Below are 72,089 nucleotides of genomic sequence, written 5' to 3'. Positions count from 1 at the left end.
AGCGCCTTGGGGTGCTCCTGGCGATCCGGTGTTGCCCGAGCCGGCCTCCCTCCGGATCTCCACTCCACCGGGCGACCTGCCGCGAAGACCTCCTCGGAGGAGGGGATGGTCGGCGTCCCAGCGCACATCGCAGCTGCGCCCTTGGGGATGATAGGTGGTCGGCGCTGTGCTATCAGGTGCGTGTGGATGTGCCTTGCCGCCCACAAGGAGCACATGTCCGCGTCGTCCGCTGCGACGATGACGATCTGTAGCTCCTGGGCCAACGCCAGGAGCTTCTCCGTCACCATCGCGTCCACTCCTTCACTGTCCATACGCGGGAAAGCCGCTTTTGCAAGGGCCAGGAGAGCCGTGCGATATGCCAGCGGTGACTCCTTCTGGCCCCTGCACCGCTCGTGGAAGAGTTGGCGGCAGTCCGACGGTGGCCCGTAGACTGTGGCGAGGACACGGAGTGCCGACTGCAGCGTAGCGCGTGCCGACCTGGGAGCTGTGATGAGTGTAGCGAGGGCGTCATCGTCCAGCATGGCCGGTAGCGCACTCAACGCCTCATTGTCCGTCCAGCCGGACATCTCTTGATGAGCGAGGAAGCGGCGCTCAAAGGCCCCCCAGTCGCCGCCGTCGGAAACGAACTCCTTTAACACCGGCAGGCGTTGTTGAAACGACGGCTCTGTCTTTGAAAGGTGCCGCACGCCATTTCCGGCATCTCCGCTGGCGTTGGAGGGGCTGGGGATTCCGATCGGCGGTCACGCAGGTGATGACGATGCGCCCGCCGATTGGTCCTGGCAGTGGGCGTCCGTTGGTGATGACTTCACCACCGCTGATTGGCCCCCAGCGTCCACGTGGTGCTGCGACCCTCCAATCACCGTGGCGGACACTGTCATGGCGGCAAGTCCAAAATCCTGCGGCTGTGTTTCAGCGGGAATGGCCGTTGATCGGCGTTCTTCTCCCTGCCGCCTTTGCGCCTGCAGCCCTCCGCGGTTGATCTCCTGCAGCGTGGAAGCCGCGGCATACAGCAGCTCAGCCAGTCGAGAGTGAGCCGCCTGCAACCCGTCCTCCATCGGCGACCACTCCTCCAGCTGCGGCAGCTGTTGAAGCATCTGTGGCATCCCAGGATCGTCGGCTGTGGCCTCTGGCGCTATCCCAGGCAAGTCGTCCTCCTCCTGAGGTTCCTGTGATCAGTTTGTACGCCTTGTGTCCATTTTAAGAGCACTTCTGACACCAGTTGTAGTGGGTTCCAGGACACGGAGACGGCAGAGTAGAGGCAGCACTATTTATTCAAACTTTAAGAAGGGTTACACTGGAAGGGATAGCGACCCCTTCACCCGTATACCTCAGGAACAACCCCAGGCTATCTAGCCTAAGCGCTAGGCTGCCAATTCCTCTGGCTATGAGCTCTAAAGGAGGCTATCAGATCTGGCCCTGGTTAGGCACAAATCTCGGCACACCACCAACCAGACCGGCACTTAGAAGGACTCTGGCTCTGGGGCTCTGGGGCCGCACCACTGGCTTACTGTGCCGGCCCTGAAAAGGGCTGCGGTCACAGGAGTTCCAGGGTCTCACCTAGCCGCTCTTTCTTCTTCACTGGTTACTTCAGCCTCGGGCCCAACACTCTGCCCAGAGCTCTCTGGCTCCCCGCCCTTTGTACCCACTGGGGGTGGAGCCGTAGCGAACGTGGTTGTAGCCACCAAGGTGTGGGTGTGCCACACCTGCCCGCACCATGTGTTTGTTCCCCATAACACCCCTACACGTGTATATCCAACAAAAACATTCAAAAGACAAATACAAAACAAGCAATTGTTATTGATATAAATAGCTTAGCATTACTGTATGGTAATAGAATACGGCACAGGTAAAAAGATTCAACCCCTGAATTAAATTGCTTGCTCACACCACTGCTGGGTGAGTGGCCTCCACTCGAGGGAGCGAGTCCTTTTTGAGGGTGTTTGGCCTACTCTTCCACATACTTTGCCCCACAGGGTGTTACAACTGACACGCCAGGGCATCGTACTGTCAACGTCCGTCTTCTAACTACAGTGATGTATATCTCATCTCGGGAGCATCTTAGACAGTGTAATAGAACGCATTTTAAATCATTATTCCATGCAGAACATAGTACACTGCAGTGATGAACAAGCTCACGAGCAATTGACTTTCCTGTTTCTGACTTGTTTAACGGATTTGACCACTTCCATAGAATAAAAAAATAAGCTCGACAAAGCTTCAGTAACAAATGTCATTTTCCTGGTGACAACTGTGTCCAAACTCAACTTTAAATAGTTAAAAACGAAATCCCCTTAATTATAGATTCGCAGCGTCTTTTCACAGTTGACGTTACATATACCCCTGACGTCATTCGAAATGGGTAAGCCAAATATTTTGCCAGCGTCGTGGTGAAAATTTGCTAAATTGGAAGAGTTACAATTTACTCAATTAGGATCACACACAGCTACATCATCCCCTACTGTGCAACTACTGCAGAGTATGTCCGTGAAACATATGCGTCGTGATTGGCTCGCACTAAGTGCAATTTATTATCTTCTCTATATATAAAAAAGGGAAATTTGTGAATGTGTCTGTTCAAAATGTTTTGCGTACTTCCCGACATGCAACAAACTTTACATTTGCCATGTGGGTACTTTCCAGACTTGTATATATTTTTTTCGGGGGGGGCTCAATGCATATCTTTTTTGCACGGCAAGTGAGCTGTGACGTCACATCCGTCATGTGACCCGCACATGTGGAAGCGTAACGCAGTGTGCCTGATGAGGTTACGTAGGTCTAAAGGCGTTCTTCGCACATGCATTGCTTTATTATTTCAGTCGTTTACTGCCGTACGCACTCTAAAAGTTGTGTGTGTGTCTGCAGCAAGCGTGTATGTGTACCTATGGACGCGCGTGCGTTTGTGTGTGGAGGGAGCGGTAGTGTAGTGGTTAGCGTGCTGTGTCACTGTGTGTGTCACTGTGTGTGTGGGGAGCGGTAGTGTAGTGGTTAGCGCGCTGCGCTACGAACCTGGCGACCCGAGTTCGATTCCCGCTTACGGCCAACACCACCAGTGACGATTATTTGAACCGGTCCCGGGCCTCCCCTAGGTCGACTCAGCCTCAAATGAGTACCTGGTGCGGTGTGTAAACATTGCCACTTGGGAGACAAAGGCGGTCGGGTGTGGTGCTGGCCACCCACCCCCTCGTGTATCGTTCCGGCCTTCATAGGTGCTCGCTAACAGCACTTGCCCCTACAGTCTGTTAAGGCTATATGGGGGATCTTTGTTTTGGGGGGAGCGGTAGTGTAGTGGTTAGCGTGCTTCGCTACGAACCCGGCGACCCGAGTTCGATTCCCGCTCACGGCCACCACCGGTGACGATTATTTGAACCGGTCCTGGGCCTCCCCTAGGTCGACTCAGCCTCAAACGAGTAACTACTGTGGTGTGTGAACATCGCCACTGGGGAGACAAAGGCGGCCGGGCGTGGTGAATCCAAGTCCCGGGCGAAGCCGGGTAGTGAAGTTAGTTAAATATATGAGACAGCTGTCATTTCATACTCTTCTCACAATTCTGTACTCGGAGCAATAAAAACTATAACTTCTAGATTTAAAGCTTTCGTGACTGCTAGGATCCATACTCTTTGGTTCTATAGAACCAAAGAGTATAAAAAACTATAACTATTTATTATTTTACCAGGTAAGGACCACTGAGCATATTTTGCTCTTTTTCAGAAGCGACCTAGCCACAAAATATAGGTCAACGAAGTGGCGTATTATGTTGACATTTATAGCAGCCAAATACTCTCAACGCACGTTTCTACACATGAAAGGAATAACCGGAGAACCTGGAGAAAAATCCACGCGACCACAGGGAGAACATGAAAACTCCAAATATATCGGCGTCAGGGTCGGGATCGAACCCACGACCTCCTGTATACCAGACGAGGGAGATAACATCTCGCCACCATGGCACTGTAATATGATTTCATTGTACCACAGCGCCCTGAATATAAGTAATATGCTTCTTCTTCCACGCGTTTGCTCCACTCATGTGGGGTCCGCTGTCCTTGCCAACTTTCTCCACGCTGCCCTGTCCTGTGCCATCTCTCTTTCCGCTCATCGGGCCACCCATGTCTGATCGCACCACATCGTTGTCCCCGCTTCTGCCTTCCTATTGACCTCTTTCCTTTAACTTGCATCACTTGCACCTTCTGACCCACATCATTTTCCTGTTGTCTCTCAACATGACCGAACCACACCAGCCTTTTCTCTCATCTTCGCTGTGATTTCTACCACCTTGGGTCTTTCTTCACATCTTCATTTCTGACCCCGTCCTTCCTTGTCAAACCCAATATCCTCTGAAGATCGTGCTTATATGACCTGAGAGACACCTGTCACATTTTAGGCTGCCCTTTCAAAAGCCTCAAACTGGTCTCACTGTCCCATCCCAAAATCTGTCAACGAAGACAAAAGCTGTGCTTGTTCTGCCTCACGGCAGGTGTGGGGTGTGTGTACATAGGAATTCCCTGTTTGGATGTTGAGTTTGGTCACGTTGCCAGGAAATTACGATTTAAGATTCACTCTCAGCCACGCGACAGGTATCAGCCATTACACAGAGTACAAAATTGTGGCACAAATCACGTCCCAGTGAAGACAGTTGTGTTCATTGTGGGACTTTTAGAAGCATTGTCTGTAAGTTAGTTTATGTTCTTATAATACTGGGAATGCTGTTATAATGTTAGAATGGCCGTTATAATGCTGTAAACGCCTTTATAATGCTGTTAAATTGTTATGATAAATATGAGGCCTAGTTAACAACGAAGCCTGCAACTTGCCTTATTGTGAATGTTATTTGTAATTGGATAAGTCGAGTTAGACTCATACCCATGTAACCTTATTGCGATCTTCAGAGCAAGGATGACGAACTATCTCATCCACAGTTAAGTGTTATGTGTGGTGCTGTACATTTAGGGCTGCAGTATGGTGATTACACGATGTGCCCTTAACACAGTAGCTTACTCTCTTGTATAGCTGTTCAGTACTAATGTGGGTGCCTGGTCCATCCAGGATCTATTGTTGAGTTTCATGTTATCTAAGACAATGTTATGATGCTGTAGTGTTCATTCATTGTATTGATATTTCCAAGTATTAACAGATGCTGTATTTGTGCTCTGTTTTTCCATCAGTTTTACCTCGTTCAATTAATTAAATACGTTTGGAGTCGGATGTTTACCCTGGCTCTAAAGGTTTATTGAATGCGAGGTTATCTACTCAGATAGTGGTGCAACGCACAGCGAGGCCGAGACAGTGCTGCTACAGAGATATCAATGTAGGTGCATACTTGTAGCGTGGAACCGGTCAAGTATGACGTCCCAGAAATGTGACATGAACACCATCTCTAAGGTGTCCAATTTAGCACATAGTCCAGTGGCCTCAATTCGAGTATCTCTTTTCTCATCATAATTGCACATACCACCGAAGGCCTCTCTAATGTGGGTGTAATTTCTCCACAGTGCCTTTGTTGACTCGGCTCGAGCACTCCGAGTACTGGACAGAGATTTTAATGTCAGTCTGACATCCGTCTTCCGATAGACTTTCCCCCATCTGTGTGTGGATGAAGAGCAAAATGTGTACAGTGACTGCAACATGTTAAAAACTCGTCAGCCACTGGGCTACTGCCGTCTAAGGTGTTAACACTAAGTTAAGTAAATGAGTTGCGCAAGGCACATACTCTATCAGAGGGGTTTTTGTTTCAGGTGGGCCTGTAGCCCATTGTATTTTCCTGACATGTTGCTTGCATTGTCATATGACTGAGCTCTGCAGTTTGAGAGGTCCAACCCAAGGCCCTCCACCTTTAAAGTTACAGTCTGCTAAACTTTTACAAGTGTGGCTCTCAATTGGCTCCGCTAAGAATGGGTCAAATTGTGATAGCAATTCTAGGATGCCAAGCAAATTACCGTGATGGGTTGACCCAAACCGTTCATCATCTCCCCTAAACGCAAGTCCTCTATCACCCAAGAACTTGATCACTGCTATAACTCTTTTCAATATGTTCCTCCAGTATTTACGTTCCCCATAAAGTTGCTGCATGAGAGCTGCATCTGTAGCACTGCCCTTTGTCCGCTGGTGCAAGGCAAGCACGCATGATTTGTGTTCTGCACTCTTTTCGTGATCCCCTATTCTTTCAGAGTGCTTCCAGTCACTAAACCCCTGACTAAAGCCATGAGCTTGCTGGAGAACAGTTTTCATGCAAAACAGTAAGGAGGAATGATGGTTCTTGTATACCATTAGCTGTTGAGGGTTCACCTTCAAAGGACGGCTCTGGGGGAGTGGCAACATTACTGGAAACTGAACTAGTGCTAGTTCCTTCCTCACAGCTGACAATAGTCGCAGACCTCTTGGGAGCAACACTTTTATTAACAGCAACACAGCATAATATAACCTACACTCGGGTGTTGAACGCCCATCTAACCACGCTACAGCAGAACTAGACACGGTCCCGCTATACCGGTCCGGACCACAAGCTGGGTCCCGGACCGCGTGGCTAGAGGCTTTTTCAACCCGACGTGGATCTTCTCTCACCAACAGACAAGAACCCCGAGCTCCACATGGTGCCCCCGTTATATCGGCATGGGCTGGCTCCGCCTCTCGCCCCGCCCACCTCGATCTCTCTGGCTCTTTCCCGAAGGCTTCCGAGAGCCCTTCCATACCACGTGACCACCCAGCGACCACCGTCTACCGGTGGCCCCCCTCCAATATCCATCCGGTCACGTGTCGGCAGGTCAACCAGCGTGTCATGCCCCAGCATAACCCTGGCTGGCTGACACTCTCGCTCCCTCACCGGGAGCCCGCACCGCACACCGTACGTGGTGCCTCTGCGCTAACCAGCGCTCACCCAAGCCCCGCTAGGGCTGGTACTACGCCCAGTAACCGGGCTGCACATAATGACAACACATTGTCCGCCGTGGCCTAGCAGACCCGGCACCACACAGTGACATTCGCAGTCACTACATCTGTATCATCATTACAATATGATACGGATTGTGAGGTGTTTTTATTCTCTGGAGGGATTTAAATAATTTTCTTGCATGAAATTACGACAGGAGCGCAAATTGAAATGTGAGAACACTTTTAAAATGTACCTTTGTGAGTCTTGTGTATTTCTTACTCCCAACCCTTCAGTGTGGCCATTATCCTAAGTCGGACCATCGTAACTCGGGGACTATCTGTACTGTGTAGACTGTATGTGATATTTTGCTGGCAACTGCCCACAGCCAGTAGCAACAGAGTTATAGTTGGTGTAGAGCGGTACCCAGTCAGCAGCCAGCCAGGAAACTCGAGGCATACATTTTTTTATAATAATAGTAGTATGATGTCACATACCAAATGTACTCGACAATGTTGCGTTATTATTTTAAGTTATGTTCGTTGCTTAAGCCCAGTATATCAACCAAGCTGTGTTTCACCTTCAGATTGCGTTAATCCGCTGAGCAGCAAAGCTGCAGATTAACGAGCGCTTTTCACCTTCTCATTCACGTGCATTCCTCCTGCCCCTCTGTAGCGTGACCTCTGCTCATACACAAGGGTAACTGGATATGCAAAGGGCAATGAAAACTCAAGAGGGAGTGGTGCTCTGGTCAATTTCCACAGGCACTCGAAGGAGAGCATGTTTAAACGCCGCTGCACAGAATGAGACACCAATGCGATCTGCTTTAGCGCTCAGCCTCCGTGTATATTACATTAGAGATATATTACCCATTAAGCCCATCGCTTAATTTAACGATTGTTTTCCCCCAACTATTAAATATGCACGGGCGGGCTGGTGCTGAGCCTTATGTAGTTGGGCATTGCACTTCCCTTAATGCGCCCAAACACGTCCGTACATGTCGGGCATGGTTAATGTGTGTTGAACTTATTCTTAGTTTTTTCGGTAAAGTCACGTTGAAGAGAAACAACAAAATAATAAAATATATATAAAACAATAAAAAATTCTCACGACGTTTCGACCATAACTCAAACGGTCATCTTCAGGTGTGTTGGTTTGCATAAATTTATTTTTAAACGGCGCATTTATTTATTTATATATAAAAAATAAAGACGTTAGCGTCACGCGCAGCGATTTGGCAGTTTACCCAGGACTAGTCCATCTATATTTTGAAAAGAGGAGGGGGGAGACGAAATTTTATAATGTATGCTGTCTGAAAGCCAATGTAAGCGTGAACAATCAATTAAGAACTGAAATGGTTTATCAAATCTTTCCAATGATTGCTAAGATAGAATCCATCTTCTCGGTTGAAATTGTCTCTGTGCTTGTATATGTGGATAGCCTCATGAACGAATCTCTCATGGAAGCCAGATGGCTTACAAAGAACCTCTGTCTTGGAAAAGTCAATGGCATGTGAGCCTACTGAATTAGAACAATGATCTGCTACGGCCGAGGTGTTGGTCCTACCGTGTTTAAGGTCTGCTTTGTGTTCACGAATGCGGTCCGAGACATGGCGTTTGGTTTCTCCAATGTAACTACTACCACAGAGGCAACTTAGTTTGTAGACACCAGGGTATTGTATGTCCGGAATCACATCTTTTACAGACGGAACCAGATCACGGATTTTATGTAATGTGTTGAAACGGACCTGGATCTTGTGTTTATTCAAGATTTTGGAGATCTTTTTTGTGATCCCAGCAATGTAGGGTAAAGTGATGGTTTTGAAAGGCTCCTCAAGAGGGTTCTTCTTCATGGTTTGAGTGATAGCTTTGCGGATTGTAGTCGGAGTAACCATTAGCCCTAAGAGCTTGGTGTACGTGCTTGAGTTCACTGCTTATGTGTTCCTGGTCGGATATGCATTGGGCTCTATGATACAGAGTCTTGATGAGAGAATTCTTCTGTAATGGATGGTGGTGGGAATCCGGTTTCAGATAAGCATCCGTATGGGTAGCTTTCCTGTAGACAGAGTGGCTCATTGAACCATCAGGTCTCTTTTTAATTAGGACATCCAAAAAAGGTATCTTGCCATCTATTTCGACTTCCATGGTAAATCTGATGGCTGGGTGTATGGAATTGATGTGGTCGAAGAATTGGTCTAGAGCAGGCCGGCCATGTGGCCAGATGACAAAAGTGTCATCCACGTACCTCTTCCATAAGGTTGGGCGCAGAGTGGCAGTCTGGATGGCGTCAGTCTCAAATTTCTCCATGAAAATGTTAGCTATAACTGGAGAAAGGGGGGAGCCCATTGGGGTGCCCTCAGTTTGTTTGTAGAAAGTTCCATTCCAAGTTAAGTATGTATTGGTTACACAGTGTCTCACCAGGGGGGGTACCTCAGTGTTTAGTCCTTGATGAACCAAGTCTTCAATGATTGCAATGGTGTCAGGTACAGGAACCTTGGTGAATAAGGAAACTACATCAAAACTGACAAGCAGGTCGTCTGGGGACAGGGAAATACCCTTGATTGTCGATACCAGGTGAGTAGAATTTTGTACCGCAGAGGTGGTCTTTCCAGTGAAAGGACGCAGGATTTCAGACAAAAAACGAGCTAGTTTGTAGGTGGGGGAGCTGATAGTAGAGACTATGGGACAAAGAGGTGTATCTACTTTATGTATTTTGGTAAGCCGTATAATCTTGGTGGCCTGGCAGCAGAAGGTTTCAACGAAAACTGTTTAGATTGATCAATTAATGCGGTTGAATCAGAAATCATTTTGTTGGTTTGTGTGACGAGGCTGTTGGTGGGATCTCTTTTTATTTTTGTATAACTACCATCGTCGAGTAATTCTTTAATTTTGTTGTTGTATTCTATTTTATCCATGATGACAGTAGCATTGCCTTTGTCAGCTGAGAGGACTACAATATCATTCCTCTTTTTTAATTTATATAATTCAAAACGCTCATCTTTGCTGAGGTTGCTAGCTGGCATCTTAGCGTTTTTGAGGGTTGCAGCGATTTCAGATCTTGCTACGTCTGCAGCGATGTGACCCAGGCCCCTGAGAGCAACGTCTACTTGGGCAATTATATCATTAACTGGTATGTGTTTAGGTGTGACTGCAAAGTTTAGACCTTTAGCTAAAACGGATTTCAGACCATCGGAAATAGAACTGTTACTGCGATTAATTACGACTTTATTAACGTCTAACTTTTTTGTGTGTGGGTCCGGTCTTTTGTTGAAGAGGAGGTTAAATTTGGAAATCAGGTTTTCCTTACATTTGGTCGACATAGTAGTAGCTGAAGAGGCAGTCATATTGTCTACATGTTCCCAATCCGATGTGGACATTATTGCCGTCAATGATAAGTGTGATTTGTAGAGTGTCTTGTCTAACTGATCTAGTTCTGTGCGTATAAGTCTGATTTTTTCTGAGATAAGAGCTAAGCTAGTTTTGAAAAGAATTCGTTTCGCATTAGAAGAAGTTACAGCAGCAGAGGTCAGTGTAAATGCGATTGGTATTACCCCAGAGTCGCGGCATCTCTTCAGGAAGGTGAGAGACTCGATCAGCTGAGCTTTCTTATCCCGGAGTTTGTTGAAGGATCTTAAAGTTATGTGAAAACCCTCCCCGTAGAGGTGATTAAATTTTGATTTAAAGCTTTCGTGACTGCAGTAATTCATGTTCTTAGTTTTTTCGGTAAAGTCACGTTGAAGAGAAACAACAAAATAATAAAATATATATAAAACAATAAAAAAAATTGACGGAAATATTGTCCACATCGGATTGGGAACATGTAGACAATATGACTGCCTCTTCAGCTGCTACTATGTCGACCAAATGTAAGGAAAACCTGATTTCCAAATTTAACCTCCTCTTCAACAAAAGACCGGACCCACACACCAAAAAGTTAGACGTTAATAAAGTCGTAATTAATCGCAGTAACAGTTCTATTTCCGATGGTCTGAAATCCGTTTTAGCTAAAGGTCTAAACTTTGCAGTCACACCTAAACACATACCAGTTAATGATATAATTGCCCAAGTAGACGTTGCTCTCAGGGGCCTGGGTCACATCGCTGCAGACGTAGCAAGATCTGAAATCGCTGCAGCCCTCAAAAACGCTAGCAACCTCAGCAAAGATGAGCGTTTTGAATTATATAAATTAAAAAAGAGGAATGATATTGTAGTCCTCTCAGCTGACAAAGGCAATGCTACTGTCATCATGGATAAAATAGAATACAACAACAAAATTAAAGAATTACTCGACGATGGTAGTTATACAAAAATAAAAAGAGATCCCACCAACAGCCTCGTCACACAAACCAACAAAATAATTTCTGATTCAACCGCATTAATTGATCAATCTAAACAGTTTTCGTTGAAACCTTCTGCTGCCAGGCCACCAAGATTATACGGCTTACCAAAAATACATAAAGTAGATACACCTCTTCGTCCCATAGTCTCTACTATCAGCTCCCCCACCTACAAACTAGCTCGTTTTTTGTCTGAAATCCTGCGTCCTTTCACTGGAAAGACCACCTCTGCGGTACAAAATTCTACTCACCTGGTATCGACAATCAAGGGTATTTCCCTGTCCCCAGACGACCTGCTTGTCAGTTTTGATGTGGTTTCCTTATTCACCAAGGTTCCTGTACCTGACACCATTGCAATCATTGAAGACTTGGTTCATCAAGGACTAAACACTGAGGTACCCCCCCTGGTGAGACACTGTTTAACCAATACATACTTCACTTGGAATGGAACTTTCTACAAACAAACTGAGGGCACCCCAATGGGCTCCCCCCTTTCTCCAGTTATAGCTAACATTTTCATGGAGAAATTTGAGACTGACGCCATCCAGACTGCCACTCTGCGCCCAACCTTATGGAAGAGGTACGTGGATGACACTTTTGTCATCTGGCCACATGGCCGGCCTGCTCTAGACCAATTCTTCGACCACATCAATTCCATACACCCAGCCATCAGATTTACCATGGAAGTCGAAATAGATGGCAAGATACCTTTTTTGGATGTCCTAATTAAAAAGAGACCTGATGGTTCAATGAGCCACTCTGTCTACAGAAAAGCTACCCATACGGATGCTTATCTGAAACCGGATTCCCACCACCATCCATCACAGAAGAATTCTCTCATCAAGACTCTGTATCATAGAGCCCAATGCATATCCGACCAGGAACACATAAGCAGTGAACTCAAGCACGTACACCAAGCTCTTAGGGCTAATGGTTACTCCGACTATACAATCCGCAAAGCTATCACTCAAACCATGAAGAAGAACCCTCTTGAGGAGCCTTTCAAAACCATCACTTTACCCTACATTGCTGGGATCACAAAAAAGATCTCCAAAATCTTGAATAAACACAAGATCCAAGTCCGTTTCAACACATTACATAAAATCCGTGATCTGGTTCCATCTGTAAAAGATGTGATTCCGGACATACAATACCCTGGTGTCTACAAACTAAGTTGCCTCTGTGGTAGTAGTTACATTGGAGAAACCAAACGCCATGTCTCGGACCGCATTCGTGAACACAAAGCAGACCTTAAACACGGTAGGACCAACACCTCGGCCGTAGCAGATCATTGTTCTAATTCAGTAGGCTCACATGCCATTGACTTTTTCAAGACAGAGGTTCTTTGTAAGCCATCTGGCTTCCATGAGAGATTCGTTCATGAGGCTATCCACATATACAAGCACAGAGACAATTTCAACCGAGAAGATGGATTCTATCTTAGCAATCATTGGAAAGATTTGATAAACCATTTCAGTTAATTGATTGTTCACGCTTACAGTGGCTTTCAGACAGCATACATTATAAAAAATTTCGTCTCCCCCCTCCTCTTTTCAGAATAAAGATGGACTAGTCCTGGGTAAACTGCCAAATCGCTGCGCGTGGCGCTAACGTTTTTTATAAATAAATAAATGCGCCGGTTAAAAATAAATTTATGCGAACCAACACACCTGAAGACGGCCGTTTGAGTTATGGTCGAAACGTCGTGAGAATTTTTTATTGTTTTATATATATTTTATTATTTTGTTGTTTCTCTTCAACGTGACTTTACCGAAAAAACTAAGAATATGAATTACTGCAGTCACGAAAGCTTTAAATCAAAATTTATCCAAAGTTGTCTGTTTCTCCAGGCAGGTCTTCGGGATTCTCTTGATAACTTTCCACGTTGTTGCAAGGCATTCTTTAGTGAGGCTGGGAGCAATATATCTGAAGATAGCGGACACCTCATGGCCTCTCGAACAAGATGTCTTCTGCCACCGGAAGACTCAACCAAAGGAACATACTTCTGGAGGCTATGGCTTGTCACCACTCTATATTTATTCATTAAATATCTGCCGACTCTTCCAGGAGAGCCCCCCCCCACCTTCTCGTTATGGACATTGGGGCCATATGATGACAGTCCATCATTCTAAACAGTGGGATGTTTATTTGTGTGCTACGTGTTCTTATCCTGGAACAGATTGCTGAACAAAGTGACGTCATTCCAGCAGTCGCTCTCCTTCCTGCGGAATCTGAAGACTCCATCGACTGCTCCGGCCCCATCTGCTTGCACAGTGGAGAACCGCTCTGCTGTCCTGCCCCAGCAGTACGTGGCTCATGCAGTGATGCCGTACAGCATTAAGCATCGATTTGAAAGACTCATAAACTGTTCAACATACAACTGAGCCATGCCAGGGCCGTGCTGAGTATCCCTCGTGCGGCTCAGAAGGCACCAAGTTGTTTTTCCACTGCAAAAGTTGGGCCGTGCCACTAACGTCAATTGCAACAAATGAGTCGAATCACGTGTAGAAGACATGGTGATGCTGTCTCCTCTGTGTACTGACATCACATGCAATGAACATGTCATTTCTGGCCTTGCTTGACTCTGAGAAAGGCCAGGTGTGTTCTGGAGGCTAGTTTTATCACAGTCTAGTTCCAGCTTGCCAAAGCGAATAATTTTATAAACAATAAATTTTCAGTTTATTTAAACACTTTTTAACTTCTAGATCAACATCTTCAGCCTGTGATGTGTACAATACCAGACAAAGCAAAGATAATTGTATGAGGTTTATATGTATAAGGTTTACTCCCAGCCATAATTAGAGGTAATTTAACTGCAACCAAATAGGTAAATATCGCTGCAGAAGTGACATGTGATTCAACAATGTGTTTGCTTTTGGATTTAGGAGCTCACATGCACACATACTTGTGCTGATGAAAGGTGGAGCACTTTAAACATTTTTGGAGCCTGTTCTAGTAACATTTATCCTGACGTGTCATCAGCAGTGTGGTGTGTCAACAGCATTCAGAGCTGTAACATGCCACACAACTCACTTATTATTTTGCCACAGCAAATGCTAAATTAACAGGATTCTCGAATGGATGGCGCAGCGGGGAGAGTGCACACCTTCCAATCGGAAGGTTACAAGTTCAAATCCCAGTCGGCTGTTAACCGAACTCTTCATCGACAGTGGTTGTCCTTTTTGTGTAGATTCTCTCCTGCCATTGGATTGTGGAAGTTCCAGCACTGGTTCAGAACTGCAAACAGAACTGAGCGTGGTTTTGCACTCAGCTGAGCAGGAAACAACTCTTGAGTTAAACATCATATAACCCTGACAAGTGAAATGGGATTACTGCCTTTGTGTTACAGTGTTAAAATACTGATTTAAAGCTTTCGTGACTGCAGTAATTCATATTCTTAGCTCTTTCGGTAAAATCACGTTGAAGGGAAACAATAAAATAATACAATATATATGAAACAATAAAAATTCTCACGACGTTTCGACCATAACACAAACGGTCGTCATCAGGTGTGTCGGTTCGCATTAATTAATTTATTTTTAAACGGCGTATTTATTTATAAAAAAAACGTCAGCACCACGCGCAGCGATTTGGCAGTTTATTTAGAAGGACTAGTCCATCTATGTTCTGAAAAGAGGAGGGGGGAGACGAAAACTTAATGTATGCTGTCTGAAAGCCACTGTAAGCGTGAACAATCAATTAAGACCTGAAATGGTTTATCAAATCTTTCCAATGATTGCTAAGCCAGAATCCATCTTCTCGGTTGAAATGATCTCTGTGCTTGTATATGTGGATAGCCTCATGAACGAATCTCTCATGGTAGCCATTTGATAAACCATTTTAGGTCTTAATTGATTGTTCACGCTTACAGTGGCTTTCAGACAGCATACATTAAGTTTTCGTCTCCCCCCTCCTCTTTTCAGAACATAGATGTACTAGTCCTTCTAAATAAACTGCCAAATCGCTGCGCGTGGCGCTGACGTTTTTTTAATAAATAAATACGCCGTTTACAAATAAATTAATTAATGCAAACCGACACACCTGATGATGCCCGTTTGTGTTATGGTCGAAACGTCGTGAGAATTTTTATTGTTTCATATATATTTTATAATTTTATTGTTTCCCTTCGTGACTTTACCGAAAGAGCTAAGAATATGTTAAAATACTCTCAACATTTTCATCTTGCTTTGTTGCAAACATCTAATATACTCGCGAATCGATCTTGGCTTTATGCTGCCCAGGGTGTTTGCTGCACCGATGGAAGAGCATGCTGCGCTGCAAACAACACATGCATCACTGTTGAGGACATGCACGTGTGTTACCCTGAAGGTGGCTGGAAACGCACAGGTATTTTCTGACAATGCATGCATACATGCCAACACATGTACAGGCACGTCAATAAGAGACACGATCCTTCATTCCACAAGTGTTTTCTTTGAACTAGTGTGCATGAAAGAACACAGTACATTTTTGTCTGAAATCCTGCGTCCTTTCACTGGAAAGACCACCTCTGTGGTACAAAATTCTACTCGCCTGGTATCGACAATCAAGGGTATTTCCCTGTCCCCAGACGACCTGCTTGTCAGTTTTGATGTAGTTTCCTTATTAACCAAGGTTCCTGTACCTGACACCATTGCAATCATTGAAGACTTGGTTCATCAAGGACTAAACACTGAGGTAACCCCCCTGGTGAGACACTGTTTAACCAATACATACTTCACTTGGAATGGAACTTTCTACAAACAAACTGAGGGCACCCCAATGGGCTCCCCCCTTTCTCCAGTTATAGCTAACATTTTCATGGAGAAATTTGAGACTGACGCCATCCAGACTGCCACTCTGCGCCCAACCTTATGGAAGAGGTACGTGGATGACACTTTTGTCATCTGGCCACATGGCCGACCTGCTCTAGACCAATTCTTCGACCACATCAATTCCATACACCCAGCCATCAGATTTACCATGGAAGTCGAAATAGATGGCAAGATACCTTTTTTGGATGTCCTAATTAAAAAGAGACCTGATGGTTCAATGAGCCACTCTGTCTACAGGAAAGCTACCCATACGGATACTTATCTGAAACCGGATTCCCACCACCATCCATCACAGAAGAATTCTCTCATCAAGACTCTGTATCATAGAGCCCAATGCATATCCGACCAGGAACACATAAGCAGTGAACTCAAGCACGTACACCAAGCTCTTAGGGCTAATGGTTACTCCGACTATACAATCCGCAAAGCTATCACTCAAACCATGAAGAAGAACCCTCTTGAGGAGCCTTTAAAAACCATCACTTTACCCTACATTGCTGGGATCACAAAAAGATCTCCAAAATCTTGAATAAACACAAGATCCAGGTCCGTTTCAACACATTACATAAAATCCGTGATCTGGTTCCGTCTGTAAAAGATGTGATTCCGGACATACAATACCCTGGTGTCTACAAACTAAGTTGCCTCTGTGGTAGTAGTTACATTGGAGAAACCAAACGCCATGTCTCGGACCGCATTCGTGAACACAAAGCAGACCTTAAACACGGTAGGACCAACACCTCGGCCGTGGCAGATCATTGTTCTAATTCAGTAGGCTCACATGCCATTGACTTTTCCAAGACAGAGGTTCTTTGTAAGCCATCTGGCTTCCATGAGAGATTCGTTCATGAGGCTATCCACATATACAAGCACAGAGACAATTTCAACCAAGAAGATGGATTCTATCTTAGCAATCATTGGAAAGATTTGATAAACCATTTCAGGTCTTAATTGATTGTTCACGCTTACAGTGGCTTTCAGACAGCATACATTATAAAAAATTTCGTCTCCCCCCTCCTCTTTTCAGAATATAGATGGACTAGTCCTGGGTAAACTGCCAAATCGTTGCACGTGGCGCTAACGTTTTTTTTATAAATAAGTAAATGCGCTGTTTAAAAATAAATTTATGCGAACCAACACACCTGAAGACGACCGTTTGAGTTATGGTCGAAACGTCGTGAGAATTTTTTATTGTTTTATATATATTTTATTATTTTGTTGTTTCTCTTCAACGTGACTTTACCGAAAAAACTAAGAATATGAATACAGTACATGTCTATGAAAAGGTATGTGTTTGAACAAACTCAATTTTCTTGGACAAACATGGTAATCTCCTAAACATGCACACGCAGACACCATACAAAGATCCCCTGTTTAGCCTTAACAGACTTTTGGAGCTTGTGTATTTAGCACAGCTATGAAGGCCCACACTGCACACGATGGGGTAAGGTGACCAACACCACACTCAGCCGCCTTTGTGAATTCCCACTGCTGATGTTTACACCCTACACCTGGTACTCGTTTAAACTATAACTAAACGAAACTTTAAATTTTACCAGGTAAGGCACACTGAGCTGTATAGCGATTTTTCAGAAGTGACTTGGCCACAAATGATAGCCCAATGAAGTGGTTTATCATGTCTAAACATGTGAATGAAAAAAATGGAGGACCTGGAGAAAAATCCACGGGACCACGGGGGGAAAGCATGCAAACGCCAAATGTGAATCGGGCGTCAGGGTCAGGATCGAACCCACGATTGAACCAGGCGAGGTCGTTAAGATCCCGCGGACCGTGGCACCACGAAGTCAGCCTAGGGAACTGATTCATATGTTGTGCACTTGGTGTAGTCTTCTATCGATGCTTTTCATGTCAAATGTAAAAATGGGTTAAAAGATTTAAAAAAAGGCAGGACAAATACACTTGCTTATAAATAAAGGTCTTGCGAATAAAGGTGACCAGGTGGCTTATAGGTTAGAGTGCTGAACTGTCACCGCTTATATCCTGGGTTTGAATCCAGGCAAACTTCCTGTGATTAAACTAGTTATAGATAGATATATTATTTATTTTAGCAGAAAAGCCCCAATAATGGCTATATTTCATGGGTGTTCCACGATGGTACAGACGTTGTAGAGTACAAATCTTAGTTACATAATCACGGTCGTGATACAAACAAAAAAATAGGGAACTGGTCGAAAATGCATATACGAAGCAAAGCATGTCGAAATCTTTTGACAAAGAGGAAGGAGAATAAAGGTTATGCCACACGTGTCATGAGTTCAGTCACGAATGACTGCATTCACACACAAAACACATGGCATTTAAATGTGTTTCTGCAGTTTGGCTAAATTCCAGCTATGAGCATTAAAACATCGGTTAATTATCATTCAATGAACATTACTGCTGGTGGCAGAGCAGATGAGAAAGGGTTGCCCCTTTATATACCAAAGATCACTTCTTTATGTTCTTATTGTGACAAAAAAACCCGAGCCCAGTACAACGCGCCAGAGGCCGCAGGGAGGGGAACAGAAAAACCGCGGTGGCGGGGGGGGGGGTCTAGTCTTTAGGGCAGGGCCGTTCTTAAGGGAGAGAGTGTTTGACCTGCTGCCATGCGTGGGTGGGGTATTAAAGTTTATATGTGGGGGAGAAAAGGGAGCCGAGAAATAACGAACATGCTAAGATGGGGGAGTTGGGGGGAGGTAATAAAGGAACGCTCTACAAATCATATAATTTACACGCAGCTTACGGGCGGATGTCAACTTCCCTTCATTCTTGGGCCTGTCTCCACTTGTCCGTTGAAGGGGTCGGCCCCTCTTTTTACTCGTTCCCCATCTGCCGACCCCCTCAACCCTTCCCATCATTTTGGACTCCGTAGGAAGGGGGACCACCTTGTCTCAAATTCCCATTCTTTTCCTTCATACTAGTGGCTCAGGTGCTCAATGCCTGCTTGGTCTAACAGGATGTTGTGCCAATGTTTCCATGAGGGAGGGGTTAATGGTCCTTCCAGTTAGCCAGAATGGCTTTCCTGTTTGTGATGTTGAAGGTTGGGAGTAGGGCGTGTTGGTGTCTCGAACGGTCATTGGGTTTCAGGCTCCACAGGATAGTTTCAACTGATGGGGAGAGGTTGGTGCCGCAGATGTCGTTAAAAAAGGCCTCGATCTCCTGGGATAGTTTCGTGACATCTGGGCATGATGAAAAGGCGTGCAAGTGGGATTGTACTGTGCTTGGGGGGCATCTAGGGTAATTGGTGGGGGGGGGGGGGGACCGCCATGAATTTCCCTGCTCTTTCGTTTGCCACGTAAGTGCCGTGCATACATTTCTACTATATGAGCCTTGGTGGCATTGATCTTGGGCCAGATCTTGGGGCCTGCCAGATTTTAGACCTCTTCTGCGATGGAACCTCTTGGGACAGGTTCTTATTCCAGAACTTTGTGGTCGCTCGTCTGTTGCCGGCACCCTCCCCGCCTAACAGGCAGTATGCCTGTGAGAGTCTCTATTTAGCCTTTGGCTCTTTAATCCAGTCTATGATTGGGTGAGGAGATCTGTTTTTATTTAGTAAAAAAAATGTGGAGTATTACTGCTACCATTGAATTCACGCATACGAACTGTTTGTGTTCATCCTTCATATGTTCAGGTCAGCCGACAAGTGCAAGCCCAAAACAGCATCAGGAAGGCTGCATGGATGACAGAGGCTGTCCGAAGGACAAACGTTGCCGGGGAGTGAGTGGCAGTCATCTGGGCCAGTGCCAACTCTCAGCCGAGGTCAACCCCTGGGCAAAGATGGAGGTGGCACTGCCCACCCTTATGACAACTGCTGCAGCTGTTGTCACCAAGGCTGCTTCCCTGCCCTGGGAGAAGCAAGTGAACAGTGTCTCATGTGCAAATCGCCGGTACTGCCCCGGCGACAGCACATGCTGCTGCCTCCCTGCTGGATCGTGGGGATGCTGCGGTGTGCCAAACGTAAGTGTCCGTCTGCTTGTCACTGCTGCAGGTCATCATCGTATTCTGGAAGCATTAATGCAGACACTGCTCCCATATGTTAAATATTTCAATGCAGTGACATGACTGGAGCGCTATGCTACGGTGCCTGACTGAATTTAAACAATTTTATTGTAACGAAGCTTCATACTCATGTTGGACAGCCCAGGGTACGCATAGCCGTGTACGTTTCTGCGTAAGATCTCCTTGTATTTTCAGCTTGCGTCCTTTACGTTTTTGTAGATTCTGGTGCGCAAACATGTGTCGGTCTCCCTCGGACCATATACAGCAGCAGTGTTGGGCCACATGTCCATGAGAGCATTACCCAGCAGCACGGGAGGGCTTGGACCCTCCTACTAGAAAGCAACTCTGTTGATGCTAGTTCCTCTATAAATCATAATGACCTCCCTGAATTTCGATTTAAAGCTTTCGTGACTGCAGGGATTCATCTTCTTGGTTCTTTCGGTAAAGTCACATAGAAGGGAAACAATAAAATAATAAAAAATAAAACATAATAAAATAAAATTCTCACGACGTTTCGGACACAACACAAGTAGCCTTCTTCAGCTGAAGGAACAGAACTGTCGGGACGACAGCTCTTCGTCGTGAGAATTGTATTTTATTATGTTTTATTTTTATTATTTTATTTCCGTTCTACGTGACTTTTACCGAAACAACCAAGAAGATGACCTCCCTGAACTTCGCAAACTGTGTCTTGAGCAGCCACAACCTTGTGCCCAGCTGCTCCATCATATACTCATCTGCCCAATCTATTAATAATAAAGGTTATTCGAAGCTTTCGTGACTGGGGGAATCCATGCTCTTTGTTTATTTCGGTGGAGTCACGTAGTTAGAAGTAAAATGAATCACGACGTTTCGATCGCAGCACAAGCGGTCGTCCTCAGGCTGGTTCGGCAGTTCCACTGCTGGATTATATTTTTTTCCGCCTGAGGACGACCGCTTGTGTTGCGATCGAAACGTCGTGATTTATTTTATTGTACACCTACGTGACTTTACCGAGAGAAACAAAGAGTATGTAATCATGAAGGTTTTTGGGTTGGATGGCGTTATTTATGTGTCGCAACCCTCCCCTACCCGACACGGCTAATCAGTAAAAAAATGTGGAACGTTGACAAAAAGACAAATATTACGCAACTTTAGCCCACCAGTGTGTTGAAGAGTGGATCCATAACCTTTACAACATATCGCTGAAAATGACATCCAGCATCTTGAGGCGATTTGCCAGAATAGTGAATGCTCCCATGTATTCATACATCCAGAATGATGACGTGGCAGTTGTATGAGTATATTTAATTCATTCGATCAGGATCTAGTTTTGGAATGCAACATTTGCAATTTTAAATGTAACTTAAATGTTCGTAATAAAGTTGTATTACGATTAGAGACTTATGAATAGAAAACCGTTGAAATTGATCAAAGGATCCCGAAAAGTTGGCATTTGTAAGGCAGCATTGGCCATGCTACATTTAACATTGCAAATGTTGCATTGGTTCCTCATCAAATTAACACAAATATACTCTTAAAACTGCCAGGTGGTCATTCTGCATTATTTTGTGGACATGAGTGATGCTTTTTTTGTATGTGTGCACACACACTTTACTTTCAGGCGGTGTGCTGTGCCGACGGAGTGCACTGCTGTCCAGCTGGGCACGTGTGCATGGAAAAATACTGTATGAAGTCCAGCGAGGAAAATTCTGTTTTGGTGAAACCATAAAGATTTCATACTGGCAGCCTAACTTCTCAACAGCTACATCCCTATGTAACTTTCCACCAGTGCTGAAGTTGTATGCATCAAAAGCCACTCCCATCAATGCCCCGACTCCAATTTTAACACACAGTGAAACTCCTTATGAACCCTCCTATTATTTGGGTGAAATTATGCATGTGTGGTATTCTTGTATGTTGTAGAAGGCAACAAGTTTCTTTATTGAATTTCTAACAGCGCACACTTGGTCCTTAACACGAAGGGGTAATGGCCCCTTCTACCCACAACCTGTGGAAGTACAGCCTCCGGGCTATCGTACCCTTAACTGCTAGGCTGACTACCCCTATAGCCCTCCAGCTAGCTGGATCTAAGGGAGGCTGACCCACCGCTGGCACCGGTGGGTCCCTGACCACTGGCCCATCCAGACCCGGTCCTGAGAAGGACGTCGGGCTGAGGGAACCTCAGGGTCCTAGCCTACCGACCACTGGCACCACACTGAGCCCCGGTCCTGACACGGACGTCGGGGCAAGGGGTCCAGGGTCTTCTCTCCAGATGGGTCCCCGACTTCGGCTTGAGGCGAACTGCCTCCTCCTCCTCTCAAGATCTCGCCTTTTTATGGGATTCCCGACCGAGGAGCGGGGTTCTGTGGGATCACAGATCCCACAGAGCCCCCTCCCCTCAGGAGGGGTCCTGTCGATAGGTAACCCAACCGGTCTGTACTTGTCTATGCCGTTTCCCGCCCGAAGGGCAGGGCTGTGCGGAATGACACACACTCCACAGCCTCTTCCCCTCAGGCGGGGTCTTGGTCCGGGGTGACACCAACCCCGTACAGGTAAGTATAATTTTTCGTGTGCATGTTCCAGTGTGATCACCACACATGCATTAGCGTTGTCCATCGGGTCATAATTCTCTGGAAAACATTTGTCAATAAAAATGTAATGTTAATATAAAGTTATGTTGATATTACGGGCGTATCCTGCAGCACACCATTCAAATTGATCAAGGGGGTTTCTGAGAAATTGGCTGAAAACACCCAAGCGATAGTGAAGAAACCTTTTCAGTCATGGCGGACCTCGCCTCATTTGCTGATGACATCATTACTTCGTGAGGTCACCTCATCATGTGTGGGAATCTCTTGATATCACACCTCATGTGCTTTTTAAGGACACGCGTGTTGGAAAGCGTTACATATTCAATGTGTATGCATGATTTTTCCTTTGTTAATATTGCTCGTGTTTTTTTGCTCGGGTAAGAGGAGTAATTCAGAATTCATGGAAATTAATTCATAAATTCATCATTCGAGTGTTGGTCATGGCTAACAGTGACAAGTGATATCTTAACCAGCTGCGAGTTTTTATCCAACACACATTGTGGGCAGCAAAAAGAAATAGTGCAGTAATTTGCTTTGTTGTACTGTACTATGCCCACCTTTACTAACCTGCACTGGCTAGCATGGTGAAGTACAATAACTTAATCCTCACAACGAAGATATGATCAGTACTGGTGTGGGGGAGGACCAGTGGCAAGGAATCCAACTCCGATTAAAAGGTTCATTTAAAACAAAACTTCCCTAAACTTCCTCAATAAAGTACACTCTTGCACACCTACCGTGAGTCTTTGATGTTCATAAAATTTGCCGGTGCTGGGGGAATTATATATGGATCGGAACTAAAACTTGATGGGGAGGGTGTTCTAATTCTATTATTGAGTATGATGGCAATATCTTTCATGAGCTAAATCCCAATGTCGAGGTCTACTAGCCACGACAGGGCTTCGGGAGATAGTTTGTGTAGTTTTGTTATTTCTCCTTTGATGGAGCGCAGACTACAGGCGTTAACTCTACGGTTCATAGTTTGGGTTGCATGGTCACACTCGCAGTGTGGCTTGTCTTTCATTTGCTATTCATGAAGACGTGTGCATCAGCCTGTTGATGCTCCGATTATAGGTGATGGTACCTGTACATTGTTTTCGAGGAATGTTCAAGTCGGGTGCAATGTTTTGGTTCTGAAATGAGGCGTTTATTCTGAAAGGTGTTTTAATGGGACCCGAGGAGGTCTCATTGTATCGATCACCTTGGATGATCCTCAAGTGATTTAAAGTTTACCTCTTGGCACATTTAAGATGTGGATGCCCAGGGATGGGCCTCCAAGTCGGGGGAGCTGTCCAGCGACCAACAGAATCGGGGGGTCAGTGAGTAATAGGGATGAGTGGGCGTTGTAATTTAGGGGCAGGTGGTGCAAATTACAGAGATAGTGTGGGGAGGGGAAAGCGCATCGAAAATATAAGTGCATGCAGCATGATAATTAAGGCACGATTGCTGATTGATAGAGGGATGGGAAAGATATAAATGGCATGGAGATGTCATCAAGTTGAGGGAGAGGTGCCAGGTGAGGAACAACAACAGCGGTTGATCATCGGGAGGTATTCTGTGCCGTAAATTGAGGGGCCGTACATAAATGACGTCACGCACCTGGGGGGGGTTTGAGAAATGTGACGTCACATAAAAATGCGCAACTTTAAATATAGACAACACGTTCTACTTAATTAAATAGACGTTTTAATAAATGTTTTCTCCTACAACATCAGAGTGCAGCGCCACATTAAATACGCACTACAATGACAATAGTTTAAAGCGATTTGAAGCATGTTTTATTTTTTGGGGGGGAGGGGGGCAGAGCTTTGTGACGTCATATTTGAGGGGGGTCTGACTTTTTGTGACGCCGTGTGACGGGGGGTGGGGAGTCAAAAATCGTCACAAATATCGCGTCACGTCATTTATGGACGGTCCTTAAAGCAAATATCAACGCGAACACTACAGGTTTTTTAGGGTTAGATCGCGTAAATATATAAATGTGTCGTGAAACTCGCCACCACCCGACAAAGCCAACTAGTAAGGTTTGTCACGTAAACAGAACATGCCAATTCATTACCAGTACATCACACTGGTGTGTTGGAGAGTAAAGCCACATCATTTACAATCTGAGTACGACGTTTCTCCAGTAATTACAACTAGCTTTATCAAACAATCGTCCGATTTGTGGAGAAATCCTGTTTAGTTCCTTAAATAGAGGGGATGGATGTGATGACGTCACTTGTGTGCCCTTCTTGTGCCAAGTGAGGGGGGAGGGGGGTTATCTATATACAAAAAAGGGAAATTTGCGAATGTGTCTGTTCAAAATGTTTAGCGCACTTCCCAACATGCAACAAACTTGAAATTTTCCTTGTGCGTACTTTCCGGACTGTACAATATGCAAAAATTATACAAATAAACTTTTGTATATTTTTTTAGGGGGGAGTTCGCAATTATGCATATATTTTGCATAATTGTGAGTTGTGACGTCACATCTGTCATGTGACCCGTATGCGGAAGCGTAACGGAGTGTGCCTGCTGACGTCACGCATCTCCCCCCCAACCCTCCGCGGGTAAAGTGCCATACAAATGTGTTGCAGGTCTAAGGCGTTCTTCACGCAGCATTGGTTTATTGTTTCAGTCGTTTACTGCCGTACGCACCCTGAAAGTTGTGTGTCTGCAGCAAGCGCGTGTATGTGTACCTATGGATGCACGCGCGTGTGTGTGTGGGGGGAGCGGTAGTGTAGTGGTTAGCGCGCTGTGTCTGTCTGTGTGTGTGTGTCTGTGTGTGTGTGTCAAGGCCTATGATACCATCAGTAGGCCTGGGCTCTGGGTCGTTCTTCGTGCTTTTGGAGTACCTGACCCTCTGCTCACGATCATTAAGGACCTTCATGATGGTGAGCGGGCCTGGGTAAAACTACGTGGCCGGGAGTCATAGCCATTCCCTGTACACCTTGGGGTGCGACAGGGATGTCCTCTGGCTCCCACATTATTTAACATCTATTTTGACCACGTAGTTCGTGAAGCCTTCAATAGCTGTACCGGGGGAATCTCCATATGGTACAGATATAATGGGAGGCTAATCGATGCCCGGGTGCGGTCAAGGGATGGCTCCCTATTGCTCAACCACGTTATGTATGCTGATGATTTGGTAATAGCTGCTCAGTCAGAGGAGGAGTTGGAGACGCTGCTGCTGAGACTGGAGCGTGCCACTAAGAGGTGGGGCCTTACCATCAGCCCCACCAAAACTAAGCACCTGCCTGGGTATTTTGTACCATCGGACACTCCACCCCCACAACTCCCAATCGGTGATAGGGCAGTTGTGGAGAGAGTGGAGAGTTTCCCATACCTGGGCAGTGTGCTTATGACTGGCTCCAGTTTAACAGCAGAGGTCTCACTCCGAATCAGTCGAGCGGCAATATCTTTTCATCGGTTGCGTAACGCTGTGTGGAAGCTACCTGGTCTGTCGCTCCGCACTAAGCTTCAGGTCTTCTCGGCCACGGTCATTCCCTCCCTTCTCTACGCTTGCGAAACGTGGACCCCCCTAATGGAACATCTTCGCCGGTTAGAAACATTTAGGCTGGCCTGCCTACGATCCATCCTGGGTTTAACCAGACTGGATTGTGTGAGGAGCTCACAAATCCTTGAACGATCTGGGCAAGGTCCCATCGGTGAGCTCCTCCGGCAGGCAAGGCTGCGATGGCTGGGTCATGTAGCCCGCATGCCCAGCCACCGCATGCCGAAACAGCTTTTGTTTGGCCGGATTGAGGGGGCTAAGCGGGCTAGAGAAGAGATGGAGTGATGTGGTACAGGAGGACGTGGAGCTGAGTGGACTTGCCGATGACTGGTACCAGCGGTGTCAAGATCGGCCTCTGTGGAGGAGGCTCGTGAAGGATGCTACTGGGCAGTTGGAGGCAGTCGCCCTCCAACAACAACGGAGGGCGGAGGAGCGACGCTCACAACAGCGAGCGGAGCGCCGGGTGGCTAAAGCACAGCAGGTTGGCACAGTAGGGGGCACAGGTGGTGCATCAGCCAGTCATCTCAGTCAGTCGACCCGTGGCACCTGGGTCTGCCCCGTGACCTCCTGCCAGCGGGCGTTCGACACTTCACGTGGCCTCAGGGTGCACATAGCCTGGCACGTGCGTCGTGGTGACGTCACCGCCACTTAGTGGCGAATGGCGGTTGTTGTTGTTGTTGTGTCACTGTGTGTGTGGGGAGCGGTAGTGTAGTGGTTAGCGCGCTGTCTGTGTTTGTGTCTGTGTGTGTGTCACTGTGTGTGGGGAGCGGTAGTGTAGTGGTTAGCGCATTGCGCTACGAACCCGGCGACCCGAGTTTGATTCCCGCTCCTAGGTCTCCTCTAGGTCGACTCAGCCTCAAACGAGTAACTCGTGTGGTGTGTGAACATCGCCACTGGGGAGACAAAGGCGGCCAGGCGTGGTGAATCCAAGTCCCGGGTGAAGCCGGGTAGTAAAGCTAGTCTATATATATAAAATGTAAATGTATTAATATGTGTATCTGTTCGAAATGTTTAGCATACTTTCCGACATGCAACAAACTTGAAATTTGCCATGTGGTTACTTTTCAGACTGTACACAATGCAAAAAGTATAAAAATTTAATTTCGATTTAAAGCTTTCGTGACTGCAAGGATTCATCTTCTTTGGTTCTTTCGGTAAAGTCACCATGTAGAATGAGAATAAAATAATAAAATAAAACAATAAAATTCTCACGACGTTTCGGCCACAACACAAGTGGCCTTCTTCAGGTGAAAGGAACAAACCTGTCGGGACGACAGAGCTACAATGAACGCTGCTAAGATTCGCAGCGTCTTTTAAGGTGGTTGAGAGAAGTGAGGCACCTTGACAAAGGGGTTTACATATCAAAGAGGAGAATTTAGCATTGAAACAGTTGAGGGATTATATTGTGACTGGTCGCAGAAATAGCTATGTTAAAGTCAAAGCCTACACATCCACAGAGGCACCTAGTGCATGGACGCCAAAGGGGCTGCAACAACTCAACTATCATACAGTAAACCGATGTGAAAAAACCTAAGTCTAAATTACATCAATATTATAAATGTATCTTCTTTGGTTCTTTCGGTAAAGTCACGTAGAATGAGAATAAAATAATAAATTGATAAAATAAAATAACAATAATATTCTCACGACGTTTCGGCCACAACACAAGCGGCCTTCATCAGGTGAATGGACGAGACTGTCTGGTAGGACAGCCAGACAGTCTCGTCCCTTCACCTGATGAAGGCCGCTTGTGTTGTGGCCGAAACGTCGTGAGAATATTATTGTGTTATTTTATTTTATCAATTTATTATTTTATTCTCATTCTACGTGACTTTAACGAAAGAACCAAAGAAGATGAATCATTGCAGTCACGAAAGCTTTAAATCGAAAAATAATAAATGTACTCAATATATTCTTCAATAAGCAGAGCTATTAACAGCAACTGGGTATACACTACACTATATAATGAATACCATATAGTAAAGAGATAAAAAAAACTAAAATATAAGCTACCTCAATGTTATCAATAAACTATATATTCTCCAATCAGCTGAGCTGATGGATTTTTGCCCTCCACATCAGCACCACGGACCGCTACAAGCCCCGTTCAGACGGACGAGTCCATCATGGTCGGAACAGAGGAGAGAAACAGCTGCGAGGCACTGTTATAATCATGTTATAAACCATACCATTAACCGTGGTGTGAGAAGTATTAAGAGTCAATTCCAGCGAAAGAGTTGCAGTCTGAAGGTCACCATAAAATAATTAAGAACCGAAATGGTTTAAAACATCTTTCCAATGGTTACTAAGCCAGAATCCATCTTCTCAGTTGAAATTGTCTCTGTGCTTGTATATGTGGATAGCCTCATGAACGAATCTTTCATGGTAGCCGGTTGGCTTGCAAAGAACCTCCGTCTTGGAGAAGTCAATAAAAATAGACTTTTGTATTTTGGGGGCATGCGGCAGCGTCACGCAGTGTGCCTGCTGACCCCCCCCCCCCCCCCCCCCACCCTCTGCGTAGGCCATGTATTAATCCAAGACAAGAATCCAAGTCTCGGGCGAAGCCGGGTAGTCAAGCTAGTTAATGCATATAAATGACAAGTGGTCAAAGACAACGTGTTGTTCAACTAACGAGAACACGGTAGGTGGTCGACGCTCTGGAACGGGCAGGTGGAGTGGAGCTGAGTTGCTGGCGGACGGGCGGGTAGGGCAGCGTGTTTCTTGGCACAAGTAAAGTTGCACAACTTTGTATATTCAGTGGACAGGTCACGATTTCACATTGTTTTTATTGTGCTTATTTGATACAAAGCTAACAGAGATGTATTCGGTTGGCTAGTGTTCACTCAAGATATATTGTTTCCTGAATACACTTGCAATGTGTGTTTCCATTGTAATATTTACAACATGTAAATCAAATGCAAAAAGTTGAAATGTTCTAAATCAGAATGTGTTTAGACTGGAGGAATTTGATGAGCTATAAAGCTGTTTTTCACAGATGTTAGTAGCGCAAAGTACAAGAAAGGTAAACAACCCAAACACATACAACGAAACCATCCCCCATCCTATCAGGCAAAGCCCACTGAGAAGCGACCTGGCCACAAATGCTAGCTCATTAAAGTGGCCCATCATTTGGACATTTATAGCACTAAAAAATAATCTAAATAATCTCAATGCACGTTTATAAATGTGGAGGGAAAAACTGAAGGACCCGGAGAAAAAGAATATACACGACCACAGGGAGAACATACAAACTCTAAATGTGCAGGCGTCAGCCGAACCCCCGACCTGCATACCAGGCGAGGAAGATTACGTCTCGCCACGTTACTGATCGTTTTCAGACCATAACAATGTCATAATTGTCTTCAACAGATTTAGGAAATGGATATACGAGGTGGAAGCGAAAGCACGTTTTAGTTTAACATGTAGGCTTTCGCGACCAATATTCATAATAAAGGCTTTTGGATTAGATCGTGTAAGTATAAATGTGTTGGATCCCTCCACCACCTGACACGGCCAATCAGTAAAAAATTTGTCACGTTAATAAAACGCCAATGAGTTACTTCTTCAGCCCACTGGTGTGTTTGAAAAGTGAATTCGCAACATTTATAATTTGAGTAGTACGACGTTTCGCTGGTAATTACATCCAGCATCTTTGAGCGATTCACTCTTCAAACACCGGTGGGCTGAAGAAGTAACAAATTGGCGTTTTGTTAACGTGACACATTTTCCTGATTGGCCGTGTCAGGTGGTGGAGGGTTGTGACACATACTTACGCAATCTAATCCAAAAGCCTTTCTTATGAAAGCACGTTTTACTTTGTCTCATGTCAAGTGGATACATTTCAGATTGTGTAATTTATATGGTTGTCATGTCCCCTATGAGTGGGAAGATGTATCAATTCTTTGTGATCAATAGAATTATTTTATAACTGGGGCACTCAAGTTGGGTGGCGGGCACTACTGTAACCCTCCATCCAATGTGCGGTCAATTACTTGAAAATAAGACATGTTCAACAGCACTTCGAAACACTATGTCGATGGTATATTGCGTTGTGTTGCAGATTTCCCCTTCATGATGAAACTATCCGTGATCTCTTCAGAGAAGCTTGTGGTGAGATGTTAACTCCCTCGTCTGGTATGCAAGAGGTCGTGGATTCGATCCAGACCCTGACACCTGTATATTTGGAGTTAACATGTTCTCCCCCTGGTCGTGCAGATTTTTCTCCGGGTCCTCTGCTTTTTCCCGCCACATTTAGAATAAGCATGCGTTTAGAGTATTTGGCTGCTACACTACACATGTCCTCAAGTCCTCGCATAAACGACGTTTCAATCTTTGAAGAGTTCCGAGCAGAATTAGCTTAATGATGCCAGATTCCCGCATTTGTAATATGAAATAGGCAGCGTTAACTTTTAATTTTAACAGCCAAGGTCATAAAGTCCTCTCGTGGCTATTAGACCTTTTTGGATAATCATTGAACAAAGACGGTCACTACATCGTGCTCTTTCAGGTGCGCTTCTGTGGCCATCTGGAACATTCTTCCTTCCGATATTAGGAAGCCACTGCAGCTATGCACTTTTAAATATATATTGAAAGCTAATGTCATTAGAACTGCTTTGTGTTTGGTTTGTTGTCCTTCCCCCGCACCTCCCATTAGCACGGTTGGCTACGTACTGTGGCGAAAGAAGTTCAGCATACATACGGACCTCGATATTGGCATCTAGCTCCTGAACTTATAGGCATACACAAGAATAGGCCATGGACCTGCTCCAAGCACCACCCACACCATGGCAAATATAACAATTTATATTACGATGCAATCGTCGGGTAAGGAGTTTTATTTCAATAAAAAAAATACCTCACACTTCAACAGATGAACACTCGTAGGAAGCCATCTCTTCAATATCCCAGAGCACACGTCACACCTCCCTTTATAAATCCTTTCCTGGCTCTTTCTGGAACTTTCCAGCAGGTTCCTCTAATATCCACCCTTCTCCCTCATGTCCAGCACCCAACCCCCTGCTTTTTCTGCCCAGCCGTTAATTTGGGTGTTAGTTATCATGTGCCTGCTGCCCTTACACCACCCTTACAGTGAGGGAAAAAAGTATTTCATCCTCTATTGATTTTGTACGTTTGCCCACTGACAAAGAAATGATCAGTCTATAATTTTAACGGTAGGTTTATGTGAACAGTGAGAGACAGAATAACAACAACAAAATCCAGAAAAAACGCATGTCAAAAATGTTATAAATTGATTTGCATTTTAATGAGGAAAATACGTATTTGACCCCCTCTCAATCAGAAAGATTTCTGGCTCCCAGGTGTCTTTTATACAGGCAACGAGCTGAGATTAGGCGCACACTCTTAAAGGGAGTGCTCCTAATCTCAGCTTGTTGCCTGTATAAAAGGCACCTGTCCACAGAAGCAATCAATCAATCAGATTCCAAACTCTCCACCATGGCCAAGACCAAAGAGCTCTCCAAGGATGTCAGGGACAAGATTGTAGACCTACACAAGGCTGGAATGGGCTACAAGACCATTGCCAAGCAACTTGGTGAGAAGGTGACAACAGTTGGTGCGATTATTCGCAAATGGAAGAAACACAAAAGAAGTGTCAATCTCCCTCGGCCTGGGGCTCCATGCAAGATCTCACCTCGTGGAGTTGCAATGATTATGAGAACGGTGAGGAATCAGCCCAGGACTACACGGGAGGATCTTGTCAATCATCTCAAGGCAGCTGGGACCATAGTCAACAAGAAAACAATTGGTAACACACTACGCCGTGAAGGACTGAAATCCTGCAGCGCCCGCAAAGTCCCCCTGCTCAAGAAAGCACATATACATGCCCGTCTGAAGTTTGCCAATGAACATCTGAATAATTCAGAGGATAACTGGGTGAAAGTGTTGTGGTCAGATGAGACCAAAATGGAGCTCTTTGGCATAAACTCAACTCGCCGTGTTTTGAGGAGGAGGAATGCTGCCTATGACCCCAAGAACACCATCCCCACCGTCAAATATGGAGGTGGAAACATTATGCTTTGGGGGTGTTTTTCTGCTAAGGGGACAGGACAACTTCACCGCATCAAAGGGACGATGGACGGGGCCATGTACTGTCAAATCTTGGGTGAGAACCTCCTTCCCTCAGCCAGGGCATTGAAAATGGGTCGTGGATGGGTATTCCAGCATGACAATGACCCAAAACACACGGCCAAGGCAACAAAGGAGCGGCTCAAGAAGAAGCACATTAAGGTCCTGGAGTGGCCTAGCCAGTCTCCAAACCTTAATCCCATAGAAAATCTATAGAGGGAGCTGAAGGTTCGAGTTGCCAAACGTCAGCCTCGAAACCTTAATGACTTGGAGAACATCTGCAAAGAGGAGTGGGACAAAATCCCTCCTGAGATGTGTGCAAACCTGGTGGCCAACTACAGGAAACGTCTGACCTCTGTGATTGCCAAGAAGGGTTTTGCCACCAAGTACTAAGTCATGTTTTGCAGAGGGGGTCAAATACTTATTTCCCTCATTAAAATGCAAATCAATTTATAACATTTGTGACATGCGTTTTTCTGGATTTTTGTTGTTATTCTGTCTCTCACTGTTCAAATAAACCTACCATTAAAATTACAGACTGATAATTTCTTTGTCAGTGGGCAAACGTACAAAATCAGCAGGGGATCAAATACTTTTTTCCCTCACTGTACATGAGGCAATACCACACGCATTACATTTCCAAAAATAGGCCATACTTTTGCACCCAATGGTTTCACACGTTGAAGACGACTTTAAGGGGTATAAGGATGGGTAGCAAATAAAATGAGTCTGATGTGGCATCAAACAGCATTATGATGGGTGTATAAGTGAGGTTCGGTTGTTAAGACTGAACGTTGTACTTTGAGAGCATAAACCCGCAATCCGTTGTGCCCCTGATGCCGTTACAGAATCAACCACTGTAAACTTCATTTAAACTCTTAATCAGCCTCCACACTCCCACCCCCCTTGAATCTACGTTGGAAACGACATTGGGTTACATTCATCCTTAATGTCATGGTCGTGCGTACCTCTTGCATAGGTCTCCCCTTTCATACCACCGTCTCTTTCTAATGTCATGACACTTGGTTGCTTTTTGACAATATATATATTGCATGTGTAGTGTCAACGATTCAGAGACAGAGTTTCTAGGAGGCACTTTCTTTATTAACAACTTCCACGCCTAGCCTGTACACAACACTAGCCTTCTAACACTGACGGCGCTGCCTGAGACTACTACTATCCTTCGTAGTGCAATATCCAGCGGAGGCGTTTAGCGACGACGAGGCGAGTCCACTCCCAGAACCGGCAGCCTCGAGCTCCCCGCTCTCGGCTCCTTTTATGCTCCCAGCGCGGCCTGGCTCCGCCCTGACCGCGCCTTCCTTCTCGAACCCACCAGCAGGTTCCAGGGGCCTCCAGATGGGGTCCTCCATGACCCTTTCCCTAGTTCCTTCTCTCTGCCAACACGCACCGTGCACACCCTCACTGGCGTGTGTTCTGTCTGTCCACCACAGTAGCCGCCGCTGTCCACCAGCCGGCGCTATTACACTGCACGTGTAGTGACTTAACTCGGAGACGATAAGACTTGGAGGCACTTCTTTATTTTAACGAGCACCATCAGTTTATACACACCCTACGTGGGTACACACTCTACAGTCGTTCGCCTATACACAACTCTACGTGGGTTGCTAGCCTATACAAAACACTGACCGCCTAACACTGACAGCACTGAACCGAGACAGCCTACAACAGCAGCGCAATATCGAGTGACCATGATGGCGACGAGACGAAAGCGACGATGGAAACGATCTTGAACAGCACGACGGGGATCCCACTCCAGCAACAGCCCCGAGGTCCCTCACAGGGGCCCATCTCATACTCTTTAGCGTGGCCTCCCACAATCCCGGCCACGCCCCCTCTCTGAATCTACAAGCAGGTTCCCAAGGTTTCCCGATGGGCCCCCCTCTGTGACCTTCCCTTGGATTTCCCCCTCTCATTTCTATCATGGCCTGCTGACTTCAATACTGCCATACACCGCAGTTCCCCTTTTTTTGCCAGCAGCCAGCACTATGCCACTACACATGTGTAGTGACTGACTCAGAAACACTAAGAGTAGGAGGCACTCTATTTATTGAAAGCCTTCACAGTCCACACAAAGTAACTACAGCTCCCAGTCAGGACAGCTAGCAGACTGCCTGACTGACAACACCGAGCAGGTGAAGACGTAGACGGTGGCGAAGACTCCAGCAGCACGACGGGATCCCACTCCAGGCGACAGCCCCGAGCTCCCGCTCGGGGTCCCCTTTAATCCTCCCAGTGTGGCCTCGCTCCACCCCAGACACACTCCCTTTCTAGAACCTCCTAGCGGCTTCCTTCACCGGGCTCCTCCGTAATCTTTCCCCTACATCCCTCTCTCTGGTTTATCACGTGACCTGCTGTCAGTCAGGGCTGCTGCAACAGCAGATCCCCTTCTCTGCCAGCAACCAGCGCTATGCTGCGTAGTGACCAATTCTATGTCACTAAACATGTATAAGTTCAGCAATACCTCTTCTTCCACTTTCCATATGTTATATTATATACTGTAAATACTGTGTATTAAATATGTAGAAATATGGGCCCTTGTGAAGTATTTTTTTCCATTGAATGCCTCAGTGACTTACAGGTCACCATTCCTTCACAGCCAACCTATGGCCAACTTCCAACTGTCTGTCTTTGGCTATCCTTGCCACATCCGGGATTATATTATTGCAAATTCTAGTCAACTGTTTTGCCTATCAGTATCATTTTTGAATATGATTGCCAATTCCAGACCATTTTCATTGTTGTTATTTAGCCATTTTTTCCCTTGGATGGCCTCCAGTCCCGGCTTCCACTGATGTTGCTGTACAGGAGGATTTTGGAACTTTTTGTCAATCCTTAAAAAGGTATTTATTGAAGTAAAAAACGCTCGATCTATAATAAATAAATATCGCAACTGCACTATTCTTGTACAATTGTATTTACAATGTATAAACTATGTGCTCGTGATAACCTATGTTGTAAGAGTTATGTGTTTACGATTGTATTCACTTACTCAATATGGCATAGCCCACAGCTTCATTCACTGTAGACATGAAACTTCATGCCATGAAAATTCCTGCATCACACATTTCACTTAAATTATTAATAATGATGATGAACACTTCCACATGGCTCCCTAGTAGACATATTGTATGACAAGCTTATCTGCCAAGACCTATAACCTCACCTTTATTTTTTGTGGGACCCATAAAAGATATTCAAGCGCAGAGTTTACGAAAGGATAAGTTACCAATGTTGATAAGTTATCTCTCTTGTCAACTGTAGCTGCAGCGATAAAAGTACAACTCCTAAAATTATATTGCTTTAGTTTATAACCTGGCAATGTACTTAAATGCAATAAATGCAAGGTGATTTATCCTTTCAGTTTATTACTTCAGGAAATGTATATATATGAGGCTGCATCAGGACTGGGCGATGACTTTTAGCAGTTTTAAATTTAAACACAACAGTGAGTGTTCTTATTTGGTTCTTTCGGTAAAGTCACGTAGAATGAGAATAAAATAATAAATTGATAAAATAAAATAACACAATAAAATTCTCACGTGTTCATTAAAAAAAAAGTGGTTCGATTATGCAACTGTGCATCACTCAGAGACCTTGTACAGTCACTCATAAGGCAGAGGCGGGCCGTCAGCGCCAGCAAGGCCTCCTCTGCTGGCCTAGAGATTGTCAGAATCAGAAAATTATGTTTTTAAATATATATTTTCATTAATGCTATATGTATTTTACAAAGTTCGTTCCCATCAGTCTATTAACGTCATGTCATTGCTACTATCTCCCTCAGTTGCGCTGCTTTCAGTGCAGCTCATAAATTAGAGCTTTTATCCAATCAGATTTTCCACCTGTGCTGTCTCCACCTCTCCGGGTATAAAATCTACCCTGAGGCTTTCAGAATGTCGAGTGAATCCCCTCTGCTGTTGAAGCAAATGGGAACGATGTTGTTGATTGTCGTATTCTTTAACCAATCAGATTTCGAGTTTGCCATGGTGGGCGTGTTCTTTGACACGCCCGGAGCCTTCTAGCTGGCCTAGCCGCCGACGTCAGCATTCTTCATGGGGCGTGATCGGAGGGCCAGTTAGCTAACTGAAGTAAAACTAGCTAGCACGTAACGTAGCATCATATAATTAGTGACGTTTAGATTTTTAGATGTAGTGCTTTAGATTTTTTTTGCGGGGAATCCTGTTGAATTCTGATTGTGTTATTTGTGTTTAACAGCATTTTTGCTTGCTTGGTGGTCGTACGAGTAAATGTGACTGGTTGCTGTGAGTTTGTTCTTGTTTCTTTGGTCATGACATTGATTTGGACGATGCGATGTCTATTTGTGATGCAGCATCCTGTCATGCTGTGTAATAGTGGTACATCCTTGATGGTTTCAGTCACCATGTATTCATGTCTCTGCAATTAGTGTATTGTAACTCTCAAAGGTGTTGACCCTCGTGTTAAATCACTTTATTCCACTCGATGAAGGTTAATGTCACTGAATATGGGGTGGTTACATCTTATAACAATAGCCTATATAGCCCTAGTGTCACGGTGAGGTTATTTGAAGGCGGTTTAAATGCGGGAGGATAGCACTGAAGGCCTAGGTGTAAAATATACGGCCTGCCACTGCTCATAAGTATTATTTCAACAGCATATATAAGCAGAACTCCATTCTGTATCTCTACGTATAAATAAAACATTTGATTCATTGGACTATTGCACTGTTTTTTCTTCAAACTAGTACATGTGGACACAGACATTCATATATAGATGTAAGGTTTATTTGTAAATATAGCTTAGTGGATCTATCATTAACATGACTTGCACTAAAATGACATAAAAACAGATTTTGACTTTAGATTTAGTCACTGGCAAAGCTGGTGACTGTAATGTATGGTCTCTTGCCTGCTACTGTGCTCCCTAGCAATGTGCTGTCCTGATGGCCTTCATTGTTGGCCAGCGGTCTACCCTTTGGTAAGCTGTGTTGGGTGGGCTACCGTTTGGTGGGCTCGCATATTTTATATATACCGATGTTGAAGTATTCCACAAACCATGGTCGTTGCCAACATAAGTGTAGTATTCCTAGAGAAATGTTCAATCATTCAGGACACTCGCTAATGATCACATGGGTGGATATCTTAAAGTTGTATCATGGTCGTGGTATCACAAGATGCTTTTGTTAGAAACCCTTGCTCATGCCACTGTGTGCGTGAGCAATATTTTGACCCAACCGTCTACGCTGGAAGAGGTGGGAATACTCATACTTTAATTCCATCACATGTGACCTGTCGATCGACTAACCGTGGTGTACCCATTTTTACTGCTGGGTGGACAGAGATGTGAGGATTTTAGAAACTTGCCCCAGTTTTTTTCCCTTGCCACGTTAAGAGATCAAAGTGGAAGCCTCTGGATTGCACGTCCAGTCTGCTAACCATGACACCATGGCAGCATCCCTATAATGTAGTAACCTTGCGAAATACATACGCATTGCATTTGAATAAAACGTATCAAATGGATGCCTCCTCCACGGATGTGGCACCAGGTATTGCATATCTCTTTCACCACATTATATTTCCAAGAGTAACACAATTTTCTACTTCTGCTACATCTCTGTAATTGTAATTTCAGTTTACATCATAATACATGCTCCATAAATGTTTAATATAGTATTATAAGCGTGTTTATTTTCACAAATGCACACGTGCTTTTAATTTTGTTCACAACTGCAACATTTCATATCATAGATTAGTTTAGAGTTAAACTTTATAACAGTGGTGTTATAAAATAAGTATTGTCATAACCTTAAAATAAATCACTTTCCTATTGTTTTCAGATAATATCAAAGCACCTGAGTCACTGATCTTAGCTGACCATTTAATCGAACAAAGCATTGTCAGATGGAAAATTGGACAAATTTTAAAATGTATCAGGTTTTCAAAACCCAAACCATTAAGAGTGGTGATCGTCACCAAGATCTATTCGGATATTTATTTTCCATATTGTTAATGGACAATTCAAGCACGTTACAACCATATTTAAAGTTAAACTGCAGACCGTGCATCCTTGTATTATGCATATAGTTATCATTTTAGCCAAATGCATATTTTTTTGACAGATGTAACTGTTATAATCAGGCATCTCTACTATCGCTAAACTAATATTACTTCTTGGAACAACTTGCCTCCATCTACCCCTGTTAATCCTGCCATATTACAGGCGCTGAAAAAGCTTCCATAGTCTTTGGTTCTATTCGGTAAAGTCACGTAGGTAAAAAATAAAACAACAAAAAACAAAAATCACGACGTTTCGGCCACAACACAAGAGGCCTTCATCAGGTGAAGGGACCAGACTGTCTCAAAGACTGCGCTGGAGTGAAACAGAGCCAAGCTCAGACTACGACCTTTAAGCTGTGTGAGAGGGATTAAGGTGCCTTGACAAAGGAATTAGCGTATAAATTTGCATTTGATTGGCGGACTTAGCAAGATGAAAGGTGCAGCACACGGCAGTGCACCTTTAAGCTGTGTGAGAGGGATTAAGGTGCCTGACCAGCGTAGGTACGTCGGGGTTTAGTCCATGTTGTACCAAATTTTCAATTATATCAATGGTATCAGGTACCGGAACCTTGGTGAACAAGGAGACCACATCGAAGTTGACAAGGATATCTAATTCCTTTGTCAAGGCACCTTAATCCCTCTCACACAGCTTAAAGGTCGTAGTCTGAGCTTGGCTCTGTTTCACTCCAGCGCAGTCTTCGAGACAGTCTAGTCCCTTCACCTGATGAAGGCCGCTTGTGTTGTGGCCGAAACGTCGTGATTTTTGTTTTTTGTTTTATTTTTTACCTACGTGACTTTACCGAATAGAACCAAAGAGTATGGATCCTTGCAGTCACGAAAGCTTCAAATCTAGAAGCCTCCATAGCTGTAGCTGCTATAAGCAGTTTTCCATTCAGTATGAGATAGCCCTCTTTGAACTCAGTGGAGGACTTATTCGATGAGTGCGGCAGCTGTGGCGTCTCGGACTCCTTTGAGGAAGGGCAGGATCGCCGTGCCACCTGTGCCCTTCTCCGCCAGGGCGAAGCCGGCTGGCGAGGTCGCCTCCCGCCTCGCTCGTGCCGACTGCACCGTGATGTACCGCGTCACAACGGCAATGTGGTCCGAGCGCAGCCGCGTCAGGGCGGACACGCAGGCGTTGTACGCCGCACGGGCCGAACTCTCGGGCGGCGTGGAACGCGAAACAAAGTGGCTTCGAATGGAGGGCCCATCGGCGAGCCAGCAAATGAATTCGCTGTGCCGTGGTAGCATGTACTCCCGCATTCGGGCCAGGAATGATCCTGTGTTCACAAAGGAGACAATAACATTTTGGTTGGATAAGCACATGAATCCAAGCACGGCTCAAGGTATCCCTGGATTTACGAACGTTTGGTTTACGGATGTGTGTTGAACTTCTCGCGCGGTACGTAGCCAAACGTGCTAAAGTCGGAGGTGCGAAATTTTCGCGCGAACGCAATTGAAAAATCATGGACAATTTTTCGCTGAACGAAATTGAATTTCAGCACGAAGGAAAATTCACATGGCACGTGCCATGAGATCACCAAAACACGAAGTGCCGGTTGCATCATCCATTCACGGCGGTGTTACGGTATCCTTACAGTGCAACAATAACGCCTCTACATCACATTTCCAGTCATTCCAACATGCGGCTCTTTTGGTGAGTTCCCTGAATGGGTAAACGTTTATTTTTTGCTTCGAATTAATCATCCCTTTAACATGTGTGCAGATGCAATCCACAGGACCAGCCCGTCGTGGTTTGCATCTGCCTCGAAGAGCTTTTCAGCCAACCCGCCACGGCTCATGTCCAGCTCGCCTTGCAAGGGGGCCTAGCTCATTGGTGTTGCCGTGCTGCACTTTTACAGGCTGCATGGGGGTTTCTGGCATTGCCTTGCACCGGTTTACTTCCTACCACCGCGATCAAAAGAAGTTTGTTGGCTCTGAAGGGCAACATTGGGACGCGTGTTCTATTCCCTTCGATGTGCCTCAGGGTTTCGTCCTCGGCCCACTGTTGTATTTCATTTGTGGTAGCCAGGTCGCTTCTGAAAAATAAGTGAATGCCTCAGGTGGCTTTTGTCTGGTAGAATGGGGATGGTTTAGTTTTATGTGTATGTGTTGGGTGCTTTGTTTACCGTTTTTGTACTTTTTACGACTATCGTGTGTTTGTACTATTGTTGTAATGCTCTTACCCGTCCCTACTGGACATCTCTGGAAAAGAGCATTATAGCTCATCGGATTCCTCCAGTATAAATATTCTGATTCTGATATATTACCCCCCTCGGCCATGTTTTGCACAAACTCGGCCTCGGCTTCCGTTGTTATACTGCAAATCTTCACCTCAAGCATCGGATTTTACTCTAGACGAGTTTTGTATGAAATCCATGTTTTTTTCCTTTCAGTTGAATTTTTATGAGACGGAGGTGTTTGTTGGGTCCCCACACCAACTTTCCAATGCTGGTTCGGTCCATCTGACAATCGATAGCCACAATGTTGGTGCTGCTCAGGCAGTTTGCAGTCTTGGTGTTGTCCTTAATGTCTCGTCACCTTTGAAGCACACATTAACAAGATCACTAAGGCTTCCTTTTTTCATGTTTCAAAAATCTAACTAGGCTGTGCCCCAATCTTTCACTATCGGACACTGATAAGCTGGTTCATGCTTTTTTTTAATCTCGTATTGACTTGTAATTCACTGTTTTATGGCACCCCCCATTAACACTGTAAACGGTCACTTGCAACACCTGCAGAAGCGGCTGCCAGAATTCTTAAGGGCACGCTGAACACATAACACAGTGCCGGATTAAGCTAGTGCGGGGCCTGTAACATATGTTATAAAGGGGCCCTAAATATTAAAAAACACACACACAAATGTTTAAACACAATTTTGTAACTTGCATAATAAAGTAATTGTATTTTTTCATTTGCTATACAGCCAAATAATACGACTAATCGCTAACCTTAAACACCCAGTCGTTCGTAAAAGTTGAAGGCGGTATAGTACTATAGTAATAGAGCAAGTGCAGAATCACTGAACCGGAATTGATAGCTTAAAAGCATTTCGCGCGGGGTCCTTGAAAGTGCCGGGCCCGTAGCATGTGTAGCTACTTTTTGCTATTAGGTTAATACGGCACTGACATTAGGCCTGTGCTGGTGTCTCTCCATTGGCTGCCGGTCTGGTTTTGAGTAGAGTTCAATAATCTTGGCCTCACCTACAAGGCTCTAAACAATGCTGCCCTCTCATACATACAGGACCTCCTTCCCCCATGTGTTCCCACAACTGTACTTTGGTATTTAGAGTCTAACCTGTTGTGTGTGCAACGATGGGTGACTGGACCTTTTTTCGTGTCACCCCCATGCTGTGGAATTCACTCCTGGACATTCGCTCTGCTGATTCCCGCACTTTTTAAAATAAAGCCTTAAGACGCACATCAAGATTTTTTGCGCATTTTTCTATTCATTGAATCCTTTGCTCTGGGGTTGTATTTTATTGGTGTGAGCCTGAGTTTTTGTGTTTTGAACAGTGCCTTGTGACCTCCAGGTGAAATATGCTTTAGAAGTGTCAATTAATATTTCAGTATTATGTTGTGGCTCGGCCATAAAAAAAAATCTTCACATTTATGTCTCCATACTCTTTGGTTATTTTGGTAAAATCACGTAGGTAGAAAAATAAAATAAAATGGATTCCTGCAGTCACGAAAGCTTCAAATCAGTATTTATGTCTCCGGCTGACAGGCAACAAAAATGTGTTCAGCAGTAAAAAATAACTATTGTCATATTTGTAACTATGTAATAATTATTTTTTGTTGGTTTTTTTTACGTGACTTTACCGAATAGAACCAAAGAGTAACTATGTAATAACTTGAATACAAAGCAGACATTAATATAGTTGTGAGTTTGTATTACTGTACTTTGTCCATATAACACCTGAAGGAATTCGGAGAGATAAATCAGACTAGAGATGGGCCGATAATTGCCGGTTACCTCTGGATCAAGGCCAAGTTGTTGCGGTAAGTACTGCAGTGCCAATTTATCACACTCGAATTTCGGCGTCCTACGGCTGCCTTTTATAGCTCCTGCCGACAAACTAAATCTGGACTCCATTGTATGTACAAAGACATTTGGGGGGTTTTTTTGGAGGGGGAGGAGGTCGAAACTTTTTGGAATCCTGTTGGATCAACTTTGTACCCCCCCCCCTCACATCTGAGGGTGCGTCCACTCTCTGTTACTTTTTGATTCAGGCCTTCTGAATAATTTAGTTGACAAACAAATTGACAAACGGAACGCCGGGCTTTTACAATAGCTATTTAGAGGCAAAGATGCTGAACAGAAGCTGTTGTCAGTTTACCGGTGGTGTGTGTTTTCGGTGCGGGTGCAGTTTTTGATTGGTACCATGCTTCGGATCGTGTTCAATGCCCAGGGCCGCATCAAAGCAGTGCAAGAGAGAGCTCTGTGCTGCACTGCCCCCAGAATACATGTAGGGGGTGTCTCCCACTCCTTCGTAATGCAGCCCATCGAGCACCGGGTTGTCCATCCACCTGTTTCACACACATACGCGTGATCTATGCTAAACATCACGAACGTCGGTTACATGTATGCAGCAGATCATCACCGCAGGAGGAATCCAATGAGCTATGAAGCTATTTGTTCACCGGACGTCCAGTAGGGGCACAAGGGGTCAGAACGTGACACCAACAAACAGCACACACACAAACACCGAATAGTAGTAGTGCAGAGGGCAAGAGAGTTGAACAAATCACAGAAACACACGGAAATATACAACACTAAACCACCCCTCATCCTTCGAGTATCCCGGCAGCTTCGAGGGGGAAGGGGGTGCCGGATTTCCAAAAAGCCAGATAATCATTTAAAATAGCTTTTTTTTTTGCATATTCTTGTATGACATTGTGTTTTTAGGTGTTGTGTGTAGGTTTTTTTATTTTTAAAAATTTGTTCACTATGTGAAATTGCCATAAATAAACATACGAATAGACAAAAGTAAATATCCTCCTTTAAAAAGTTGCTGTACCATACTTACCACTCCGATATCTACTAAGACTCTGCATGGGGTGATGTATATACGTGCAGTATTTTCATTATTTAAGTTGTATGTAGTGTATAATGTAGTGTATATAATATTTGACACTGAAATCAAGCTGAGCTACTTTGTTTTGTCACGCACGAGGTGCCGATCGCCGGACTGGTTACAGCCTTTGGAACGGTTTCGCCGGATCGGCCCGGGACCGCCGGATAATATAGGAAATAACCGGATAATCTATGATCTACTGTGTGTAAATAGCGGGAAGTTCCCGGCGTTGCCCGGGTGAAAAAGGTAGACACGCACATTGACCTGCACACACTTGCAGACATTGACCCACACACACAAAGACATCGACTTATATATGCACACACACACACATGGACTGACACACACACATCGACTTCAGATACACACACATGGAGTAACACACACACATGTACTCTCACACACACATGCACGTACACACGCATAAAGAAAAGGACTTACACACTCACATGGAGCCACGCACACACATTGACCGACACACGCACACATCGACACACACACACACATGGACCCTGAGACACACACACATCGACTAACGCACACACAAACATACGGACTCGCACACACAGACATCGACTTTAGATACGCACACATGCAGAGACACATCGACGCACACGCACAAATGCACCTACACACACTCAAAGAAATGTACTTACACACTGACATGTAGGCACACACACACATGGACTCACACGCACACATGCACCTACACGCACACAAAGTGATGGACTTACACAGTAAAATGGAGCCGCACACACACATCGACTGACACACAGATATATCAAGTTATGCACACACACATCGTAAATAGTACTGAATGTTCTCACACATACAGACCATACACACACACATCGACTAACACACACACATCGACTAACACACACATCGACTGACAAACACACAACGACTAACACACACATCGACTAACACACACACATCGACTAACACACACATCGACTAACACACACACACATTGACTAACACACACACATTGACTAACACACACACATCGACTAACACACACACATCGACTAACACACACACATCGACTAACACACACACACACATTGACTAACACACACACATTGACTAACACACACACATTGACTAACACACACACATCGACTAACACACACACATCGACTAACACACACACATCGACTAACACACACACACATCGACTAACACACACACACATCGACTAACACACACACATTGACTAACACACACACACACACATCGACTAACACACACACATTGACTAACACACACACACATCGACTGACACACACATACATCGACTAACACACACACATATCGACTAACACACACACACACATCGACTAACACACAGATAGATAAAGTCATGCACACACACATCGACTTATACACGCACGCACACGGACGTAGACACACATGGTGGCAGACACGGACAGGGACTCACACGCACACAAGGACCTCGAGGCCATTTAGAATATATAAATATAGATAAAGGTAAATGGTAGTAGTCAGCACACAAACATAATGATTGTAATATTTGCGAGTTTACATACTTCCAAGGTGCTTTTTTTTCAAGGGCAGGTTTCTATGTATGTGAATTTAGCGAAAGAAGCAATGAATGGAAAGAATAGTGTTCTGCACAGTAACATTTTGAATGTATAATAATACTGCTCTTTGCTTAGGAAAGCTTCGTGGGATAAAAAAAAAATCTAGGTATCCAGAGAAAACCCGTGTATACAAGGAGGTAACATCCACAGTACCATACAGATGGATTAAATAAACCGTAGATGTAATCTCATAGCCCGAGCCAACAACACGAGGTATTCCCAGGCAGTCTAACATCCAACTACTGTATAATACTAACCAGGCTCAATCTAGCGTAATTGTCTTCAAAGTTAATTGTTCATAGATATAAGCTGTTGTACCATGCTACAACTGACTTTTATACAATTAAGCAAACTAATATCAGTGGCGAGTGAAATATGAATTGTTACATAGGTCCCCACTTTCACTAACCCAACATGACCAGTATAGTGAGGTGGGGTCAAACAACTCCATGGCTGACATGGCATGCAAAGGTCATCCAGCAATTGGTTGACACAAAGTTGTAAATTGTTATTATGAGATAGCAATGACTGGCAAGTACATAGATTCAACGCTGTGTCATATACTGTGTTTTAGCATATACCCAGATAGGAAGATCCTGATTACTCCAAAAAATACTGCAGGGTCGACGTGATCTATAAAAACACAACCATAAAACCTGTAAAAGTATGCATTCGTAAATTACATTTAAACATCAAGTTTGCAGGGTTACTGACATTCTCTTCATTTTTGATGTTGGCAAAGCATACTGTAATGTCATGTTTTTTCTTGTATGTTTTACATTTGTATACAAATGCAGCATAGTACACAACTAAAAAACATCTCATCGAGGCTATAATCACATAAGGCTGGCAATTCCACAATTCCTCCCATCCATATTTAATGATATTATTTGCCATGGCAAAACAATTAATCTGCCTAGCGTAGCATTTTATCTAACCTGTCATGGAACGGCTATATTACTGTCTAAAAATGCATAAAAAGGCTTTTTTTATCTTGTCAAAGCATCATTGAGCTCCGAACAAATGGTTACCCCTGTACTATATAAAGCACCAATTTTGGAATACTGTTGTCATATCTGTGGTGGAGAACTCAGTTCCTTACCTCATTGTACGTATGTTGAATTGGAGGTGCGTCACCTTCGATGAGTGAGTACCGTAATAGTCACCTCCAATCACTCACTGGCGGTCAGTCATCTCCTTGGTCCTCTTCTATCACCACTACAATGGTTACTGGGCCTGTCACCTTCACTTGTTGATCACTTCATTCATCATTGGAAACCTCATTTGCCAGTAACAAAATATGATAATTGGTTTTGTTACCCTTTTATCTGGCAACAAAACTGACACCTTTTTTTTTACAAGGGGTCATGTTTACATTGACCACAATACCTGCGGTCGGAACGCAAACAAAAAACAACTCTGATAATGTATGCACTGTCCTTGAAATTGATTGGTCGACACCCGAGACAGCTTTCTTTAGAGCCTCGTCTCACATGACCCCTTGTAAAAAAAGGTGTCAGTTTTGTTGCCAGATAAAAGGGTAAAAATCCAATTATCACTTCATTCATGTTCAGGAATAAGTCTACCAAGCTGCCGGTTTTGTCTCATCCGTAGTGTGCTCACACACCACACTGCACGTTAAGCACGTATCTTTCTGCTTCTTCTCTCGCGCTCTACGACTTTGGAATTCCCTTCCATTGTTTATTTTCCGAAGCTCTTATAACCTCACTCAATTCAAGAAACGTGTTCACTGGATAGTTGACATTTCTAACCGGGGGCCCGTGGCTCAGCAACCCCCATTAAAAAAAATCACGAGACATTGGTATCAAACAATGCAATTACAAATTACTCTTTGCATACAGTTTTGGCAGCTCGAACAGCTTTAATCCCTGGTATTCCACTCAGATGATCTAACCTTAAGGCCAGCCCTCTTGAATGTCATGCTCACTGTGAGCTCATGAAGAGATGGGCTCAATGCCAATGTTTGTAATAGCTCGAGTCTGAGGTTAATGCAGGCACACCATGCATGGTGGACAAGGCCTTTATCATGCCGTGTATCGCTTCGGCCACCTCCAACAGCGACTCTTTCAGCGTGGCCTCATCTGCAGCTCTCACGGCCTCCACACATTTCACCAAGCCCTGGGAGAATGTGCAGGCGTTGGGAGGAATCGGAGGTGGGAAAAGAGGCAACATTGTTACCATTAAAAGTCAGCCATGATCTCTGAGATGCACATGAGCAGAGATTGATCATCTCGGTGACATCGCTGAGATTAGCTCAGTTTCAGAATGCATTGTACTGTATTTTATAGCGTCTAATGTTATAAAAAAACACGTAGTTTTCTCCTTTCCAGACTCGCTAATTTGTTACTTTCTTACTGCAATCTCGGTGAATCTGTTATATATTTTGATTTAAAGCTTTCGTGACTGCAATGATTCATATTCTTGGTTCTTTCGGTAAAGTCACGTTGAACGGAAACAATAAAATATATATTTTATTGTTTCCCTTCAACGTGACTTTATACATTTGGACTTTATACTGGTAGGAACGAAGTTGTAAACTGAGTGTACCAGCCTGCAATAGATTAATGTGTCCGTCCGTCCCCTTTCAATACTTTAACGAAGTGAAATCTCGTGCTGTTGGGTGTAAAATCAGCAATAGACAGAGCAGAGACTTGTCCTACCAGCCCACCCTGCAGGGACCTGTTACATTTGGATGAGAAAGACACTGCAGCAACTGAGACTCCCATTACGAGAAACGGGGGAACAAAGCCCACAGTGTAACACATGTATTGCCACATTCCTCGGTTACAGCTCAGTAACGTGGCAATACATGTGTTACACTGTGGGCTTTGTTCCCCCGTTTCTCGTAATGGGAGGCTCAGTTGCTGCAGTGTCTTTCTCATCCAAATGTATACAGAATTATTGACGTTCTGCTGCATCACCATTCACTTACAATGATGCCCGGAACAGCGGCGAACTCCACCATGACGGTGCAGAGGAAGAAGTATCGACTGTTGGCCCCACCTGGGAGTCTCACCAACGTATCCAGGTTTCTGACCACGGCATCATACAAGGGACATGGCAACTTTACTTAACCCCGGATGGAGGTCACGGAGAGTTTAGGACAGACGGTAAGTAAAGTCTGGAACTGTGAACATCTTGCACCGCCCTTTGCAAAGCCATTTGTGGGTGAAAGCTTCCCTGTTCCGCAATGGTCATGGAGGTTGTGTGACCACGGTTCATGCTGGTCAATGCGGGTTCGTGAATGGGGGGGGGGGGGAGTTATGACCAGATTAGCTATCACACGCCACTGATGTTAATTATTGGCTGGGAATCGATCTTGACTCAGAGTTCACAACACAGCGCGTTATCCACTGTGCCACCACTCCCTCCTGTGGATATTTCAGTACAGATGATAATCCATCTTGGATTTAATAATTAGGAACATAATTTTTTTTAGTTTCTCTTTACAATGTTTCAGATTCTCAAAGGCAATTACATTAAATTGTGTTATTCGGAATGTTTGATCACACTTTCTGCACTAATATAAAATGGAGAAAGATTATTTCCATAACGATTTTTGTTGTTTGTTATGAGGCTATTTGTCAATGGCTTGGGGAAGCCTTCATCCAGGAGTAGATTGATCCACTGTTGGCCTCCAATGCTGATGGTGAGGACTATGATGATACAGGCAATGTGGATAGTGATGTGTTGGTCATCATGAAGTCCATCCCGTACTTTCATTTGAAGTTCCAAACAGTTCAGAAACCTGTTCGCTAGTACTGGGGTTGCTCTGCAAGAGGACGTCTGTGTAAATATCAACCATCTATCGACTCATCTTCTTGGTTCTTTCGGTAAAGTCACGTAGAAGGGAAATAATGAAATAATAAAACATAATAAAATAAAATTTTCACGACGTTTTGGCCACAACACAAGCAGCCTTCCTCAGGTGAAGAAACAGAACTGTCGGAATAGACAGCGCTCTAACAGTGATCAATCGACTGTAGGATGAAGGCCTCCCCAATTCGCCCCTACTCTGCACAGTCCCCTGATGCCGCAATCCATCTCTCCCACGCAGGAGCTGATCTCATTGCTCTGTCTTCCACAGCCGTTACAGCAGTCTCCGATGAAATCCCTCGATGGCTGCCATTCTGTGTCAACAGTCTGGTCCGTCAACCATCATCCCTTGTAGCGTGACCACACTTATGGTGTCGTGGCACATGCCTGTTTGAACTTAGAATCGTAGGATACGGTCGTGCGCCATGGTCATAATGTGTCACCATCCGATTAGCACGGGTGGCTACGTAAGGTGCGAAAGAAGTTCAATATACACAATACATCAATAACGACACTATCAAGTTTTGAAAACTGGATAATGCAGAGAAGAAAGTACAGTACAGTATTTGCTTTAATGCAATTAAAGATGAGACTAAGCAATGGAATCTAGTGCTGCCACCTGATGGATTGGTTGTAGTGAGGACATTGAATCTGAATGTGCCTAGTTGGTTTATTGAATGGTGTCTTTCCTGTCTAAAATAGAATTGTGGCCCACTTACTCAATCGTCATGGGTCTTCATTCAGGACCAAAAGGACATGTCAAAAAAAGAAAAACAATTTATGTACGCATTAAAAAGACAGCGGTAAAAAATATGCTCGAAAAAATATCAAACAAGTGTAAGCAAATGTAAGGAGTATCTTTCACCTCAAGCGTACAGTACACTGAAATGTTTTCCACAAACTTATTATTTGGCATATGACTTTCCTTATTTGTTTACAAAAATACAATATCTCTAATGTGCAAAACAAAGTCTATTCAATATGCGGAATAGCCTATATGAAATAATTGTGTACTTCTATATTGCAACGAATACGATATGACAAACGTTATTAAACATATAGTGTCATACACTACAGTTGTTACACAATGCATTGTTTTTAAATGCTGCAACAACACTCTCGGTAGTGTCATATGCATTCCTACTGAAGCTTACATATACATTTCTGTGTAAATGTAATTTGGGCAGGAGGACCTAAATTAACATTTTGAAGACATGGTCGAGGCACATCACTTTTAGCGAATTGTCCCATTTTGGTAATGCAGACATGAGTGTGTTTTATTTTAAAACATTACAAAGTAAACATTTTATTAATAAATAAACGGCCATGGAGGTGTATCTTTGTGTTTAAAAAAAGAATAAGACGAGTCCAAGGGTTCATCCAAAATAAGCATTTTCCAAGGTGAGAATCAGGCCCCCCATGCCCGACAAGTACCCGTCGGCATCTCGTCTCCTCCAGTTGGCAAGGACGCCATCGGCGTGCACGATAATGGGAGGGAGGCCCAGGCACTTGGACACAGCGCAAAACGGCACCGCCACGCTTCGGGGCAGCACCTGTACCCAGAGCAGTGTTCATTTTATAAGGAGAGAAACATGGGCTTACACAACATCATCATCATCATCATCACGATAATCAGTTGGTTAACTTCGCATAAGACGTGTAGTGTTGTATAATGACGAATAAACTTCTTATGAGGCACACTCTGTTTATTGTCTTTCTCCTCTGACACGGTCCCTAATACACAGAGGGGTATACGGTCCCCTCACACGATACCCTAAGAAGGTACAGCCTCCGGACTTAGCATGACCTACACACAGGTCTCTTCCTAACCTAAGGAGGTACAGCCTCCTATCTTGGCGGGACTTACTCTCAAGTCTACCGCTATCCTAGAGTCCTCCGGCTGGGACCTAGGGGAGGCTATCTGACCCACCGCTGGCCTTGCGGGTCCTAACCACTGGATACGCCGAGCCTTAGCCCTCAGAAGGGCTGGAAGGCTGGGTCCAGGGTCCTGTCTATCTTCAGCCCGGGTTTCGGTCTTCGTGTAGGGAGAGAACTCCCCGCGCTCTGTGCGGTCACCCTTCTTATACCCGTTTGTGGCCAGGTCTAACCAATCCCACATTCCCACGTGGAACTGTCTGATTGGTTCTTACCAAACTGTGGCTACGATCCACTTCACCTCGTCTGACCCCAACCGTTATTCACACAGAGAGGTAACGCTGCACTGCCCCTTTGATACATAGTGGCAATGCAGGTTACCGAACAGTGAGTAGTTAGCACCTCTACAGACGTAACAAGCTGCCTTTTTCGGTACGTTTGAAAGTGCATTGCTTGCAAAGTTAAAAGATAACTTATGCATGGTGATGTGGGGGACCAATATCGCGGGTCCTATTATTGGCGAGGGTTATCAGTGGTTTTACTCCATTTTTCCATGGGATAAAACTTCACGGATGATATGATTAATTTGCAACATAACTTATCTTTTGTGCAAAAAAACATTATCGATAATAGGAAGCCGTTCTGCGTATAACTGAGGGAAAACAGAGATTATCGTAGATAATTGTAAGAATAGGATCACTGATAATGATAGGAGTTTTCACAGACCCACCTGCTTTCCCTAAAATAGGAGCCAGAAGTAATGGGGTAATGGATAAAAGGAGTTCTGTAGCTGTTACATTTTACCTCGGCAATAGCTATTTGTGAATGTGGTATGTTGTTGGTTTTGAACAGTTATTTGACAGTATTAAACAAATAACGACTCATCGAATGACTGAACGTTTAGGCGATATCCAGATCTCAGAGAGGATTTATTTTGCTGGGCAGAAGCCAATGTGACAATGAAATGATGCATGAGGAGCAGTGGGAGGCTGAGGGAGAAGGGTGCAGGAATAAAGTGACCTTGGTGGGGGCTTTGTCTCCTTCTTGCCACACAACACCTGACGTGATGAAGCTGAGAACCAGGTGAGCTAGGCGAAGCTGGCGATGGCTCTGGAGAAGCCCAATGCTCAGCTCAGGCATCTGGAGGACACCGGTAGAATATTGTAGAAAACACTGGTGAACAACTGCACACGTGTTCATATAAGTTACGTAATGGAGTAATAGCTGATGTGTACACATGGAACAAAGGAGGTTTATCTAGATGACCTTTTGCTGCAGTCTAAACAGTATAACCGTTAGAATGTAATGCTACAGTGCAATGATGCCCCTATGTGGCAAGACATGAGTTAAGCACTGAGCTTAGAAAACCACAAGGAACCGTCAGATCACCACAGGGATCACATTGTTCCATTTCAGGTGTGGCCAAATAAGAATAACAACTTTTTATTCAAAACAATTTTCTCACTCACGTAGGGTTTATCTTCCTAATTCTATTTTTTTCCACTCATTCCAAATCAGTACAATACCGAGAACACCCAATGTAGTAACTTTTTAACGGCAACTTGTGAATGAGAAGCGTTTGGCTACATATTTCAGACTTTGCTGCTTGTTCTAAATGGGGACTGCTGTATGTTTTGGTTATGTGGTTCATTATATTTTAAGTCTTTTTTTAGAAGAGTTATATTCGTAATGGGCAAACATTTCTCACACCCCGACTGAGACACCAGATTATGCTTGACATTGTATCGGCCTAAAACCCACAGCAAAGTGGTGCTGTCGAAATAAGAATGCAAAATGTTATCTTTCATATATATGTACAGCATGACCTTCTTTCACACCATACGTAGCCAACCATGCCATTTGGAGGTGCGGGATATATTATGCAGCTATGAATTTTATCCATGACCATACTTTCAAGCATACCTTTTAGGGATATTTTATTCGCTCTGTACAATTGCTCATTGGCATAGCGTGGTTGGCATGGGGGCCCCTGATACAAGAAATAAAGCTGGGCCCTTTGTTTGCCTTCTCCCCTTCTTCGTAGCTTGGCGTCTGTGCCCCACCAGCTCATAGTCCCCGATGCAGTTGCACCGTCTGCACGCTCGATAGCTACACCACTGCGACTGCTCAAGAAGACGCTGCTGCCGTTTAATAGTGCTGTATAAAATATTGAGAACAAAAAAGAAATAACGTCATTGTAAATGTGCTGACAGTGATACCTTAGCCATTTTATGGCATGCCAGTTACGGTAGGAATATGCAAACGCACAATTTGCAGCGTATTAGGAATTTACAACATACAAGCTCAAGCGTCGTGGCAATGTTGTAACAACCAGTCAGTACCAGTGGAAAGCCGTGAAGGACAGACACGTGCACCATGTGAACTGCGAGACCGAGTCCAGGTTTCGAGTTGGAGTTCGGAAAGAAGTCGTGAACGTCCATCGGTGTTTGCATGCCGACACCAAAGGCACCCTGGGATATTACAGGGTGCTTCAAAAACGTTTATTTTTTAACACTTATATGAGACTATCGTTTTTAATGGAAAAAGAACGGATAATGCACTGCAACATTCTAACAAATGTAATGTTAATAGCTTCAAAAAGTCTCCCACTTGTTCGCCATCGTCGTCAATGCGTGCCCTGGAATCTTCTCCAGGTGATCTCCAGAGCCGGAAGGCAGCAACACATTTCTTGTGGTAATATTGCAAATTCTGTTCTTTATTAAGCACCCTGTATATTTTAAAACAATTAAGCTACCGAACTGGACATGATCTCTAATGCCCGCAAGTGCTACACAAGTAGCAAATGTACTTCGTGGGGTGTTTTCAAAACATACCGTACCTGCATTACCCGCTCCCGCAGAGTATGTGTCTCTATGAGCTCTGTAAGGTTGGCGGCAAGCTCCATCCATGGGGCATAGTATTCAGGGAGGCTGGTCTGCAGGTAACATCAGCGACAAAGAGCGGTCATATTAGTTTAACAGTATACGGTTATCATTATTGGCCATGATCTCACTAATTGCTCCTTCATCATTAGTCTCGATCAAAAGTCATCATCCCTCTTAGCATCGCGTTGCTCAAGCCCACTTACAGTCAATGTGATGTCAAAATTATAACCTGCGTATGTTTTAGAATCCACGTATTCCTCTTTGCGGTCGCGCAAGGTAATTAATTCCAAGCGTGGGCAGGACACAAGAGCTGTAATGGATGATGGTCAGTGGTCAAGGTTAATGACAGAGCGGCAGCCAACGGATGAAACATGCCCGAGAAGATATCCACCACAGAGATGGCAGTGGATACACCATGGTGATGATGGTGTTATAGTGGTACAATATAGGACACAATCATGAGCTATTGTAAATTATAATCAATTGCAGCACAGTACTGTATTGTAATTACGGGGATATCATCGGTGGCAAGTGCTTTCTGGCCGTTCCCTGGGCCCTCCTTTACCAACCCACACTCACCAGCGTGAAGCATGGTCAAACAACCCTCATGGCCCATATCGGGCAGCCCTTCATCCATCAGTAGGCTGACGAAGGGCTGTAAATTATTGTTGTAATCACAGTATACTGTACTGTCATGTATTCAATATGCGAAGATTAATGCGATGGAAGATTTTTTTACAGCATTAATAGGAAATAAAAAATAGTTTTGCATGCCGAATAAGCAGAGTAAATGACAATTTTTTTTTTACAAAACGAAGGAAAAGTTATGTTGATCACCATTGGTGAAGCCCCCCCCCCCCCCATCATTACTAAAAACATCTTCCACAAATTAACTTGCATGACGGACCAGCACCACACAACACACGCTCATCAAAAACATTTCACGTTCGTTTTACACCACAGTTTGTAAATGTGCAACTTTATACAAAGTATATAAAGTACAGAGAGTTATTGTCAGACGTTGTACATTGCTGGTGGTATCTGTGAATTCAAATAAAAGTAACAGCCTACCAAGGGATCCGGCAGAGCAAATCCACATGTTTTCGAAATGTGAAATTTCTTGAGAATCTTGTTCACCTCGGCTTCATATTTCTCGTGCATGACAATTCGTGTATGTTGTAATCCTTGCAGTCTTTACAATATGTTAGCGTCTTATAGAATGCACTCTCATCGGGCCACCAACTCCAAATGTGGAATGGCAGCTTCGTGACTCGAGCAGAGGGGATGGCCCAACCACATCTGTAAATGTTTAACCGAGTCCAGAATAGATGCCAGTTGACAAATGTGCTGATTGGCATACTTTTCCTATCCCGAGATTTCGATCAGTGGTTACTCATTTCAGTTGACAAATAGTTAAGTTGACAGGAGTGTAGCCATATTATAGAAAAAAGACTACGACTACTAAGTCTATAGTGAATTACTAAGTGACCCATCGTTTGCCTTGCACGGTCATAATTACCCGACTGTGACTTCTCCTTAACCATAGCTCAATGCGTCTCTACGAGTCTCAATGAGTTTCTCTATGCGCACCTCCGATTAGCACAGTTGGCTACGTACGGTGCGAAAGAAGTTCAACATACATGCATATCTCGATGGGTCTCTGTGAGACTGGGTTTACTATATGGTCCATAGTTTGGGTTGCACGGCCACTATCACACGACTGTGGCTTGCCTTTAATCTATCTGTTTCAACGTGCCTCGATGTGTATATGTCTCTCTATGGGTCCCTGTGTATCTCTGAGTCTCTATGTATTCCTACATGTCACGATGGTTATCCGTGTCTCTGGGTTTACTATTACAGTATAGTCCATGGTTTGGGTTGCATGTGCACATACCTACTATAATCACCCAGCAATGTCTGTCATTAACGCTCGTGACGTCACTCCACGTCGACCAGCCCCTCTCATTAATAATCATGAACAGGTGACGTCACTCCACATTCATAATAATTAGCGGCTTGACGTCACTCCACATGGGGGAGGGGCGAGGCGCCTCCTTCCCCCCTCCTCGGCGTCAACTCACAACCCTCACTACAAAGGCAGAACCCTCACGTCATCACGTGATCTCCGTAACGCTGTTGTTGTTGAGACATCAAAGTAACAAGGATTTTTTAATTTTGATTGAAAGCTCTCGTGACTGCAGGGATTCATATTCTTGGTTCTTTCGGTGAAGTCACGTAGAAAGGGAAACAATAAAATAATAAAAATATAAAACAATACAATTATCACGACGTTTCGACTGCAACACAAGCAATCATCATCAGGTGTGAAAACCACAGCAAGAAAATTTGAAAAAAGTGGCTTTAAATCAAAATGTATGTTTCATCAGTTAGCATTGTTCATGCAGTGTCATTGTCTACGGGGCCATCCATTGAGTAGGCACGCAGAAATCTGTCCAAACTTGACCCCTTCCCCCCTCTCTGTACGCACGCGGACTTTTTACCCCCCCCCCCACCTGCGTACGTTCGCCTGACCCCCCCCCCACCCCGAATCCTATAGAACGGCCGATATTTAATCCACGCAGAAACCATCAAGGATTAATAATATTAACGTGTTTAAGCAAACAGATAGTCCACCGCCGGACTATAATTAATTTTAAGGCCAATGTAGACAAATTATTATCGAGGCGTCACCCCCCCCCCCCCCATTTCCTATGTGTACATTGTCAGTAGACCCCCCCCCCCCCATACGCAAGCGTACGCATTTGGGTTAAGGGGCCGTCCATAAATGACGTCACGCGATTTTTGACGATTTTTGACCCCCCCCTCTCCACACGGCGTCACAAATTTTCAGGCCCCCCTCCCCTCAAATATGACGTCACAAAGCTCTGCCCCCCCCCCCAAACCATATTTCTGTTTTGAAAACAAAACATGCTTCAAATCGCTTTAAACTATTGTCATTGTAGTGCGTATTTAATGTGGCGCTGCACTCTGATGTTGTAGGAGAAAACATTTATTAAAAAGTCTGTAATTAAGTAGAACGTGAGGTCTATATTTATTTAAAGTTGCGCATTTTGATGTGACGTCACATTTCTCAAACCCCCCCTCGTCACACATCGTCACAAATGTCTGACCCCCCCCCCCGAGGTGCGTGACGTCATTTATGGACGGCCCCTAACCCCCCCTCCCACCTCCATGCGTACGTACTAAATGGATGGCCCCGATATGCTTGTCATTGCAATGACGTCACCCGTTTATGACGTCATCGTTGACGGAGCCACACCGCGGTCATCGAACCCCCCCCACCCCCATGACGTAAAGAACCCTTGTGTTATCAACGTCATTTTTCCGGGGAGCGGGGTTGACGTCACAAGTGTTATTTCCCGACGTCATATACTGCAAGTGACGTCATTTTACGGAGGTGACGTCCTCGGAGCACCCACTCCCCCCCCTGACCCGCCCCCCTCTATACGGCGCCCGTGTGGACAAGCGCCACGGCGGAACGAACGATGCAGTCGATTAACATCGAGAAGCTCTTCGTTTACGACAGGTAAAGAGAGCGCGCGCCTCGTTATCAACACTCCTCGTCACGAGGGGCCGGCAGCGTCCCCGGGCGCGACGCGCGTTGAGCGCGCGTGCCCCCCACCCCCCACGGTGTTGTGTTTGGGGCCTGCGTCGGGGCCTCTCGGATGGTGGAGCCGCGAGACGCCCCCCCACCCCCCGGCTCCGCGTGCCCGAGGCCTCGTGCCCACGATACTGCCCGCTCGTGAAATTGGGTGGGTGGCGTTGTGGATTTGTCACTCCCGCTACCGCCCGAAGTTCGACGCCGCCGTGGATTCGCATCGCGGCTGGCCGATGTCCATCGCGGCTGGCCGCGTCTTCTACCCCCCCCCCACCCCCCACGCCTTCAACCCGCACTGCGCCCATCAGCGTTGGTGAATTACAGCCAAATAACCCCCCCGTCGACGACTCGCACGGCATGGACAGGAGAGAGAGGGGGGGGGGGTATAATCATCCAGCAGTGGATTGACAAAATGGGTGTTAGCGTTTACGACGAGACTGTGAGAGGTGATCTTTGCTTGATGAACCAGCGCAGAAGGAAGGAAGCGACGGCGTACCTGTCAACCCCTTATCAGTGCCTATCTTATTACAGACCAATTCAGACCTTATTGGTCACCCCGTGGCCTTATAAATCTCGACGTTTATCCTACAAAGCCCTATTTAAACGGCTGTACGTGGTAATTTCCCCTTCAAGAATACGGGGTAAACCGTATGGGTTGACAGCAAAGGAGAGGCGTTACTGAAATCTCGACGCTGGTTCAAGAGAGGGGTTCCATGTTGTCCACAGGTTCGGTGTCATCGTCTTTGCTGTGTGGGACTGAGGTTTCGCAAGCTGTACAGAGTGCCTTAAGTTACATAACTTGCCTATGACCGCATTAACTCGGAAAGCGACCGATCTCGTCAGATCTCGGAATATAAAGCAGGTTTGAACTTCGATAATGCTTGTATGGGTGACCACCACAACAGATTTACAGGCCGCGGGGGTTAGGTAATGAACACGAGGGCCGTCCAGAAAAATCCATAACTGTAGAGTGCTGTAATGTACTTCTACGCTCTCACGTTTTCAAAATCCTGCACCGACAGCGTGTTGAATTATGGTCGCATAACTTCCACAACCCCTGCACGGTGTGGCAAGGGCTGCATCCAGCAGGGGATTGACAAAAGGCTGCACATTCTTCTAGTACAAGTTACCCACTTAACCCAGGTGACGGGGCATTGACGTGAAAATAGATTGTGTAACTAAGGTAACTACTGATCATTGACACTTTGCCTAAGAGGAGACGTGGGATTTAAGATAATTCGTAAAGTTACGTGAGCGCTCATTGGCACATTTACAAGGGAGACTTGGAATGGAGAGTAGTTAGCCCAGGTGAGAACTCATTAGGATATGTCTTTAACTAATAGATACAATATTTTCTATCACAGGATTGTAATCATGAAGGGGTGGGAATTTTTATATCTCCAGGTTTCAGTTTAACATTTTAGGAATCAAAAGTACTTGAGATAAAGCTGTTCAGATAACAATAAGGCTCTGAAACCACTACAAATTATAGGTAAATCAAATATATGTTCCCAATAAGCCTTAAGATATAGGAGTTGCCCACAGTTAAGAAGTTAACCAACATGAAAATTGGGCCCAAACATACTATACCATTATATGAATTCAATTAAATATTAGGTAAAAGGAGAAGAGAGGATGATTGGCATATTTAAGTTTTGGAGAGAGGAACTAAAGAGAAGTGATCTTTCGTCTGGAGCAAGCAGAGATGTGAAGACCTTTTGAAAAAAAAATGTTCATAAATTTGGACCTGCAACAGCCCAAACGGAGAACTCAAATTACACTTCCTTGATTCTTTTTCACAAAATCCAGTTTGTCAGACTTGTCTCTGTCCTCAAATTTAGGATCACAGGCTGTTGTAATGCAAGTTACATGTTAGCATTGCTGGAGAGGATAACGCTAATAACACGAAAAACAAGGCACTTAACTTTCGATTGAAAGCTTTCATGACTGCAAGGATTCATCTTCTTTGGTTATTTCGGTAAAGGCACGTAGAATGAGAATAAAATAATAAATTGATAAAATAAAATAACACAGTAATATTCTCACGACGTTTCGGCCACAACACAAGCGGCCTTCATCAGGTGAAGGGACGAGACTGTCTGGAGGACAGCGCTGGAGTGAAAAAGCCACGCTCAGATCACGACCTTTAAGCTGTGTGAGAAGAAACAAAGCGCCTTGACAAAGGAATTAGCATATAATTTAGCCTTGAAATGGCTGAGTGATTAGCTTGTGACTGGTCACAGAAATGGCTGTGTTAAAGTTAAAGTATACACATCCGCAGAGGCACCTCTTGACAAAGGAATTAGCATAGAATTTAGCATTGAAATAGCTGAGTGATTAGCTTGTAACTGGTCACAGAAATAGCTATGTTAAAGTCAGAGCATATACATTCACCGAGGCACCTAGTACAAATCAAACAGGAGAAACGTCGTGAGAATATTATTGTGTTATTTTATTTTATCAATTTATTATTTTATTCTCATTCTACGTGACTTTACCGAAAGAACCAAAGAAGAAGGCACTTAACATTAAAAAATATACTGTATATTTATGTGGTAGGACATTATTAACTGGTTCTAAGCAACAATCCCTAGAAAAGCTAAAATATTCAATTGTTACCACTGTCAATACAATTGGCAATGTAATTGACAGTGGTAACATCAATTTAATCAGTGTAATTGACAGTGGTAACATCAATTTAATCAATGTAATTGGCAGTGCACTGGGAATGGGTGACAAAGTTAAACAAACAAAAAAACAATCTTCCTGAAACTACTAAATTTATTATGGTCTGCGATTACCATATCTCATGAAAAGTTTAAAATAATTCGGGGGGTGATTAAATGCAAAATAAAGTATAATATAAAATGTGTAAGAATAAAAAGAATCAAACAAACTATGTAATAGTTGTATAATGTACTTTACACATGTATGTCTCATGGGAGTGCATGTAGGGTCAAACATGAACAATTTGCCTTTTGCCAATGCGAAACAAGTCTTTATAGGTGGTGTGGATACCAGTGCAGTGTTTCTCACGATTAAAATTGCCTATGTACTTGTGCTCTGCAGGCTGCCTGGTGACAGTCTCTCACTGCTGCTGTTCCTCTTGTACTTGCCCTTTGGCCTGTGCCTGCTGCTCCTGCGCACGTTCATCGGCGTACATGTGTTCCTGATTGCCTCAGCGCTGCCCGACAGCCTCGTTCGGCGGTACGCAAATGACAGCATAGCAACACATCCAACCCTACTTGTGGTCAGCACTAGGAATTCCTATGGCAAATGGTTTTAATTGTGTTTTAGAAAAATATGCAAAAATATTGCACTGGAATTAATGTTTTTTTTCTTGTACTAATTCGTGGTTTTATGTACTGTGTAATCCATGTTTTATTATTTTAGCAATATTTGGTGACTGCCAATTGTTATAAATAATGCCTGCACACGAATGTATTCATCTCATTGCAGTATATTGAACAACAGCTACATTGTGATGGTGCTATACTTTATAATAAAGTGAACTAATGCACCACTAAATTTTGATATAAAGCTTTCGTGACTGCAGGGATTCATATTCTTGGTTATTTCGGTAAAGTCACATAGAAGGGAAACAAAATAAAATTGTTTTATATTTTTATTATTTTATTGTTTCCCTTCTACGTGACTTTACCGAAAGAACCAATAATATAATGCACCACTGTTCATTTTGTATTTCCTGTATCTGTTTACAATGGGCGCGTGTGGTTTTGTGCAGGTTTATTGTGCGGGTGATGTGCTCAGTGCTGGGGCTGTTCGTGTCTCAGGATGACCCCCGGAAGCGCGACAAGACTGCTCGGGTGTTCATCTGCAACCATGTCACAGATTTTGACCACAATGTGCTCAACTTACTGTTTTCATGTGTCACTGTAAGTGCCTTCGCACAGGTTCGAGCATAATATTCTTGCTCCTTGTTTTAAATGTTTACCAATGTATTATTTAGTGTCAGCTGTAGCGCAGAAATAAAACTAGCAAACCAGTCCTGGTAGAGGATCTTAATTTTTACTTCCTCGACTTTTGAACATTGAAAAGGACATCGTATTCTTTACAACAATATGCTAGCCTATGTTAGTAGAAAATAGGTGAAATAAAAGCTCACCATAATGGAGTGAAAGTGCAAACTGATGTGATCTTCTTTGTCTGCATTGTGGACCCCTGCAGGTTTTCCACCTGAAAAAGCGTGTGACCCTTGAGCAGCAAAATGAATTCCTCATAACATTGAAAAACATTGTCAGCTTAGGCCAGTGGACATGCCTGTATTTTGTTTGCAATATAATGTGATAACCACTTCCAGACAGGAACTGATGGGCTTAGCTGTTTACAGACGTCTCAGAAGCGTACACTCATAGCACCCTCTGCTCATGCCTGTATTTATGTTCATCAGACATATGAATTATATTAATTGCGAGTTTTAGTTAATGTATTTTTTAAAACACAATTTTACTCTTTACCTCTCCAACTAGCCTTTGCTGGATTCGCCAGCGACCGTGCTGACATGGGCTAGAGGCTACACGGACCTTGGTCGTTCTCACCGACCCACACTGCTCTCCAGCTGTCGCAAACTCTGCTCCCAAGAGGGTAGCCCTCCTCTTCTCCTCTTCCCCGAGGAGGCCACCACTAGTGGTCAGGCAGGGCTACTCAAGTTCAGGTACATTTTGCTCCCATCTTTTTAACTCTGCCTTGTTGCTTTTTATGACAAATTGCTCTATGTATTATTATTATCATCACATTGATGAGCATAATATATTTTAAACGTTCATGTCATTATTTGATAACGCCTTTGAATTTGTAAAAATTTGATGTATTTCCACACGGATACAAAAAGTCATTAGACAGGATGTGACACACTCCAACCACATTTTAAGTGGAGTTTGCTGCGTATTCGCTCTGTTTTTTTGCTATGAACATCTACAGTTTCCTTCTGTTGTTTGTTGTGCGCCATTTACTGGCATGCAGCACCTGGCCTTTCAGCATAAATCCATCTGTGCAGCCAGTGGCCCTTTCCGTCGGCAGACCAGCTGTTGCTGTGGTTAGTATTGCACTTGGCAGCCACGTTGTGCCTGCCTGTGTGTTACATATCGCTGCTTGGTGTTTGGAAGAGTTATATTTTTAATATGCCATTCCAAGAAGGGCAACTTTTTTTGAAGAACTATGCCCATGTACCGTTTGCGTTTTATGCCTATGTAAATTGTTGCCTACGTTATTGAGGGAGATGTTGGCACATAGAAGAAAGATTGATTGATTGATGACTGCTGTGTTATGCATACTTGTAGTTACCCTGAATTATCATCTTAGCATTGCTCAGTGTTGGATACTCCTTGGTTGCAGCTTTTAACAAACAATTATTCTGTATTTATAGACTGCATTTTTCAATATATAAACGTATTGTAATGCAAAATAATGTTCCTGTTTACAGAATGTGATTGGATCCTCTTGGCTTCAGGATCTGGTTTGGACATTTTTCTTGCCTTTTACGCATTACCAAGTAAGGTACTACCATTTCTTTCTATTGTATACATTTTAACTTTTCATTGCCATGAAGCTGTGGTGCATTTCCATGATCACAAGTATAGGAAGCCTAGGAGCTAACATTGTGCAACACTTATGAGGATTAAATATAGTTCCTGGCTATGGAAAATTTCACACTTGCCAAATAGCACATCGGCTTACATAATTAATCATGTATCTAAAGCAAAGCTAAGAGTCTATTTGTATTATTACAGTTTGTGGACATTTTCATTTAAACATAAACTATGAACTTGCAAATGATGTAGGTAAATTCTCCACCGATGACACAGACACAATTCTGCTCAATGTGAATACAGCACAGCCGAATGTGAAGGTAGTGACGTAAATTTAAACTCGTTGATAGCATTGTTTATGCAATCATCTTTCATAGTGAAACTCTTATCCGGTTATTCGTAATAAATGTTGAGTATATGTGAGTATGGGTGATGACTAATGTGTTTAGAAGTCCCCTTTTGGTGGTGTTGCAAATTAACTTTTATTCAGTTTTGTAGACTTTGGTGATGAAAACCAATGATAATATTTGATGACCATTTTTGTGCACAATGAAACATTCCATATATTTTTTACAAACAATGCACCAAAATATACAGGATTTTCATCGTTTTAATGTAGTGGATGCATATATTTTAATTGTAATTTTAATGTTTCATATTAGGTGAAATACAACTTACATTGTGCGTTATATGGAAATCGCAACCTTTATAACTGCAGGGTGTGAGATATAACTAATTTAAATGTGTATGTTCTCTTTTGTGTAATAATGGGAAAACAATGTTTTTATTTTATTTAATGAGCAATAAAGGTTGCATGCAATCTTTGGCCTAGAATTAAATATAATGTGCACTCTTAACTACGTTGATGAAACAACGCCTACCCATTGCCTGCTGCTTCTGTCCAATTAGGTGGCTCCCAACTGAGTCTCAACACGAGGGAGAAACGGAAGATGGCTTTGCAAAGAGAGTGCAAGAGGTATATAGCTCGGATACTTGGTGATCAAGTTTATAAAAAAAAAAAGTGAACAAACGCTTCTACGAAAGATTTTAAAATAAGCTTGACAGCTGTTTTAATTAGCATCTTCTCATGTTAATTTACATCTCAGAGGGATCACCATTGTGCAAGTCGGTTACATTTAGGATTAATTGATTTTTTTTCTTTGGGTCTTTTGGTAAAGTCACGTAGATGGAAAAAATATTAATAAAAAATAAAGTCAATAAAAATTCCACGACGTTTCGGTTCCTGATAATGACCGCTTGTGTTGCGATCTAAACGTTGTGGTATTTTCACTTTATTTTTTTATTCTATCTACGTGACTTTACCGAAAGAACCAAAGAATATTCATTCCTGCAGTCACGAAAGTTTTAAGTCAAAATTCATTTATCATTTTGCTTCAAACGGTATACAATATGTATCCCTTGCATAGTCATGTAATTTTTATTTATGCAATAAAGACTTTTTATAAACAAGGGAGCAACTCAGTTGGGTTTTTAGAGCCTTTAGCACGTGCATTTAATCGTAAGAATAATAAACACAGTATATGTGACTTGGGTAACTTGCACTGACCCACTTTCTTAAATACACTGGTTGGGAAGATATGTTCTATTTGCTTGCGACATTTAGTTTTAGTAGTATAATTTGTGTAAATGTATCTGTGTGTGCATGTATTTCCTGTTTGGCATGTCTCATGCTAATTGCTTCCTGTATGTGGCGCTGTCACACACAATATTCTTTTTTGCTATTACATAAAAAAAAACCCAAATATATTGCATAGGTTGTTGTATGCCAATATACTAGATGTTTTAAAGATGTATAGTATATCACATGACTTGAATTATAGCAAAACTATTGCTAAGTTTAAATGTTTACTATGAAACGTTTTACATTTTTTGTTTCTCTGACAGAGATACTTGTATATTCAGTCAAGGGTCGCGTATACCGGTCTACAGATCAAATGTGTCAATAGAAGATCATACCTTAACATACGGGAATTCTAATTGCTCGCACGTACTTTTTCCAGAACTGTACCCAATTGACTTTTTTAACAGTGGAGTAATTTTACCGTGCCTCAGGCTGAGTTTCCATTGTGGCTTGATTATTGTTGCAGTTGATGGCTGTGGAATTGGGTGTTGTGTCTACACCATACAGCAAAGCAGACAAAACTGAGCATGCCAAGAGACTGGCTCGTGTGTTGAGGCAAACAGGTAAACTGCAATCTTGATTTGAAGCTTTCGTGACTGCAGGAATCCATACTCTTTGGTTCTTTCAGTAAAGTCACGTAGGTAGAAATAAGACAGAATAAATCACGACGTTTCGGCCACAACACAAGCGGCCTTCATCAAGGCGCTTTGTTCCTCTCACACAGCCTAAAGGCCGTATCTGAACGTGGCTCTTTCACTCCAGCGCTGTCCTACCAGACAGTCTCGCCCCCAAATCACGACGTTTCGATAGCAACACAAGCCATCGTCTTCAGGCGAAAATCGCGACAGCCGCGCTGTCTGCTGTGAGCAGCACGATGTCTGCTGCCACAAGACGGTGGCTTGTGTTAGCTGTCGAAACGTCGTGATTTATTCTGTTTTATTTCTACCTACGTGACTTTACCGAAAGAAGCAAAGAGTAAGGTAAACTGCAGTTTAACACGTAGGTTTTGGCGACCAATATTATCCATAATAGTGTTTTTTGGGTTAGATCGCGTAAATATGACTGTCGTTAAACCCGCTGCCACCCGACACAGCCAATGAGTAAGGTTTGTCACAAACATGTTGTGGGTTTACTCTCCAACACACCAGTGTGCTGTACTAGTAACAAATTAGCATGTTTTGTTTTCGTGACAAACCTTACAAATTGGCTGTGTGGGGTGGTGGCGGGTTTAATGACACATTTATATTTACGCAAGCTAACCAAAAGACACCTCTATTATGGAGGTAATCCGCAGCTTGTCATTTGGAGACATCCCTTGTGTATTAATGTGTACCAGAGATTAAGTGAAAGTACTTACAAATATTTTTTTAGAATTGAATAGTTATGCACGTATTTGTTAATTAGTGTAAATGTCTAGCGAATTGCAAACTGTTGATTTCAGCGAAACGTTGTTGATCTTCACATTACTACGGATATGCTATTTTATAGTGTATGAGTATTTTTACCTGTTTTGCAGCAGTGATGCAGATATCAGTTACAAGTCTCTTCACGACATGTAAAAAAGTCTGGTCTTAAAACGTGAAGATACATAATGCTTTTTCGAATAAATATTCATATCATTTTCATACATGGCCTCATATAAGGTTGATGACCAAATAATGAACGAAAAAATATTTGTCTCCATGTAAAATAAGTAGTGTTTTTGTCCATGGGCAAAAACACACCTTATTTTACAAAGCTTTTATGAGGAAGCCACTGGAGCTATGCAATTTTAAATCTAGATTGAAACTCATTTCTTTAGAAAAATGTGTTTAGTTTGTTGTCCTTACCCCACACCTCCGATTAGCACAGTTGGCTACGTACGGTGTGAACGAAGTTAAAATACATACATAGCCAATGCTTTATAGCGGTAACTTATGTAACGTAAGTTTATCTATTTTGAATCTTGTTGCAGACACGAATAGCTTTGGGTAATTACCCATGATGTAATACAGCCAAAACCCCACGTTTGTCACAATTTCGGCAAGTACTGCTTCATTAAAGTATCGGATCATAGCCATTAACAGTTTAAAAAAACTAAAATTAATAATTTCTGGTAATAAAAGCACCGTTGCAGACTGAGTTGACATCGCTGTGGGGCAGGGCCTGTGGCTGCTGGGAGGGCGAGTGGTGCACCCGTGGGCAGGACAGCAGCCAGGCAGCAGGACACGAGAAGTGACCCCACCTTCCAGACCATGGCCCAGCGTGTCAAGGAGGTGTTGCCACACGTGCCTCTTGCTGTCATCGCCAGTGACATCGGTATGTCGCCACAGTAAACCTGAAAGCAATGCCGAGGCAGATTGTAAGGAGACCCATGTCCACTAGAAGAGAGGATGGTTGGCGGTTGAGATAAACGATCGTGGCAATCAAAGGGAATGCCCATAAAAATTTAACACAGCTGAAGTGTAATGAAGAAATTGGCTCTTACAGACAGATGGACACAACTATGGGAGGCTTTGATCCCTCTGTTTTTATCATGGCTGATGATGATTATGAAAAGTTAACCATATGTTACAGTATCCTGTTGTAGTTTTGTTTATTAGTTATAAAAGAATGCTGTGATGTTTTGTCAACAGGACTGCATTTCTGTTCTTATGAATGTAATGTGTCTAGTTAATGTTAATGGTTATGCACTTGTAATGTGCTTGTTGGGTAATGCCAAAGCAATTTACGTGTTTCAGGATACATTTGGATAATAATCCAGTAAATATATTTGTACATATTTCCAATCATCACGGTTGTCATTGATATGAATTCAAATATTTTTTTCCAGTGGAATAATTGTAATAAAATGTTCATAAAATGTTCGCTGTACAGCAGTGACAAAGTGCGTCGACACTACAATCACGAACCTGCTGGAAGGGACGGTCAAATTCACCCCCGAGGATCCTCCGGCTGTGCCATCTGCCTCGCCACCAGCTCCTACGCCTTCACCATCTGGTGCATACAGCTCGAAAAGCTCACAGGTGAGACTCAAATTTTTACATTACCCAATTATTTTCTTTCACATTTGAAAATGTATGGCCTTAAGTGTTACACCAGAAAATTTCCTACTCCAGGTAAATAAAAAAACGATGTTTTTAATTGAAACTAAGTAATCCGTAAAACAGATTTTAGGTTTGTTGCAGTCACAATTTAAATTAGGGAAGTATTGTCTGACATTGTCTTGTTCTTTTTACAGTTATCGAGCCCTGTAACATCTGCCTCCCTGTTTGGTAAATCAACTGGTCAGAGGCACCTATCTTTGCAGGAGAGGAAGGCTGCACTGTATGAATATGCACGCAGGTGATTGAAAAGCACATGACTGTAAGGTGGAGATGTCTGTAAAACTAACCTTGTGGGATTGTGATCTCCATATTTATCTAACACAAGCAACATGCATTTAGTATGGATGGCTTGCATAATACCTGATGTGGCTGCACTGCTGTAAGATGTTTATATAGAATGTTGATCTTAGTCATTTTTATTGTATGCTTTGACAGCATATTTTCTGCTTCATAAAGCTATGGGTTGCATCAGTATTTACATTGTTCAGCATATTTAGTATAATTTGCGACTACAAATTCTGAGTTCAAAGCTTTAGATGCTTCATACAGAGATAATATTTCCATTGCTACTAAATATCATTGTGTAATTCAAATTCTTAGCTCTTTCGGTAAAGTCACGTTGAAGGGAAACAATAAAATAATAAAATATATATTTATACATTTATTTATATTTATTTCAAATATATATGTATACATTTATTTATATTTATTTCAAATATATATTTATATATCTTTTTTTATTTTATTGTTTCCCTTCAACGTGACTTTACCGAGAGAGCTAAGAATATGAATTACTGCAGTCACGAAAGCTTTAAATCAAAATCATTGTGTAAATTATTCACCAACATTAACCATGGTCAGTACACTGCTGGATGAAAGCTGCCCCAAGCTGCTAACATCCCCTACGATTCCACGATACAACATTCCACCCAGCACTTGGGACATGAGCTAATTTCATCACTCCAGATCTTTGATAGAAGTCCTTTTGGACACGGTTCTATTTCTTGGCTGCCATTCCTTTACTTGGCTGCCATTCCTTTACTATTTTTTTTTATCATCTACGATTATCGCTATCATGGACAAACCTACTATTTTGAAGTCTGACATATGTCTCAAACTTGTGTTTGTTCTTTAAGTCAATATAATTTCAAACATGCATCTCTCAATGCTTATTTGCACACTTTACAGTTATTCCATTTCTTATGAATGGCCATGTTTCTCAACCATGTCATAGCAGGAGGTACACAATGATTACAATTTTTTTAATGGTATATTACTTTTAATTACCAAGTTCAGCTTTCCAAAAGCGCTCTTATCTGCTGTCATCTGTCTCTATTTTATCATATTGATTTCGGTCTGCCTTCGTTAACTCTCTTAAGTACATGTATACCGTGTTTTACAGGTTGAAAAAATGAAATCAAACCTTTAACTGTTTTGATAAAAAAAATGCAATAGCATGAACGAAAATTATTTTCTCGTGCTTGTAAAAAATGGAGAGAAAAAAATTCAAACGAATATAAGTACAATATCGAATATGATTTATGTTAAGTCCATGACCTAACTATTTGCCATTTTTATCAATGATTATTAAGCAAAGCTTTTCGTAATTTTGTTTTTCAGAAAATATTTGGAGAAGAAAGACCTACAGGATTCTTGACCCATAACAATATCCGGACATTCATAACAGCTTTAATGACCTTAAGCCATTTGTTTAAAAAAATATTTGTTTCATTGATCATTTTAAATATTTTTTTCAGGCAACAATATTTAAAATCCGTGTTGCAGAAGTCTGCTATTTATTTCTTTCTTGAAAGCATATAGCTCATAAAATACGGCCTTAACTGAAAAATTGTTTACTTTGTCCAAAATCTTTAAATCCATCTACAAAAAAGAAAAACATTTTTGTAATGTGCTCTTCTTAGAAATGTGAGAACATGCTGTTGTCATATTTTTGTACTGGTGCTTTTACAGTGTATACCTTATGGGAAAGCATTTAGAACCTTAAGTTAGTTTCATACAATAGAAGGTTCAGAAAACATAAATTTAACAAGTGTGATAGTATTTAGCATCCCTTATTAAATTTGCATTGTTCCCAGCGGCCAGCAAATTTAGTGATGAATTACCTTGGACGTGATCAATAATTTGACTGCTTTCACTATCTAAAATTGCATGGTAAAGTTGTCATTAAGCGTACATACACACTGGTTTGTGTTTAATAATCTTGCACACAACTTACAAAGATGGCCCATTGAATACATAAAAATGCTGTCCATCTGGTTTGGGCAGAGGGAAGTCACTTTTATTTGGTATGTGTCCACATTGAGGTCAATTTAACTTTTGTATTCTGGTCTGCTCTTTTTTGTTCAAATTCCAAACTGACAAATGCATTGATTTATTGGGCATGGCCTTACAAATGTTGGCAGCAAACTTTTTCCTGCAGTCTGAGTATTTGTAATGTGGAATGTTTTGTGTGTACAGTACTATCTTCAGAGGTAAACAGTTAAAAAACAATCCTTTACTGTTTTTAATGCAACATACCTTAACAATTCCTGAGTGTATTCAGGAAGTGGGTGTATCTATCTGGTGGAGAATGTGCTTTCAAAATCCTTTATTGTGGGAGATGAGCAAAGCATTGCCATGTTAAAGCTCAAACCATTTTTACAGTGAGGGTGAATGTCAATTTCAGTGCGTATGAAATGTGTGCAAACCCTTGCACCTGGCATGGTGATTTAAAATAATTACAAATCAGAAGAGCAGTTTAATTTTGCTGTGGCTTGTGCATGAAAATTCTAAATTTAACAATTCATAAAAAGTTTAAAGGTAAATTATTTGATTGTTTTAAAAGCATGCAGCTTATAAAAGGGTGTTTATAACTCTACATTGCGAGCAATAGATGAATAAAAAAAATTCTAAAGCATCACTTGATATGCCTGAAAGGCTTTAATTTTGCATTGTTTTTGGTTGAGACTTTACAGTATTCACTCTGCCAGCAAATGTCACGTGTTATCTGTTGCAGTGGCTACATTGTAAAAAAAAATATTTTGTAAAACAAAAGTTCAATTAAAGAATTAAACTTAACACTGGATATAAAATTATTACAGTTTAAACCCCTTCATTCGTGGATTTTTCTTTCGCGGTATTCAGTTATTCTAGAGTTTTATTTGTATATACCAGGTCAAGTGTATGTGCTTCCCCCCCCTCCCTCTACTATTCGCGATTTGGCAAATGGCATCGTGACGGAGGGGTTACTTGCACAGTGGAGGGTTATGGGGCCCCGTATGCGCTCCCAAGCCATTTTGTAACACGACTCCGATATGCTCACACACTGCACATTTCCGTATGCATCTTAGCCGTCGTCCACTCGTTGAGGTGTCATACGGACGCCCAGATCCACGCGGTGATGTATACAAACTCGACATGTACAAACGTTACCAGATGCATCTAACTGGCTGCTCAATGACGTGCTATATTGGACACCTCAATGGCGCATCGTTAACGTTCATTACGTTTTGTTGCGGCAAAATAAAACTTTATTTACAGTATCATTTAATGTTTTATTTGATTCAATTTTTTTGTATTGCGCTATCTGCATTGCACAATTTAACGGTACGGATGTTATTTGTGCACAGTACAGGATTAATGTTATGAAACATTTTAATGGTATCCCACATTTTGATTTAAAGCTTTCGTGACTGCAGTAATTCATATTCTTAGCTCTTTCGGTAAAGTCACGTTGAAGGGAAATAATAAAATATATATAAAACTATACAAATTCTCACGACGTTTCGATCATAACACAAACGGTCGTCATCAATGCAAACCGACACCTGATGACGACCGTTTGTGTTATGGTCGAAACGTGAGAATTTTTATTGTTTTTTATTTATTGTATTGTTTCCCTTCAACGTGACTACCGAAAGAGCTAAGGATATAGAGTATTTACATTTGTGCAAATTTTCATGAACCTAACCCTCACGAATGTCGACCGTATTTCTTTTTAATACTTGCACAGAGCCAGTTTATGTACAGAACATCAGCAGACACGTAAATTCTAAGGGCCTTCCTGGTAACTTACCAGGCCATACACAGAAGTCCTTCAACAACATCCTTAAATTTTGATTTAAAGCTTTCGTGACTGCAGTAATTCATATTCTTAGCTCTTTCGGTAAAGTCACGTTGAAGGGAAACAATAACCGACACACCTGATGACGGCCGTTTGTTTTATGGTCGAAACGTCGTGAGAATTTTTATTGTTTTATATATATTTTATTGTTTCCCTTCAACGTGACTTTACCGAAAGAGCTAAGAATATAACATCCTCCTTGGCCCCATGACAATGGCAGATCTCAATGATAAACCAGCATTTCTGTCCAAGTGATTGTGCAGCAATTTATAGACCAATATCCTCAATCCCAGTCATTACATCCGCTGCAGGCATCCCTCAGGGGATGCGTCCTAGGTTCCTTATTTTCTTTCCAGTCAATCGCCCCAAATCGGTCGTCTCATCGATAGTCACGGCAAAAAAAAACTATCGCACCTATGCCGATAACGCTCCGTTTATATTCGATTCTAACCTCTACTCAGGACCCCACTTACGAGGGGTTCGGGTGACCAGCACCACGCCCCGGCCGCCTTTGTCTCCCCAGTAACGATTATACATCACACCAGCTAGAGGCGTCTCACTTAACTTGTTCTTTC

At 43.4% G+C, this 72,089-nt stretch overlaps 2 protein-coding genes and 1 long non-coding RNA gene across 6 annotated transcripts in view; 2 read left to right on the top strand and 1 right to left on the bottom strand.

The window, feature by feature from the left end:
* Positions 1–19,966, top strand: part of LOC116940530 (uncharacterized) — a 27,234-nt gene extending 7,268 nt beyond the window's left edge. The window contains exons 2-4 of the long non-coding RNA XR_012941328.1: positions 13,378–13,503; positions 15,440–15,545; positions 19,644–19,966. This is a non-coding gene — a long non-coding RNA (uncharacterized LOC116940530). The remainder of the gene's footprint in view (positions 1–13,377; positions 13,504–15,439; positions 15,546–19,643) is intronic.
* A 17,855-nt stretch (positions 19,967–37,821) lies between these two features.
* On the bottom strand, positions 37,822–55,007 carry LOC116940531 (indoleamine 2,3-dioxygenase 2-like). 3 transcript variants are annotated; one of them, XM_032950474.2, is made up of 10 exons: positions 54,567–55,007; positions 53,450–53,545; positions 51,631–51,750; positions 50,170–50,288; positions 49,455–49,469; positions 47,852–47,951; positions 46,920–47,037; positions 45,480–45,531; positions 42,598–42,743; positions 37,822–39,494 (listed from the first exon to the last, which is right to left on the bottom strand). In XM_032950474.2, the coding sequence occupies exons 1-10, from the start codon at positions 54,654–54,656 to the stop codon at positions 39,148–39,150; spliced, it is 1,203 nt and encodes a 400-aa protein (XP_032806365.1). In that variant the 5' UTR covers positions 54,657–55,007; the 3' UTR covers positions 37,822–39,147. The 3 variants fall into 3 exon arrangements, with proteins under 3 accessions (XP_032806365.1, XP_075922020.1, XP_032806367.1); XM_032950476.2 differs by lacking the exon at positions 45,480–45,531 and having other exon boundaries at positions 39,203–39,494; XM_076065905.1 differs by lacking the exons at positions 51,631–51,750; positions 53,450–53,545; positions 54,567–55,007 and adding an exon at positions 50,666–51,585.
* Positions 55,008–56,909: 1,902 nt separating this feature from the next.
* On the top strand, positions 56,910–70,936 carry AUP1 (AUP1 lipid droplet regulating VLDL assembly factor). 2 transcript variants are annotated; one of them, XM_032950478.2, is made up of 12 exons: positions 56,910–57,042; positions 60,184–60,321; positions 60,860–60,941; positions 61,605–61,789; positions 62,098–62,170; positions 62,558–62,631; positions 63,573–63,639; positions 64,772–64,868; positions 66,448–66,603; positions 67,162–67,310; positions 67,526–67,629; positions 69,012–70,936. In XM_032950478.2, the coding sequence occupies exons 1-12, from the start codon at positions 57,002–57,004 to the stop codon at positions 69,046–69,048; spliced, it is 1,203 nt and encodes a 400-aa protein (XP_032806369.1). In that variant the 5' UTR covers positions 56,910–57,001; the 3' UTR covers positions 69,049–70,936. The 2 variants fall into 2 exon arrangements, with proteins under 2 accessions (XP_032806369.1, XP_032806368.1); XM_032950477.2 differs by having other exon boundaries at positions 56,911–57,042; positions 60,860–61,010.
* Positions 70,937–72,089: the final 1,153 nt, after the last annotated feature.

The sequence above is a fragment of the Petromyzon marinus genome, chromosome 9 (genome assembly GCF_048934315.1).
Source record: "Petromyzon marinus isolate PM22_M1 ecotype Great Lakes invasive population chromosome 9, UKy_Petmar_22M1.pri1.0, whole genome shotgun sequence".
NCBI classification, from domain to species: Eukaryota; Metazoa; Chordata; class Hyperoartia; order Petromyzontiformes; family Petromyzontidae; genus Petromyzon; species Petromyzon marinus.
The sequence above is the reverse complement of the archived record's forward strand: the minus strand, read 5'-3'. Positions and strand labels throughout refer to the sequence as shown.

What these genes read in the sequence shown, in the direction of transcription:
- LOC116940531 (XM_032950474.2), bottom strand. Translation starts at nt 54,656, where the DNA reads ATGCACGAGAAATATGAAGCCGAGGTGAACAAGATTCTCAAGAAATTT. An exon ending in TTGCTCTGCCGGATCCCTTG is followed by an intron (nt 53,546 to 54,566) that starts GTAGGCTGTTAC and finishes TGTTACCTGCAG; the next exon opens with ACCAGCCTCCCTGAATACTA. An exon ending in TGCGGGAGCGGGTAATGCAG is followed by an intron (nt 51,751 to 53,449) that starts GTACGGTATGTT and finishes GGTGTCCTCCAG; the next exon opens with ATGCCTGAGCTGAGCATTGG.
- AUP1 (XM_032950477.2), top strand. Translation starts at nt 57,002, where the DNA reads ATGCAGTCGATTAACATCGAGAAGCTCTTCGTTTACGACAG. An exon ending in AAGCTCTTCGTTTACGACAG is followed by an intron (nt 57,043 to 60,183) that starts GTAAAGAGAGCG and finishes TGTGCTCTGCAG; the next exon opens with GCTGCCTGGTGACAGTCTCT. An exon ending in CTGTATGAATATGCACGCAG is followed by an intron (nt 67,630 to 69,011) that starts GTGATTGAAAAG and finishes TTTGTTTTTCAG; the next exon opens with AAAATATTTGGAGAAGAAAG.